Source organism: Amblyomma americanum, chromosome 2, assembly GCF_052857255.1.
Source record: "Amblyomma americanum isolate KBUSLIRL-KWMA chromosome 2, ASM5285725v1, whole genome shotgun sequence".
NCBI classification, from domain to species: domain Eukaryota; kingdom Metazoa; phylum Arthropoda; class Arachnida; order Ixodida; family Ixodidae; genus Amblyomma; species Amblyomma americanum.
In genome coordinates this window covers 38,047,244-38,099,063 of record NC_135498.1, presented here as the reverse complement: position 1 = coordinate 38,099,063, position 51,820 = coordinate 38,047,244, and the positions used below count along the sequence as shown (strand labels likewise).

General features: G+C 45.1%; 2 protein-coding genes across 2 annotated transcripts; both read left to right on the top strand.

The window, feature by feature from the left end:
* Positions 1-2,029: 2,029 nt before the first annotated feature.
* LOC144121023 (cytochrome P450 3A41-like) lies at positions 2,030-26,491 on the top strand. The gene is made up of 14 exons (XM_077653930.1): positions 2,030-2,411; positions 6,387-6,483; positions 8,981-9,033; positions 10,488-10,584; positions 11,283-11,402; positions 14,704-14,792; positions 15,919-16,064; positions 17,331-17,446; positions 19,194-19,284; positions 20,435-20,592; positions 21,757-21,845; positions 22,357-22,494; positions 24,054-24,216; positions 25,954-26,491. Exons 1-14 carry the CDS (start codon positions 2,359-2,361, stop codon positions 26,044-26,046), a joined length of 1,503 nt encoding a protein of 500 aa, XP_077510056.1. The 5' UTR covers positions 2,030-2,358; the 3' UTR covers positions 26,047-26,491.
* A 6,948-nt stretch (positions 26,492-33,439) lies between these two features.
* Positions 33,440-49,978, top strand: LOC144121022 (cytochrome P450 3A41-like). Its single transcript, XM_077653929.1, has 10 exons — positions 33,440-33,559; positions 34,043-34,095; positions 34,716-34,812; positions 35,281-35,400; positions 37,139-37,227; positions 40,723-40,838; positions 45,046-45,136; positions 47,555-47,712; positions 48,707-48,795; positions 49,672-49,978. Exons 6-10 carry the CDS (start codon positions 40,728-40,730, stop codon positions 49,874-49,876), a joined length of 654 nt encoding a protein of 217 aa, XP_077510055.1. The 5' UTR covers positions 33,440-33,559; positions 34,043-34,095; positions 34,716-34,812; positions 35,281-35,400; positions 37,139-37,227; positions 40,723-40,727; the 3' UTR covers positions 49,877-49,978.
* Positions 49,979-51,820: the final 1,842 nt, after the last annotated feature.

Genomic DNA, 51,820 nt, shown 5'->3' with positions numbered 1-51,820 from the left:
CCCTTTTTACTCCCATATAGGCGTATTCGTGTTTAGAGTGTACACTCTAAACGGAACTCTCATATAGGTGTATTCGTGTTTAGAGCGTACACTCTAAACAGAACTCCCTACACTCTAAACAGAACTCCCATATAGGCGTATTCGTGTTTAGAGTGTACACTCTAAACGGAACTTTCATATAGGCGTATTCGTGTTTAGAGTGTAGTATCTGCATCAGGCTGCAGAGAAAAACCCCTCCGAACGCAAGCAGCCAAGTGCGTTTGTTTTTTCCGCTAGCCTGACCATAAAATGTGAAGCAAGGTTTTCAGATGCCCTGAGAGACTCAGCGGACGAGCCTCAATATTAGTGCTACTACTTAAGCAACATGGCTGTTCCCTGGTCGAGATATGTCTCTGCCTAGAAACTCAGCTCGAAACGTCTTCACCGGAAGCAGCCCCGCTGTACATCCTGGCTACAGAGAATTTGGGCTTTTATTGCTCTTGTGCTTGCGAACACACACAAAAAATACTTCTCAGATAATGCAGCACCAAATCGGGCAAATGGTTACTTTATGTTTTCCGATTTCGGTACCATGTACTAGCTTGCCGATTTTCTGAGTTGGATCGCAACTGCCGGAGTGGTCATGTGGTCATTACGGTGCGTTAGGTGGAGCAAGATTACTGGTAGCGTGAGACGAAAGGGCGTCTCTCAATGGTTTACATCGTCTTAAACGGCGGGCCTGGGAAGAAAGCATCCTATAAGATGGATGGATGGATAAGGCTGAACCCTTTAAATCGGGCGGTGGTTCAAGCCACCTAGCCATGACTTGTGAAATTTTACTCTTGTCTTGATTTTAGATACCAATCAGATAATCTTAGCTTGGTTAGTCCTACACGATTAAAATCTACTTTCCCTTCACTGTCCTTAAACCACAGTGGTTTGGATAAATCAGCCCCGCTGCTTTCCGCTGTCAAGTGCTCAGCCGTTTCCTCCTCCTCTCCGCACGTAACGCACAACGTGTCTATACGTCTTAGTCCGCAAAACTCCCGTCCTGGCCTCAAACAACAAAGAACTTCCCCTACAATTATCATAGACATTTTCTTTGGCAATTTCTTGCTTAAAGATCCTGTATGTCCCCAATGGCGATTTCGTCAGCATCCCTGTTTTCCACAGAGTTCTCTCTGGTTTTTAACCTTTTTCTTCACCGATAATTGCTGATTTGACCCCCCCCCCCCCCCCCTTACTGCCGTCCAGCCAGATATTTGCTTGTCAGCTTGCTAGTTCGCTTTCTCCATTTCGTGTCAACATTCCTTATGTGCAAAACTTTCCTAGCCCACTGCGTTTCCCCCATTTTTTCCCAATCGCTCCTCAAATGCTATCTGACTGTTAGCTTCTCTGCTCTCGAACAACGCCCATCCTATATCACTCTGTACCCCCTGATTTGGTGTATTGCCATGTGCTCCCAAATCTAGCCTCCCTACGCCGCATTCTTTGATTTCTAACCATGCTTGAACATCTGGCCCCATGCACAGGATCGCTCTGCCGAAAGTCACGCAGGAACCATCACCCCTTTCCAGATCCCTCTTACCACTTCATACCAATTGCAATTCCACAGCGCCCTATTTTTCATGACAGCTCCATTCCTACCACCTTTATTCATTACATATTTTTCAGGCTCTGTCAGATATTCAGCACCGTGATTTATACACACCCCAAGGTACTTTTACTCATCCACTACTTCTAGCGCGAACTCCTGTATTCTATTCTCGCCGCCCTCATCATTAAATATCACGACTGCAGATTTTTCCTTACTGAACTTGAAACCTAATCTCTCTCCATCTATACCACAACTGTCTATCAACCTCTGCAATTCTTCTTTGTTGTCAGCCATTAGCACTATATCATCCGCGTACAATAGTCCCGGTAATGAGTGTTTAATCAGCTTTCTTTGCTTGAGAAAAGAACGGTTGAAGCCCAGTCCCCTCCTCTGGCGCCGACTGGCGGCGTCGCCGCGAGTGCGTGCCTTCTTTCTTCCCCAAGGACGCATTTCGCCATCACTCGGGCGCCTTCCGCTCGCAGCGGAGTTAGGAGGCGCGCGCGGAGGCTGGCTGCTGCCCCAGACGCCGCAGGACGCGCAGTTTTGATCGAGTGCTCGTTCGCAAACTACCGCGCATTGTGCTGCAGGTTTGACGTCGGACATTTATGTGGTCGGAGGTGAAGTTGCGAACGTAATTTTGTATGAGTGGATCGGTTCGCCGGATAACGACGAGCTGAGCTTGTCCGCCTAGGAACGCTGCCCTTGTGTTGACGTTAAGGGGGGCGGCACTCGGCCGTGGCTTTCTTCAAGCAGGCTCAGCTTGACAAGCAGGCAGTGGAACCATGCTGACCGCATTCATCACGTTGCTTGTATTCCTAGCATCGCTTCTTTTCTGGTACGTAAACCCCCCCCCCCCCCCCCCCTTTATTGTTTCGTCTTTCGCCCTCAGGTGAACGCGCTTTGTTAATGAAGATAGCAGAAAAGAAGTTTTGTGGGTGATTGTTCATTTGGTGTTTAATTTCTCGAGCGATGTTAGATTTCAAGACACTTTTTTTGTGGACCGATCAAATATTGAAATCGCGGGCTTACGCCATCACCGCTGGCTTGGCATTAGCGTTGAAAGCCTCAGTGTATGAAAAGAAATATTTTTTTTTCATGTCGCCTAGAGCACATATAGCAAATACAACTCGATACTGAATGAAGGCCAGTTTGCTTTGAATGCACAGAACGTGGGTTCAGATATTGGCGCCATCTGGGACGGAAATACCAGGAGGCCTCACTACGCTCAGTTATCGAACTTTTCGTGTACCGAAGTGTTCGTAACTCTCGTCGCTAACAATAGCTCATAAAAATAACGGAAAAGAAAGCGCTGTTTTTTATAGCTCATTAGAATATTTAAGAAACCCGGACTTTCCTGATTCAGAGAGAGTGAGGAGTTGAAAGCGATGTCGGCATTGAACATTGGCCGCCCGCACCGTGCATTGCGTCTTGGTATGCCGCACCCTCCTCGATAACACGGCCACAAATAGCGCATTGCCGTGAGCGCCTCTACCGTGGCCCGTCGGAGTAAAATTTTAATTGACAGGTGGCCGAGTCCAGATTTTTCGGTTACGGCATAAAACGATGCCATTAGCTCTCAAAAGCTCCTTCGTTAAGAGGGCGGTGCAAAAAAAAAATGATGGTCGGTTTTCGCAGTTGGGACAAATTCGAATTAGACGCGCTAGCAGTTCGGTTTTTCACTTAGATTCCGGTGTTCAGATCTAATGTTCACGGATGGAAGTTGTACAAACAGCGATAATGGATTAAGGTCAATATATGCGGAATTGGTCAGTCTGTACATTCATAGATCCCTGGGAGTCTTCCTAGCACTTCTGGCGAAGTGGTGAAGTGGCCAAGCTATGCGCACTGCCCTTCTATGGCAGGTGCTGCCTTCGGTGGGACTTGGGTTGCTTAGGTTGGGTTGCGATCCAGGTTGGTCTTCCCGAACAACCTGTCACGATTAATTAAGCTGCCGCCTGACACGGTCTGCAAGCAGCTCGCCTGCCGACAGAAAAACACACAACGGCTAAATGCGAGGAATGGCCACTGTAAGGGCTAGCGCACTAAAAAAAAAAAAAACAGCCCTGAGTAGAAAGACCTCGAAAGAGATAAGTCAAACACGCAAAGAAAATAATAACGAAGCGGATGTAGCGTAACCTGTGCTCCCCCGTAACAAACGCCAGCCTTTTTTTTCTTGCTCTTAAGTTTTCTACGCCCTCATGCGGCGTGCCCGTGGACGGCTCCTCGACGTAGAAGGGCAACGCCCACCTACGTGAACTGGCTCTCGATAAGTACACCACGCTAGTCTTCGGCACCTCCTCCTCCTAGCCGAAGTGAGGGGGCAGCTGCATACTGCCCAGACGGAGCCTCAAGGTCACACACTCTTCGGCTGGTTTCGCAGACGCACCTCGGTGACGCAAGGGCTGTTTCTATGGCTCGGCTCGCAGACGGCCGACTATGTTTGCGGAGGCCTTGGTTAAGCAGTACAGTTTTCCAGGCGTGGAAAAATAATTACGTAGAGCATTCAACTCTATTTACGTGCTACGAATGCGAAGTATGCAAGCGTGGTGTTCGGCTACGGCGTAGGCGTACTAGTTCAATGCAGTGGCCATCGAAGCTGATCTGGTCGCCCCGCAGGAATGAAAGCGGACGACGGCGACGATCCCCAAACCCTGCGCGAGACTCGAGAGTTTGGCAGTTGTAAATAAAAACAAGAATTTTCTAACGAGATTAAAAAAAATGCTTTTCTTATACTTTGCGCATGTGTGTTGGTTGGCGAATTCGCTGCTGCTACTTGATATGGCAGATGCAGCGTGAACGTTTTTTTTTTTACGAATTCCTTTCTCATAATACTCCGAAGAACAATGTTTATACAGATTGCACCGTATGAAACTACAGGGTTAAGGACAACTGGAGGTGAGTTTTATTGGCGTTTTATAGTCAGCTGCTTTAATTGTTCTTCGACAACGTGATAACGTCGGATAACGTCAAATCAAGATTTGTGCTTTAGTAACAGACCCGCCGCGGTGGCTCAGTGGTTAGGGCACTCGACTACTGATCCGGAGTTCCCGGGTCCGAACCCGACCGCGGCGGCTGCGTTTTTATGGAGGAAAAACGCTAAGGCGCCCGTGTGCTGTGCGATGTCAGTGCACGTTAAAGATCCCCAGGTGGTCGAAATTATTCCGGAGCCCTCCACTACGGCACCTCTCTCTTCCTTTCTTCTTTCACTCCCTCCTTTACCCTTCCCTTACGGCGCGGTTCAGGTGTCCAACGATATATGAGACAGATACTGCGCCATTTCCTTTCCCTCCAAAACCAATTATTATTATTATTAGTAGTAACAGCATTTATAATAATTATTCTTCTGATATATTGCGTCCCTGAATGAAAGGACTTCCATAATAAACAACGGCAGAATTGGCACCAGGCTGTCGTGCGTAGTTGTAGCGTACGGAGAACGCAGTTTGACTGCCGATATTCACATCGTATCAAGTTTCGGGTCAAGGCCAGTGTGTCAGTGCAGCGGATGTGCCGGCGACTGATATCGGCCAAGGGATCTGAGCGAGACCGCGCTGATTGACGGATGTCGTCCGATTATTGTGTTTCAAAGGGGTGTGTACGTACAAGGCTAGAAATAGCTGCGCGCAGGGTAACGCCCGGAGTTGCCATGCTGTCTTGCTGAGCCTGCGCACCAAAACAATGCGGCTGCACTGGAACCGTTAGCACGCGAAAAAAACTAAGCCGAACCGATTCGAGGGCAATAATAATAATAATAATAATAATAATAATAATAATAATAATTGGTTTTGGGGGAAAGGAAATGGCGCAGTATCTGTCTCATATATCGTTGGACACCTGAACCGCGCCGTAAGGGAAGGGATAAAGGAGGGAGTGAAAGAAGAAAGGAAGAATAGGTGCCGTAGTGGAGGGCTCCGGAATAATTTCGACCACCTGGGGATCTTTAACGTGCACTGACATCGCACAGCACACGGGCGCCTTATCGTTTTTCCTCCATAAAAACGCAGCCGCCGCGGTCGGGTTCGAACCCGGGAACTCGGGATCAGTAGCCGAGCGCCCTAACCACTGAGCCACCGCGGCGGGGCGAGAGCAAGACAGGAAACAGTGTTCTGCGAGATCTTCGACAAATGTTGTTTGCGATCACTCTGTGAATATAGTACGCTGGGGCGTTTGTGTCTGGCCGTCGAGATCGCACGCACCATAAGCGACAAATGAAACGCGAGCAGGACAACTGAAACGCTGGGACATAAAGACAAAAATATTGACTGCTGGAGAAGAAATAAAGGTCGAGTACATTAACACTAACGCTCAAAACGCTTGGTATAGTTTAACCTCCAGTGCTATACGAGGGACGAGTAGAGGTATATAGGCTAGAAGCAGTCGCTCGGAAACGGCGGTTGCCTACCGCCTCGGCTGTCATCTGTATCACTTCAGGTGGTATGTTTACCATGTTTCTTGCTGCTGTAATCGTCCTCATATCAGCTGAGATGACATCGCTTGGCCACATTCTGTAGTTCCAGGCACTTTACTCACCTTTAGGACCTTGTAAAAAAAAAAAAGAAAAGCTTCTTGGCAGCCTTGTAGAGGAACGCGTGTGCTTGCGTAACCAGAGTACCACCATCTGGCAGAAACTGATCCGCGACTTTAGAATTCTGCTGGAACGTAAGAAATAGCAAATCCGGAATTATGGCAGACTTTTTTTGCACTTTGCACTTCTGTGCTTTTGGAATATTGTTGTCGTCTAATAATCGTCTGGATTTCTGTCCAGCTATTGTTCTTACCAGAACGTGGTGTATTTTTATTTTATTTTCAGGTGGCTTCGGAAAAAGTTCACCTTTTGGAATGACAAGGGTGTGAAGCACCTAACTTTCTGGCAGTACCTCCAGTTTTGCATCGACATCTACACCAAGGTACATAAATAGCTCCATGACCTGAGCGCAATAAAAATTTAAGAGCGCTGTTTAGAGTATAGAGCCCAACAGCTATAACACAGAACACCCAGTGTCTATTTCGTGTGAAGCTGATGGTAGCGAACAAAGCAGAGAAGGCGCGGTGTTGCTAAAAAGCCTACGAGCCCCACGTACACTAAACACCTACGCATATGGTTGCTCATATAATTTGGGTGAAAATAGATACACGTATTTGGCTTTAAAGAAACTTACATACCACGCCCCATACCATCGCATAATCCAAACGGAATATAAACAACTCATCCGCATAGCCGTCAAAATTCCCGCCGGCATACCCACCTACTCCGCAACAAGGTGTTCGATGCAACTATAACTACCCCAATATAATTTAATAGTTTACTGAAGCCTATAAAATCATCCTTAACAAGGTGTGATGGTTCGGGCTAGTGGGTATGCGTTATGATCCATAGCGCCGCAACAAAACAGGGGACAAACACAAGCGCTAAGCTTCCACTAAGGCTTTATTTGGTGCACGCAGAATTTATACATGAAGAAAAGAAGGATACCTGCCAGATTAGACAAGATAATTTGTGAACAAAAGCTTAAAAAGCACATGCAACACATTTCATCGGTTGGCACACTTTGTGTTTGTCCCATTGTGTTTTGTTTGTTCGCTGTTTTGTTGCGGCGCTAGTGATCATAAAATCACCCTTCTGGAAAGAATCAAACATATCCCACGTGCTGGCATGTGCTGAACCTGCTGGGGTACCCAATTTCCAGACATGGATCCTGTTAATGTAAAAGAATAGCCCCGGAACTGAAAGTCAGCATCAGCTTTGCCCCAGTAATGAGAAGCATGCATCTCCGATTCCACGAGGTCAGACTCAAGACAAGGGCAAGCTCTGCACCGTATCTATGTCAGTGCGTGTTAAAGAACTCCAGGCGATCGAAATTTTCTGCAACCCTCCACTACTGCGCCCCTTTTAGCCTGAGTCGCTTTGGGACTTTAAACCCTGTAAACCACACCAAACTAAAACCTAGAAAACCTCTACACGAATGCCGCCATTGCAGTAATGGTTGCGTTGACAACGGTGGCTGAGTGGAATGGTGGCATTCACCAAGATGCAGTATGCACCGTAAATAGCACAGAGACAGAAGAATGTGCGCAAACTTGGTAATACGAAGAAGGCCACCAATTTTCCCATCATTACATCACTGACTCACAAGCGGCCTGCCACGATTTCACACAGGAATGCATTTCCCCTATCGAGCATCGCTTCTTACATTGCATCCATCATCCAGCAGACCCGCCTTGTTTGGACATGGGAACGTGCGTCTCTTCTTGTATGAGCGCGTCTATGTGACAGCCCGAGCAATTATCACCTGGCCGCCAGTGGAAGGCTATCCCAACCCATAGGAGGCGGAAGCGATCCCACTCAGACATTCACACATACTGCGACATTATCGACTGTCCCGCAAAAAATACCCACTACCTCACAAAACTCGGTTCCCTTATTTTCCATACCTTTCTAATGATGCGGGCTTGGCTATCCTCGGACCAGCAGACAGACCAGTTGGCTTTGGTGGTCGTGGCCTAGGACATCCTCAACGGTTAAACTCCGCGTGAGGGTATAGCTGATGGGTTTCTCTAGCTGCCTGGCGTTTTCTTTGCGCATCAACTCGCAGACACGGACACTGTTCTTTATTTTATTATTCATTACGTGTATTACTTTAATTAATTTTTAAAATGTTATTCACCGCAAGACACACAAGGCGGAACCTTAAGCAATTCGAATGAACGTTCCTCGGTTGTCGAGGTTTAGCGCGCTTCCTCACGACCCAAGGGGCAGCAGTTCCAAGTCCCGGCTCGACCATTTTTCTTCCCAGAGTAATAGATTTTTTTCCAGAGGCACTACCTAATGGGGGTGGAATGACGTCAGGTCCTGTAGACCAGTGAAAAATTTTCTAATGAACTGTGTGATCGTTGTAGGGTGTTTGAATTAACGGCATGTGGTCATGTGGTTGTGATGTCATGACCCTCTCAACCAATCCGTATTTTCTCGGCACGCCAACGTCGCCGCCGGCTTCTCCTCTCCTTCTCCTCTCTTTACGCTGTCGCTTTGATACTGGGTTAAAATAATTTTTTTTCTCTCTCTTTATTTTTCTTTCCGCGTATAGAATCGAGCGTTCATGCGATGAATACGACAACGACAAAGCAGGAAAGCTTGATCGCGTGTAAATAAAAAAAAAAACTATTTTGCATTTATGAACTAAATAATGCCTTCACAAGCTTGTTAATATATTGAACCCGTTTAAATATTATGGAACCAATTTTCTTTGATTATCACGCTCTTCTAATCAACGCATGGAGCGCTCACCGTGACACTTCTAGCAGATTTTTATCTTAAGGAATGTACTAGTCAGCGATACGGGATCTAACACATTGATCCAAAAAATAAGTTTGCCTCCCTGTTTCCTTTTTATTAACTCTCCGCAGCCTCTCAGTGGTGTTATAGCTGACAACTACACACGTTACGGACGTCTCTATGGGTAAGTCAGAACCGTGTTTTGCCATTCTCTTGCAGCTCATGCCTCGACAAAGACGCATAATCTCGAAAGGCTTCACCATACTGCACGCATACATAGTGTTCCACGTTACTTTAGCAAAGGCTTTAAAAAAGCTGTACATCGCAGCTGCGTGAAACCAACGACAATTTTACATTGGACAGCGCCCTTCAGAATAATTTTGAGTTCAACTTCATATGTAATTAGTAGAGGCTGGATTGTTAGGCGCTAAAAAGAGGCGATTAAAAGTACATTTTAGGCACCGAACGAGGAAAAATAGGCATTTTAAATCTCACCAGGAGCTCAAATTATTTGAGATCCAAACATCTGCGCAGAATATCTGCAGCCAAAAAAAAGAAGAAAGCAGGGATAATCATCCCTGAGGTCAAGAAAAAGGCGCGAACATAAGGGGCAGCTTTTTTAAGGCTGACCCGCAACGTATATGACGAACGACTCACATATTTCAGCTGATGCACGCAAATGTATTCTTCTCATCATACCATCAGACCGTCGACATCCTCATCGCGTGCATTTATTTAATGCTTAAAAAAAGTGACTTGCTCCTACTTGGGTATGTTCGCTTTGTTCAGTGTTTCCCTGTCTTCCAGGTTGTGTATACAAGCAAACAAATACGATGTAGGCGATGGGAAGAAGAACTGAAAATAAAATGCTTCTGCCCATAGGCTGTGTAGGCGTAGTCTAGGTTCGGCGAAAAAAAATAAATAAAAAAATAGCTCTGGTTCAACCCTGCTGATCCCTGTAAGACGAGCGAAACCTCTGCTCAGCATGGTTATCTAATCGTTATCTAATGGTTATCATATCGTAGAGATCAACAGATTCCGCCTGACGGCGACGACACATCGTCGCAGCACTATTTTCAGCACGTTGCGCATCCATGGCTTCGTGTGAAATTAAGCACACGCCACAGGCTTTCATATGGCGGACGGTGCGTCACGCGATTTCCCGCAGTTTCGAGAGTGCCGTCGGCTCCGCATACGCAGCTGCGACGAGGCGCAGCGAGTCACGTGATTCGATGGTTGCGAGGCGAGCGAGCGCCGTCGGCTCAAAGCGCGAAGCTGCGACGAGTCACGTGGCATGATGTCAGAGCCAAGCCTCCTCTCCTCCTGGATTGAAGGTCAAATTTCATAGCCACATGACCTTCAGCTTTCTACGGGAGGAGTAGAGCTTTCGCTCTAAAACAAAGTCGACCTGCCCGCATCGTCCAGGGCCCAAGGGAAGACTGCATTCAAGCGTAATGAGGCTGTGACAGGAATAGTCATTGCATAGCGCTTCTCCTAATGCCCAGTAAAATCACTCGCATCGTTATTGTCTCCGCCAGGCCCTAGTCAGAATATCTTTTTATATTTATGTAGTTCGCGATCTGATTTAATTTCGGTCCTTCCGACATGTGAAAAGAAACATCACCACTTCTTCCACAGGACTTACCAGGGCACTGTGCCTACGCTTGTTGTCGGGGAGCCGGAGATTCTGCGTGACGTCATGGTGTCGAAGTTCAAGAATTTTTCGGATAGAACGGTAAGCTGCCACAAACATCTCATAAAATGTTTAAATAGGCAGGCATCTTTTTTTCAACACTCGGCTTAACGAAGTAATGCTCAAGAACGAGCCGTCCACACATATCTTCAGTCTACTGCATGCGAACCTGAATGCGTCAACAGCATACGGCATTTTAACGTATGAAGATCGCTTTCTCAGAACCAGGGGATAAATTTTGTTAAACTGCAGTGCTCTGTGACACCCATTTACTCTTCCGGAGTAATTTGGCAGCCGCAGTTGCTCGACGACTGGCTTGGTAAGATTGATTTTGGCCATTACGCGAACGAGATAATTTTATGTTACGACATGCACATAGAATATGCTTCATATAGCTATCGTAAAACATGAGGATAGGTACAGTCTTTGTGAAAAGTATAGAACCCAAGGAGCTTGCTTCTGGTCATTGCTGTGAGGCTCATTACGTATCGCCAGCGTTCCAAATCTCTTGAAGATGAGATGAACTTCCCCCTTATGATGAGATGAACATAGCCCCCCATTGCACGCCTCAAAAAGCGCGCTGAGTTCCTTACTTTTTACGAAGACTGTACATGCGCTGATCAGTGCGCATAACTTTCCCTAAAGCTATGAAGGCAGCGGCATCAGATGGCGAAGAATCAGCACGAGAAGGACAACCGTATTGTTTTTCGCTGCAAACTGACCTGAATTGTTCACTGCAGGAAGCGCAACGCACCAGCAGTGAACTGTGGCGCAAGTCCATCATGAATCTGTCCGGCGACGAGTGGAAGAGAGCGCGCAGCATCTTCACGCCGGCACTCACCGCGGCGCGGCTTAAGACGGTAGGCATCTAGCGCTGTCTTTCCCTCCTTGCGTACTGTAATCAGCAGGGCCTTACTGTTCGCGTATAACTCGTAGTGTCTTAGTAAATTGAGTGTTAGTTGAGTTGAGGTTTTGGATCTAATGGTGGGATCAGCCTTGCTTATTCTGCCGGCAATTTCTCCACCGTAGCGTCAATTCTATGTTGCTAATGTGCCGAAGCCTGTCGGATCTACCTTACTATGCGCACAGTCACTTATAATAACACATACTCCACTCCCGCAGTCACCTTCTATGCACACATTCACTCCACACAGTCCACACCACAGTCCTCTCCAGAAGTCATCATCTATGCACATATTCAGTCACAATAGAACATAGTCCATTGCAGTTCCACAATCTATACGCACATTCACTCACAGTATAACATAGTCCACTCCATAAAACACCATCGACGCACACATTCAATCACAGTAGATCATAGTCCCTTCCTGCTGTCACCATTTAAAAACAAGATCAGTGGCCTGCAGAAATGTTAAAAGAAGCCGTGCAGCCTCCCTTCTGCACGTCTGCTTTTCACTCGGGTAGACAATGTCGTGAACCGTACTGTGAAGGGCTCCTGTCTTCTTGAAGGAAGCGAGCATCACATACCTTTCCGCGTTGTACTCTGGGTAGTACATAATATAATGTTCGATATCCCCACACGCACCACATAAAGAGAAGAGCGGAGACGATGCTATGCCGGTCTTATGCATCCATGCAGGAGTGCGAGCAGCGGCCGTGCGAATTCGATGTAGTAGAGTCGCCTGGCATCTTCTCAGTCCCTTCGTCACACATGGCTCGTGGGGCGCACTCCACAGGGTACTGAAGTGATCTAGCACCGTTTTCCTGTAGAGACTTTTCCCATCTTGAGATACTTTTCTTGATGGAATCCTTGAGAGAGCTTTATGGGCGAGACTGTCTGCCACCTCATTACCGTTGACTCCTATGTGAGAGGGCACCCACTGGAAATGTAGAGTAAAGCCTCTGCTGTGCAGATTCTGCACCAAGCGTAGAGAGCTTATAGTCAAGGCATCAGTAGGGAATCCGCGCGCTAACCTCAGAAGGGCAGATTTTGAATCGGTTAGGATGAAAACAGGTTGAGCCGGACAAGACCCTAACTACCGTAAAGCCGCCTCAGTAGCAACACTTTCGGCCGTTGTGGAAGATACGACAGCAGTAAAGCTCTTGTAAACCAGTGCAACGGCTCGAAGCCAAACAGAAAGGGACAAAACACAGCGCTGAACTAACAACTGAATAGATTTATTCAGGGCACCATGCAGTGGTTAAATACAGGCTGGTATCACAGAATAACGGAAAAAGAGAGAAAAACAAGACAAAATAAGAAAAAATATATCGTTTCACAGCCTATCATTGTGATTGTGCGAAAGCTTTGCCGAAACACGTAATCTATGACAATAGGTATCCGTGTTCTTTTTCCGAGATAGCAACAGAAGGGGTGCTTATGCATTGCGTACCTATCCTCATGATTTCTGATGCCTCAATTATCTCCCTGGTGAGCCGGTCTTCGCTTTTTGCTACAATTTTACTGCTCTTGAACATTGGGCGGCATGAGCAATCACGACAGTGAATCCCGATATGGCGGACGGCATTCTTCACATTATTGTTGTGCTCCTTTAAGCAGCGCCAGTAATCGAACCAATATTGGAAATGCATTGGCAACGACTGGTTCTACAAACGACCAGTGTGGAGCCATTCATGTCCAATATGGGCTGATTTCCGGTGCTGCTTGGGTTAAGAAGCACCTGTAGAGAGAAATAGCACCGACAGCGCCTTGTAGCGTCTAAGAAAATGTGTATCGATCTCCATGAATCTATGACACAACATAGAGCTATGCCCCTCTAAGAATTATCACGTTTCATAACAGGATATCTGTCTCTTCTCACGATGAGACGATGCGCGCGATGAAAGTGCTCCTTGGCGCAGGAGTTCGTGTTTTTTTTATTCTATCCTTTTCGATCAGTTTGCCATACAGCGCCCACGAAGGCATTTATTCAGTGACAAAATACCTTTATATGGCCTTCAAATTTCGGTGCACTTGCATCACCGCCTGGTTTTTTATCTTTGTCGTAGTCATCGTTGTTGATGGGAAGGCAGGGATCATATGCAGATTAATAACTTTCGAGTTCTGCTCTCTATCGGCGCGTTCGTGCGATGTAGACTTCGGCGAATGATATTATATCAGTGTCCAAATCCTGAGCACATGAGGCTAGCTACTGCTGACACCTGTTTGTTTGCTACCTGAAATACGACCGCGGTGCCTATTGTACGATAGGGGCTCCAGCTGCCAGTGATACCATTTATAATTATGGGTATTTTTGGCATCCTCTAAGGGTATGAAATAATTTTCTGGAAAAGCATTTTCTTTAGAGAAGCAGTTATTTCTACGCGACTGGAGAACAATAGAAAGGGGTTTCTGTCCCTTACGCAATGGAAACAAGGCAGTGGCATCCGATAATGGCTGCGGAATAGCGTACAATAGTTTTGTAATCCCGTTTAAGATAATATAATTTGTCTGTTAAGTTAAAAGAAGGGGTGTAGATAATTCGCTAAATGATGGATTTTCTTAAAGAACAATACAACGGTTTCTCCTGTGGTGAAAGGTACTGGCTTTAAAGATAGTGATTACCGCGGCGGCGGCTCAGTGGCTATGGTGCTCGGCTGATGACCCGAAAGACGCGGGTTCGATTCCGTTCGTGTCGGTCGCATTTAGATGGAGTCGAGACGCTGGAGGCTCGTGTACTGTGCAATGTTGGTGCACTATGGTGCCCCTCATAGTCTGAGTCGCTTTGGTATACATTAAAACCCATAAAACCTAAAGCTACGATTAAAGTTGGAATCACTGAGACTGAAAGGGTTTATAGGCACAATTTCTAAAGCTTTGTTGCTTGTTGCGTACTACAATGATACTTGCGTTTTATTCTGTTGCGAGCTCAAACAACAGTTTTCGTCTCGGTTAAGACTTAACGAAAGTTAGACGCCGGCATTTGTGAGACGTACGGACTCAGTGTAGCACAAACTTTTGTGTGATTTTCTCGTCCCTAACATTCGGCGCACTTTGTTTTTCGAGATTTACAACGTCTATTCTTAAACGATAAGCTTTGCGACAAACATAAATTGATGGCTATCTCCAAACGATTTTCCTTAGGTTATATGGAAAGATAGCTGCATTGTAGAAAGAGTGGGAAACATCAAATATAAGTAATCTCTATAATCTCTTCTTACCTAGCACAAAGATTATTCTAAGAAAGTTTTTTCTTCCAGATCGCCCTCAAGGTAAACGCCATCGCTGAACGAATGACATCCAGACTCCTGGAAGCGGCTGCCCAAGACAAGCCTGTGAATTTCACCAAGTAAGCTATTACCATACAGCACTGCTGTCGCTTTCAAGTCTGCACTAACTAGCAGTACCATTCTGTGCTTCAAAATATCAGTCGCCTTCCGTGTAGGCCATGACCATGAAACTAATATCGGCGCTTAGCGGCGAGCATCGCATTAAATATTATTGTATTATTCTGATAATTGAGAGACCGGTGCGCAGGCACAGAACTTACCAGTACTGTTCAACGGAAGACAAGGCAGAGCGGCACAAAAGCTCCGGTGAAATAAAACAGTGATTTTCGGATATAGCAAGAAACTTGTTACAGAGTATCGAGTTGTTGAATAAAAACAGCAGCGATCTCATTCTTCCATAGAGGGTTTCGGTTGTAAACTTGGGTTGTTCTTGCCGTGTATGCATGGTTGGTACCTTATTCTTGATGGCCTCGCACTTTTCATCTGCGTAATTTGCCCACCCCATGATCGACACTTGTGTTAAGCCTCTAAGTGGCTCTGTTTCAGTAAGACCTCACAATTAGAGTGCAGAAAGTTTTTGCGGTCACTGCATGCAAATTTACAGTTCGCTTCTGCTCAGGCACCAAGTTGCAGTACGAACAGTACATTGTGAGCAACATTGACTATATATGTCCGTATTTTCTATCGTTACCAACGCAATTGTTGATCATCTGCGTTGGACTTATCTTAACAGGCTTCGTACAAAAGCATGGCACTTTCTGCCAGGTATCGTAGTGCAGGAAAGCTATGCATATATGATGATGAAAATCACTGATCAAGATTGTGCGAAACACCTATTTAGAAACTTTGTAAAAATTTCCATAACATGCTTGTGTGAAAATCAAGAAACGAGCTTTAGCGAAACCAAGGGCGAGTCGGCAGTTGCTGCTATGCTGACTCTACGTGGTGTAAGTCAATAGGAAATGTCAGAAGAGAGTGTTGTTTTGGATTAGAGACGTCCACTGGGTTGCCACAGCAATGTGCTCTTCTACATGTACACTAGTAACAAGCGCGCCATAAAAATGGCGCACTGACGACCACGCAGATAGCTCGCCATCCTCAGTGCTTACTTTCGAGTCCGCATTGATGTATTGCTGGCACCGTCAGCATTGTAAGGTGGAAAACGGATTGTTTGTATTTCTGCAGGCTCGTTGAACACACTTCGCTCGACACTACGGCTGCCCTGAACTACAGCGTTGACCTGGACAGCGAGCAGGGCACGGACCATCCGCTGATGAACTGTATTGCGTCTCTGTTCAGCACCGTGGCCAGTTGGAAAGGGGTGATGTTGTGTAAGTGATCCGTGTAACTGTGGCACACCAGCTCCGAAATTTATTACCGATACAGTCGCAGCACTTATTACAGCCCTATACGGGACTGCAATTATATATGAGAGCCTGACAGTGGAGTTCTATATATGGGGCTATTACGTGGGCGGCATTATTTTTTTAACCTAACGGTCTCGCATTCGTGCACTGGCCAATAGTTGTGTCATCTGGGCGGACCGGAGTGGACACTCTTGAGGGGGAGGGGGGGGGGGGGGGACAGCTGTGGTTGCCTCTTCACCCCCGGAGAAGGGCGAAGAGTCTATAAGTCCTATTTATATTAACAAAACGACTTTTTTGCTTCGACACAGCATACTATCAAACTCACATTGTTTGTGATTTCGAGAACAATGCAATAAGTTAAGAACAATTACTCCAGCCTGCATTAGGGTTCACAGCGCAATCATAGAGGATATAGCCAAGATCTGTAAAGTGCCTTTAGTCGCTCTGTGTGTAAAGTGTACTGGACAGTGTTCCTTCAAAATAAGAGGAACGCCGTTTTAGGACAACTTTTACTTGCCTGCGCCTAAGGAAACCAGTTACAAACCCAGCCCAAGTGTATTCGCATTGTTGCCTATACTAATGTAGCGCACGTACTTTTCTGCTCGCTTTGTAGAATCGTCGTCCTGATATGAAGAGTATATCGATAACCAAGTGGAATTTCTGGTGATCTTTGAAATCAGCAATTTTTGTTATAACATAAAGAGTTCTATATGTTTACAAAGTAAAAATAATATGAACGGCTGATGCGGCCAATGGAGCTGTTTAGTGCTTTTAGACAGAAAGGTCGTATATAATTGCCTTGAGAAAGCAGTTTGTACGAGAAAGGAATCAAGGTAATAAATAGGAGCAAATCAATGTAGAAAAGTTTTCAGTTCACTTGAGCTTATCCATCCGGATTAAATTAAAAGAAATGAACAAACTCTTGCATCCCGACGTCTTAAAACTCACAGCCTCCCTTAAAGAGGATATGAATAGTGAAAACAAGCACTAGAAAGGCTGTGCGACTCATGTCGTGGTCGACTGAATCTTGTTCTTCGCCTAATTTCAGTTGGCATGCCACAAGCGAGAAGAAATGAGTGTATGCTCGTCGTACAAAAATTTTGCTTGGAAAAAATCTGCAGTAGTGAAAAAAATTCAGTTAAGAACACATGCTCATGTTTGGGTTCCCGATGTTTGCGTGCATCTTCCAGCACTGGCCTTAAAACGTACGTCATGTTGTTGCTCCCGCAGTCATGATGCCCGGTGTCTACAAAGCCCTACAGCCAGAATACCCGCCAAAAGAGAGCACTGATTTGTTCAGGGCCTTCGTTTCGCACTTGATGGAAGAGCGGAAGTCGAAGAACAAGGTAAAGGCCCAGAACTTCACCGCCGAGTGATTGCGAAATCATTAGAATTCATTGGACCTATCACTGGGTCAGCTTTAACGTTGGGAATGTAAAGGTCAGACGGCATCTTTGAGGTTGCTCTTATGTACTGAGGTTCTTTAATATTTCGCAGGCTTCATTCGTGGTGTAAGCTCGAGAAAATCGACCCGACTTTTATCGATTTCGCAACACGAAGCACAACTCTCTTCTTCTTTCCGGATTGTTAGATGTATTACGTGTTTAGAGGGCGTGGCAAAGCCAAGCATCAGAATAACTTCGATCAATCGTCGATGAGGTTTTGCCCTGGCATAGGAAAAATGCATTCACAGAAATAGAAGTGTGTTGTAGAACGTATGCACTTTGCACGGGGTAAAAACAGCAAAAAAAAATGATGGCGTAAAAACAGCAAAAGTAGTTTCTATTATGATTTTTCGCATGTGCCTATAACCTGTCGGAGTAGATCACAAAATAGTAACAAAGTTGACTGAGGATGCTGTAACAAAGGAACCGAGCAGATTGCCTTATTCAAGGCAGGAGGGGACGCGCCCAGTTTGCAAATCAGCGCAGCGTGTGTGTCGAAAGGACTAGCAACCGAAGAAAATTGAATATAGGCCACCAAGCGATTTCAGGTGGCGGAGTAATTTCAGGCTGAAGATATCTCTTTTTAGAATTCATTCAGTTGTTTAGCTTAACCAGGATCACCTGATAACTTCTTTTACTGGCCATGAAACTCACAAGTATTCCAAAGTTTGGTACAGGAGCTGAGTCAGCCGCTGCAAAGGGGCGCCTGGGACGATTAGAGGTCTGCTAGCCTACTTTCGTAATATAATCTTTGCACCCTGAACGAGCTATCCATATTAGGGTTCCCATAAAAAAGGTGTCGGTCTAATAAAGCTAGGCATAAAGTGCCGTGTAATGCAGGTTGACAACAGATAAGTAAGTAGGGAAGAGTAGAGCAAAGAGCGACACAGATTTTCAAAATATTGCCCTATTTTATTTTTCAAAAACTTCAACAAACGGATTTTGCAGAATGATTTGCTACCACCCTGGCATCACGTTCAATAAATATGAAAACGCTAGCTCAAGCGGGGCCCCCAAACCAAAATTTCAAAATGTCGGATGTTGCCCCAACCAGTGGGGCAAAATGAGACAGTGCGCATGACAAAATGATAGGGCCCTCCCAAAGAAGAGAATCCCTCAGCATTTCAGTGAATGCTCACTAAGTTGGCTTCATAGGCACCAACCCGAGCTTCGTGAGTATCTGCACATCACAAGTACTGTAGCCACTTGAAAAAATGACATTGTTTTGTCATACGACCAACTTCAAACATCGTGCTTGTAGAACCAGGTTTTTGTGTGTAGACCGCCCTCGCGTTGCGTTTAAATTTCTTGCATTCTTGGCTAAACTTTTTTAGTATCAAATCTGTTGCTCTCTCGCTTCTACCCTATCGAATGAAGACGTGATACTTTTTTCGCAGTACGTGCCCATGCAATTTTCCACGGGATGGTAGGGTATAGCGTACATACGTTTCTCCATCGTCACTACATATATTACAAAAGCCTTGTTAGATGGAAAGTGTGCAGTGTTTAGATTTTAACGGAAGTTGTTGTTGTTGTTGGCTATAAAACGATCGTGCAATTCCTGCCCCTCGCATTCCTATAATTTCCTACACGCAAGAACATCTATTTATTGTATTTTCGAATGCATTTTCGCTGATTTTTTTTTCAGAAAGAAGACGACTTTCTTCAGGTGTTCATGGACGCTGACTACGACTGGGAATCCGATGTCGACAAGAATGTGGAAGTCAGTGAAGGGAAAAGTGAGATATATATCTAAAAATTGACATGCTTAGCTAGAAACGACAGTACAATAGCAGAAAAAGCACTCTTCTGAGAATGCACGCATTAATACCAGCAATATTCCATACGAGCCATGATAAAGTTAAATTGCTCAGCGCTCCTGCCAATTAAATTCACAGCAAGAGGTGAGAATTTGTACACCTTGCGAGCGTGTACACATCGCTTCCGGTTTTCAAGCACTGGTGCTTTGCATATATGCGTCGATTATGAGTTTGCCTTCGCGTAAAGATAATGTTATTGTTTAAAAAGCCATTCAGAAGCGTGCTCTTAAAATGAGTGTGCAGCCATTACAACTTGCTTGATACGTTTTCTTTTGTCTTGCGCCTTGTGTGCGCTTTCGAAAAGAAAGAAAACTTCACCTCCCGAATAAATATCTCCGTTCTTGTGCGCTCATGTTTCCCCCTCTGTGACAAAAATTATCTGGCTTAATTATGAGGCAGGAACCTCCGCTTGCATAATCCAGTAGATGAAAAAAAGACACTGGAGTTGGAGTCCATGAACTGAATGTGCTAATATAAATGCTTCCGCCTTATTTTATGTCTTTAAAAACTTATCTTTCATATCACACACTGCTAGCCTTTTAAAAAGAGCTTCGAGAAGATAGCTGGAAGCAGCTGGCTCATCACAATCAGTGTAGAATGCAAAAACAGAGATGTGATATTGGAAGGCATGGTGGAGACAATCCCAATTGGAGCAGAAAGCGCGGGGCAGAAAAGCGGCATATTTCTTGTAATACGGCATTCTGGTACCAAATTTTTCAAAAGAATTGCCCAGTTTGATTCCTAAATCATGTAAAATTTACAGGCTCTACAAGGGTATCGCACAACGTGGTTTATAAACGCGTTCGTCTACCTTTACAGAACGGACAAATAGGCATCTTGGAGTTCAAAGGTAGCGGGCTACCGTGTACAGTGATGTTTAAGCATTTACAAAATCGAATTCGTGGGCCAAAAACAGAGTACGAGCTGTGGTGAAATACTTTGTACTTGAAGAGAAAAAGCTGCCATAGCATTTACTGGCAGGGTTCTGTCAGAGCGTGCACCATCGCGTACTAGTCCGAAGTGTAATATTTGCAGAGAGTGCGTTTCATTGAAACAAATGCTCTTTCAGAGATGTCACTGGATGAAATAGTGGCCCAGGGAATCGTGTTCTTTCTCGCCGGCGTGGAAAGCGTCTCTGCGACACTGATCTTCACTGCTTACTGCCTGGCTCTTCACCCGGAATTCCAAGAAAGAGCGATCGCCGAGGTTGACAAGGCGGCCTCGAAGGTACGAAAGGCAGGGAATTTTTTTGTCAACTTTCATCTTTCGCGTAGAAGAATAAGAACGAAGCTTAATCTGAAATTGTTCCGCATGCGCATACGGCTCTGGACTGCCAGGTTCCTGGTTGGTCCTTGATAGTCAGTCGGATACTCGAAATCCTGTTCGAAGAGATTATTTGCGCACATTCCCTAAAGTCACATGATATTTACCGAGTGGCTTGCCTGCTGTCATCGACGCTACGCAGAAAAGGCCGACAGAAATAAATCATTTTTGAGGCATGCCATGCTTTGTTACCCAATTATAAAAAAAATACTTTATTCAGAAACCATAGCCGCAGTTCGCATTGTTTTTTCAGTATCTGAATGAAAAACGCAGAGCGAAGGGGCAGCTATGGCAGAGCGTGTCATAGAACCTTGTTCCTTCCCTTGCGTGGAATATAGTATGCATCATGTTCAGTGCTCATAGTTTTGCACAACCTGCTCAACTTAATAGTTGATAACTTGATCTGTTGTCGAACAAAGCATATGGAGGCAGCACCTGTGAAGGAAAAAGGCAGGCGAAGGAAATTCTGCATCAAAAATCAAATACATGTGTTCAGTGTTTGATATCTGTACGTTTTTTGCCAACGTTGTTTGCGCCAAACAAGTATGCGTGCGTGTGGGACACACAGACAGACAGACAGACAGACAGACAGACAGACAGACAGACAGACAGACAGACAGACGGACGGACGGACGGACGGACGGACGGACGGACGGACGGACGGACGGACGGGCGGGCGGGCGGGCGGCCGGGCGGGCGGGCGGGCGGGCGGGCGGGCGGGCGGGCGAGACAGACAGACGGACGGACGGGACAGAGCGACAGACAGACACAGGTGGACGGAGAGATAGACGTCAATAGGTTATGCAATACAAGTCATATGTGTACTCATGCCAACATTTTCTCCGCTAGTTAAATTCGAAGAGTAGTTTATCGATTAAAGAACTAACATGCACCGTTTTTCTGCATTAATTGGGGAAGATAAAAGAAGTTATTAAAGTGAAAAAGCGCTGAGCTGTCGTTTATCGGCGGGCCGACATTGATCTAATCAGCTTGGTGAGGCGAGCACCCTACTTCACATGGAAACGAAAAATTACCAGGTGTTCCTAATTTGGCCCTCCTTTCCCTCAGGGACCACTGACGTATGACGCTCTACAGGATATGCCCTACGTCGAGGCTTGCATCAAGGAGGCGGTGCGTCTTCGGTCCACTGAAAGCTTGTGAGTATTCTCACATTCCACTATCACAGTTACGATGCTGTAATCCGAAGTGAAAGCGATTCGATCCCGGGAACCGGGCAGACTCAAGGCATCGCTAGGTGCTCGAGAACTTTGTCTTTCAAGGTAATGCACATTACACTGCGATTTAGAATGACTCCTAGGATAGAACTGCATTCTCAGAGCAGTGTTTACCTCTCTGAAGTTTGAATATTAACGTGCCTTAATACGCAGTGCTTCTGCTGGCAGAACGGAGATGTGGGAACGACAAACTCTTTGGGTGAATTTAACTGTGAGAGGGGTAGTCGATGAGTGTGATACTAGGATGTGGTTTTACCCAAGCCTTGAAGGCGTCAGTACTGAGTGCGCACACCTGCTGGCGTAAGAGCCGTGTTTTAAAGGGAGAGGAGTAATTTATTGTTACTTCCTAAACTTTCATTATTTTGGGTTAACGCAAGGATAATCACACAAAAAGAGCCCGTCTTTCTTTAATTTTTCCCGTTATTTCCTTCAGCACCATGCGTCTGTGCACGGAGGAGACCACAGTGGCCGGCATCCAGTTCAAGCCAGGCATGTGCGTCAAGGTCCCTCTGGTGGCCATCCACCGCGACCCAGAGTTTTTTCCCGAGCCGGAGAAGTTCAATCCAGATAGGTACGCCTTAAACAAAGGGCTTTAGAAGAGAACTCACAAAGGCGAAAAATAAAAACGACTGGAAGCTGAAGTAAACAAAATAAGAGCAGAAGCCGGTCGTGCGCAGCACGGGTGCTGCTTTTAGAGAGCATCGTTCGACGGTGCTGTTGCCGCGCTGGCTTGCGTACCCAGTAATTGTGGATAAAATAATTTTTGACCAGGAAACCATTTATGAACGCAGTTTTTTTATATATTGTAAGATTTCACTGTAACAATCAACAAATCTGCAGATCGCCCGACGGCAGTCTTGTATTTTTTTTTCTATACACGTTTGTGCTATCGTCAAAAGCGTTCCGCATTGTTTTTCTATGGGTGTCTTGACTGTTAGATGCGACCGATTGAAACATTTTAAAAGAAATATTTTGCTGCATATCAGAAGAATAGACCATTACCTTGAATATTACCATAAAAGTATCTTACAATTTTCCAAATTTCAAAATTTTTGTCCGAAATTGCTGGACATGGGCTTGATTTTGACGCAGACACCAGGTGGAAAGGTGACCATGCGTGATGTACGTACGACGTTAAGCATACTTAGAGCGAAGTGCCGAAGGGAAAAGTCTTGTTTGCATTTTTAAAAGCAAGCTTTTTTGCAGTACATAAATATCAGGTAATAAATAAATCAGGTCATATGCCAGTGCATGATTATCGCTGTACACTCTCACACATGAAAACTGCGGAGTGCACTGTCTCGTTGAAGGGAATGCCGAGCCAATCGGTTGATTGTTGTATTCACTGTATGACACCACTGGGCGCAATTTCCACGCGTTGTTTTTAATAATGTATTCTTTATTTATGCAATCACGGAGTGCATATATGCCTGTCCAAGCCAACAGAGGGTTTGGGGGGCAGTGTCCGGCAGCATGGGTTATGTGAGATCATACACGTACCCCAGATATAACTTTGCACGGAGAAACAAAACAATAAGCAATTAAATATGGGGAAACAAAAAAAGATGTAGATAAGAAGGAAAGAATCAAGTATGTCAATCTTAGATATCAGGCTTCCATCTTTCCGACTTCCTGACGAGAACACACTATTAGGCAAGCCGCAGAGAACACGTGGCGCATAAAATCACGAGCGCCTCCGCCCTATCTTCTCCACACTCGGGGTAAAATAAACGTCCAAAACGGACGCAATGTTCCAACGGTGGCATATATCAAAGCAAAATACATTAGTCGACAGGTACTTTAGAACAACTTTCCTTAAGTAACAACGCGAATGAAAGCATACGCGAGCGCAAGACAGGCTAAAATTACCGCTTGTTCGCATACCACACATCACAGCACGAATTATCATTTTAATAAGCATTCAACCTTTGTGCGCCTTAACACTGGATAGAAGAGAAAATAAAAAATTCTATAGCGCGAAACACTGTATGGCGATACGTTTGAGTGCACATGTATTAGAGTACGGTGCGTTGCGCTAGGGAAGTTATATGAGTAAAATGACTGCAGTAATTTTTTCTGATATAAATTGGGCATTATGCTTTAACAGAGTACATTCCATTTTGTCAACAGGTTCTTGCCGGAGAACAAGGACAGCCTGCAGCCGTTCACCTACATGCCTTTTGGGGCCGGTCCTCGCAACTGCGTTGGTATGCGGCTCGGAATGCTCCAGGTGAAGACCTCCCTGGCATGCCTGCTCCGACGAGTAAGACTGGAGCGGTGTGCCGATACGATGGTGAGTGTAGAGCATGAGGAAGGCGAACGGCGAAATAGCTGTCACCTTAAGCGCACTTATAGTTTCGATTTTCGTGCTGCACCTTCGTACCAGCTGCTAAGGTTGCCCACTCACTGATCTGCACTGATGCTGTTCTTGGAGCGTCGATGATCAGGACGAAAAAACGTATATAGTCTTTTCGATCTGAAAACTGCTTCGAGTTCGGTTTTAAAATCTGTGTGTGGCACTTTATGGTGTATTATACAGAATTAAACGCAACGTAACTTTGAGGAGCCGCCGCGGTGGCTGAGTGGTTACGGCGATCGGCTGCTGGCCCGAAAGACGTGGGTTCGATCCCGGCCGCGGCGGTCGAATTTCGATGGAGGCTAAATTCTAGAGGCCCGTGTACTGTGCGATGTCAGTGCACGTTAAAGAACACCAGGTGGTCGAAATTACCGGAGCCCTTCACTACGGCGTCCCTCATAGCCTGAGTCGCTTTGGGACGTTAAACCCCTATAAACCAAACCAAACCAAGCAACGTAACTTTGTGCGTTAAGGTGTTACACTGGTTCTGATAACGTAAAAATTATTCCAGTATGGATACAGTTGGGTCAGTGGAATCATAAAGTCTAGAGTCATTGCGGAATACCATGACTTCATTGTGTCTTTGTTGTTGTTTGTCTAAGTGCTTTTCGAACTCGCAATTTTTATTTCGATCCTTGCGAGGCGAATCATTGGCTATGGTTTTTCTCTGCAAATTGATATCGCGAGTTTCGTGTCACTGGTTGAATATCTAGACTAGACGGCTGTGTTACACCGGATTCGAGGTGCAAGAACCTCCCTATTTTAAGAATTCGATGCATGTACGAACCGCAGGTTGTCAAAACTAATGCGGAACTCTTGATTAAAATGTGCGTCTCATAGCCTTTGTCAAGAAACGTGAGTAATCTTTTTATGAGGGCACACGATGTCTTTTTTTTATTGAAACCGGAGTACAACGAAAATAACTTTTGCCTACTCTGGACGGATGACAACGTGTGCTATACTTCTTTCACAACATTTCTTTGGATGCTACTAATTTTCATTAGATAAAACGCGTGCAAGAAGTAGCATAAAAGTGGCTACACAAGAATGAAGACATGGATGAAAGAACAAATGCAGCGCGTTAAAACTAGACAACTTAAAATCCCACGTGGGCTGCTACACTTGATAGCAAGACAGTACATCGGAGGCGGTTTTAAATAACTTGCGCGAAAAATCTGAGTCACTATAGAGATTCTTATCGAAGACAGTGACAGGGCAGCCTACACACGCATGGAAGGCTGTCCTGGTTTTGCATCTCGCATGCTGGTTTCAATCGCCCAGCGGCTAATGAGTGCGAAGTGCTCTGAATACCTTGCGAATATGTTCCTTGCATAGCAAGTGGTCCTCAAGACTGAGAGAAAAATACTCCAGGACTTCACTGCAGCCACCGCAATGGCTTAAAGTGTTTGGTTGAGGGTTGAACTGTACACATGTCTATATATCTTGATTACGGAGTTTCTTCGTGTGTACGTAGGAAATACACGAGAGCTAGGCTCTCCATCAATGGACCCGGTAGGGTTCCATCACGTTGCATGCTTGAACAACACGACACACCTGCAGCACTAATATCTATCGACTGGCCTCAATATCGCTTTGTCAGCATCGTAACTGAAAGGAATGCTCTCACAAATCATTTATTTCGAATTCAAATTTCTATTCGATGCTTTCATGCAGGTACCTCTGAAGTACAAACCACGCCAGCTTCTTCCTGTGACGGACGGCCCAGTGATTCTCAAACCCATTGCTCGCGGCGCTTCAGCCAGCTGAGTTCAAGATCTCCCTCAAAGGCTACGGTGCACATGGAGCGGAAAGATAACACTTCACTCCATGTGGCCGACATCTTCCATCGCTGCAGGCCGGCACTTGGACATTTATGTGCTAATTATGTAGTTCTGATTGAGGTAATAACCAGTGGGATGTGTTTTTATATATATTCGCAAACCTATAAAATATATACATACGGATATGCCTAGCTTCTCACAACGTCTCGCCATTTGGCGTATGTTAGTGCATATCACTGCGTGACTACAAGCAAACCCAACTTTTAGTCAAGCCACATTTACCTGTTTTAACGCGGTTTGTTACTTCGCATTATTATTTGTGGTGCTTTTTAGCATACTGGGTGCGTATGCTGCATGTTTCTCGCGCCAGTAATGTCGGGTAGTGGTTGAAGGCACTCAGAGTTGCAACTTTTCTCCATAAAACGTTTATTGAAAGAATGATTCCTTGGCGTCCTGACAAAGTATAAAGAAAGCGGCTACAACGATACCGTAGGATGCCAATACGCAATGAGAGGTAAGTATGCGTGTGGAGGCATGAATTCATTCCAGGAAATGAGTCTTTGTTGTCTTTGGGCACAAGACGCTGCAAAAAAAAAAAAATTGGCGGTGGTTTAGCTCTGGTTAAACCTGGAGTGACGTGAAAGCTACAGCTGCCCAAGTAGGATTTGGTCACGTGACCAACCAAGTGACGAACCACGTGATCAGCCACGGCGCCGCGCCGCCGGCAGCTGCTCCGCACCACGTGACCAACCACGTGGCGGCGCCGCCACACACGCTGAAGGCTCGAAATGCTACCGTAATGTAGCTATCGCTGCAAACGGCACCCTCCTCAGGACGTGAAATTACAAGATACAACTACTATGGATATCATCATGAAGCGCTGTTGAAAACAAAAATTGTAGGGGACACCTAAGCTCCGCCTTAAGGCTATGACGCGATATGTTATGGCCATGTATGCAGAATTGGTCATTCTCGAGTTTGCACTCATAGATCCCTGGAAATCCTCATACCACTCCTGGCGCAGTAGTGCATGCAGCGGTCAAGCGATGCTCCTCGGCCCTGTTATAGCAGGCGCTGCCACCGGTGGGGCTTCTGCGACCAAAGTCGCTCTTCCAGAGCAGTATCTAGCCACCAAAAATTATTTTAACCAAAATCTGCAGTGGTTGGACAGTTTGCTCACAGTACAGAGGGCACGTTGTGATGACGCCACAAAACCAAATGACCGAGATGGCCCACCTAAGTTGCTTCTGGTATTTTTCGCTCACGACACCGCCGCCGTAGCCGACGACATCGAATTTTCTGCAGTACGGGAACCTTAACGGTGCCGTTTGACCAGCCGCGGTGGCTCAGTGGTTAGCGCGCTCGGCTACTGATCCGGAGTTCCCGGGTTCGAACCCGACCGTGGCGGCTGCGTTTTTATGGAGGCAAAGCGCTGAGGTGCCCGTGTGCTGTGCGATGTCAGTGCACGTTAAAGATCCCCAGGTGGTGGAAATTATTCCGGAGCCCTCCACTACGGCACCTATTTCTTTTTTTCTTCTTTCACTACCTTCTTTATCCCTTCCCTTACGGCACGGTTCAGGTGTCCGACGATATGTGAGACAGATACTGCGCCATTTTCTTTCCTCAGAAACCATTATTATTATAATTATTATTAGCGCTGCCGTTTGGAAACGGTTACGTATACCAGCAATTGTCGGACTGTCTGCCGGTGCATTTCTGCGTTTCTTTCTGGAATGGGTCGATGTGTAGGGGCTCCAAATCGACCCATGAACTTCCCTACAATATACGCGTTTGAGTGAGAGTAAACTACTGCCAGCTCTATTTTCCTTGACTAAAAGTGTTACTAAAAAAGTGACTGAAAGATACGTGAGCTCGAGTGAGTCTAAGTACAACTGTGCATATATCTGAGGCGGCAAAAAGCTCGGGGAAATGCAGGCCGTGCGAGTTACTGAGTAATTTAGCCTTTGGCTGTTGAGAATATAAATGCTATGCATGGACCAACTTTTATCGGCTGACGTACATTCCTAAACATAACGTGGGTACAGAATACTGATATTTCAGGAACGGCACTTCAACATTCAAAGCTTTGACGAGTGGTTTCAGTGCGAAGTAGTTTTGTTGTCAACCTGGAAGACATTACTTTCGAAGAACCTTGCAAGAGCACTCTTGCACGGGCTGAAAACCTTGGAGGCAATGTCAAGGGCTCATGAATGCAAGACAAAGAAAGGTTTTAATCAACCATAAACTGCGCGTCGTTTAAGAATAAAAATGTTACCAAATATTTAACGGATTAATCCGCAGCAGAAAGCATTAAATTGCGTGAACGTGTAATGGCGAATTGTTCCTAATGAAGATCGCTCTGAAAATGGGGAGCAAATCCTTTCTGTTTATTTATTCCTCTGAGAATGCTAGAATGGAACCGCCTGCAGTTTTGTCTGCTGACACTATCATTGATGTTACATTTTTTACAAACAGGTACAAGTACAGTATACGCTACGAAAGAAAAATAGAGATGCACATATAGAAGGGCTGCTAGACGTTTACAGACGCTGAGAAATGCTGGAATCTATCGGAACTAGAGCAGAATACAGTTAATTAATGCGCTAAGAGCAAGCCAAATTATTATTGCCATAAAATCCAGTATTTTCGAACACGTAAGCGCCGTGGGATTGTATTCAAATAGTAGTTTGTGTGGTAAGACGTTTTAATTGTTATGAACAGTAAATACAGTCGTGTCTCATTAATACGAGCACTGATGTTAAAGTCACATACTGTTCGCGAAGCAAGTCGTCCGTAATAACAAATTACAAAGAAAAAGAAAACAAGAGGTATTAAAAAAACTGATTTAAGATTAGGGTCTGCTTTTGTGCATTTAGGCGCACAGCGAAGGTGGAGTTCGACAATCTTGGGAGCTCCAAGCTCAGTACGCTAGCCCTTATTATCGTGAAGAGCCGTGTGGAGAAGTTTGAAGTTCCAAGTGGTTTATTGGAGACGAATGGTGTCTCTTGGAGTGATTACGTATCTCTTGCTATGCACGTTCACAAGACAAAATAAAACAGTCAATGGTTGAGGGGGAACTGGTATTACTATTACTCAGTGTGTTTATACCTTTTGAATGCCTATTGCAATGTCTCAGAGCTTGGCGAGAGGGCTTCTTTCGAAGCCATTCATTAAAACATGCAAACGGAAATGCGCATCGATTGTTCAGCTTTATACTCTAATGTGTGAAACCCCAGAACAAAATAGGGGACTCAGTCATCTACCCTTTGACACTGCTTTCCGCTAATGATCTTTCTGCTCTGCGAACATAGGAAAACAACCATCTGGTTGGGATAGTCGAGCTTTAATTCTGATCGTTGACTATATTAGCGCAGCATGAATGCATGGCCTCCAATGGGTTCTGCGCATTTTCACCCTTACCTTTGTCCGGGCAATGAGATGGCATATTAACGAGGCGCAAATATATTAAAAATGTTTGGTCCCCCGAAAGTTGTCCACAATTCGTGTTGTCCATATTAACGGTGGTCGTACTATCGGGACGCGACTGCATAAGCTTACGCGAATATTTATTAAGCTTTATCTGCTCACTTACGAGCGCTTCGCACTCCTCAGGACGATGTCACTGAAAATATATTTTGGACCTGGCTTTCGTAATCTTTTGCGGTCCACCCATTACGCCACTGCGAGCAGTGGGAAAGGGGAATGTTATCTCTTAACTGTGTTGTGCAGTGGTACCAAGCGCAAACAAATGAAGGATTAACATATCTACTCGAAGTTCTAAATTATTTGCCAAAACAATAACAGAAAAGAATCTGTTCAAACATACCGATCGAGGAAAGCAATATGTCAGTGGCCAGAGTTGCAGGCGGCTAACTGAAAGGTAATTTGATGCAAAACCTGTCTTTAACGCTAAAACAGCGGAAGTCTCACGCCACCGTAATGAAACATTGGAACGCGATGGAGCAGTTTCGAAATATTCTCTTTACTTACTGCGTGATCCTTATTGTTTTTCTCAACAAAAGTTCTCAGATTTTTTATATTTTTGCAACGAAATGACCATTGTGAATGATATCCAAGAAGTTCGTAACCTTGTTTTCTGATATTACGGGACATTACAGGGTGAAAATAATAACTGCAGGAGACACAGCTCGCGAGGTTTGTTGCACTGTTCTTACGCTGTGCCCATGGTTCTCAAAAAAAAAGCAAATTTGTTCAAGGCTTTTGCCATGTATACTCCGTCATTTTACGTCATGGAAATGAGGAGCGCTGTGACGGCTGGCTTGGTTACCATTTCTCTGAGTTTTCTGAGCAAGATATTGAAGCGTCATATTGTCAAGTCAGCTCCCCAACATGACGCATGATAAGGCAAATTAGCTCACGCCATAAGCCGCAGAACCGCAAGCTTTAGCAGAAGACGCGTCACAGAACTGTGTAAGCTCACCTTCCTTTGAGATTAGGCGAACATGACCAACCAACCGTGGGTATTACGGATTTTTGGTACCACCATCTCTGCGGTGGGCAAATAGGCTGGTTACCTTGAATTTCTCTTGCAATAATTCACATTACATGGGGTATGCATGAACTGTAAGGCCTGTACAATACCGAAACGTGTACAGACTTCCACGTCTTCCTACTGCAGTCATGGCAGTGCGAACTCTTACATTTCAGAGGATGGGACTAATGTAGAATATCTCTAAAGTACTTAATTATAGGGTAGCAGTTACCAGAAAAAAAGGCCCTCAACCAGTTCGGGCGCTTAATCTCTGCATGACGATGGCCCGTGCAGGGAACTGCCATATCAAATCCCGGCGGCAAACTAGAACTTCGTCAGATGTGTACAGTGGGGAATTAGGTGCATTGACAAAGATCTAGCCCAACTAGTATGTTGCCAGACTTGTCGGTCTAGTTACCAGATAGTTGTTCTGGCGTTTTATGCTTACAGTCCTACTGGAACTTGAGTACGCACGGCTGACGTGGACGCTGCTGACGCTAATACAGCTTCACTGAACATTTGGCGCTTTACCTAGTTCGACTAAGTGGGGACAGATTAGTATGGCGCCTAACGCTGGCAGCCCACGCAGAAGATCTGAATAGACGGCTGACACGGACAAAACGTCGATGAGTCCCTTCAGTGATTCGTTGCCTCCTCACGTTTACTATATCGGCCAACGGAGCGCTTCTATGTTCGGAGTTCGTAGCGACGTGTTTCCAATGCGGACGAGTGCTACAAGCACAAAATTTGAGCACATGGTGTAAACTGCGCTCAGGGACGAAGTAAGAGGCTCTATCTCGAGTTTTGTGCACCTCAGCGCAGTTTTCACTGCGTTGCAGAAGTCACGCGAATTACTGTGCTCGATTCATCTTCTTTCCTGTTTTTGATTTCGCCTATGTAATAAAGCTCAGCCGAACGTGCGATAAGCGAGCGATCAGACTCTCAAGGGCGCGCACTCCTCCGACACAATGTCGTTTCCTTTTTCCAGAGTCGCTCGTTAGCCTATGCGATATGCGGCGCATTGTACGTTCGACCCACAGTGCTCTCTTAGGTCAACCATAGCGTTACACAAAGCATGTGTTCGCTATCTTCTGCCTGACCTCTGCTTCACGGACTTTGGCGTTCCGGATAAGTTATCAAAGACGCCTAGTGAGCCAGTTCTAGAAACAGTTTGCTCGCGAAAGCGCACCTATCCTAGAAGGGCATATACCATGTTTCTGCTCTTCACACTGCTGGTACTCGTAGCGTCGCTTTTCTTTTGGTATGTATCTGAAATGATTGGCTTGGATTTGCTGTAACTCCACGCCGGGAAGTGGACTTCACCTGTAGCACGAAATATGCGCAGTTTGCAGCTTGTCAGCCTTCGTGCGAACCTCGAGAGCGCTGTTAGATATCCTCGGATGTGTTTGGCTTCAATAAGGCGCGCGGCTGGGAAAGGTGGCTTTTTATGTTTAAAACAACTTAGTTTAATACAAAGACAGGAGTAAGGAAGACAAGCATAGTGCATGTGATTGTTATATTTTTTCATGCCTTCGTCCTGTCTTTTGAGAGCGCTAAGCTCTCAAACTTTTTGCTTCGTTTGTAGCCTGAAAAATGCAGGCTTTAGCATGTCGCCCTAGATGTGTCCGGGTTGAATTGTTTGAGGTGTTCCGCACCGAAATGTTCTATTAGCGGAGTGAGAAGAACGGGTTCCGGATTTTATAAAAATTTTATAAAGTACTCGTGAAAAAGTATATTTTATTGGCAAGAATTATACTTCCATTATCCGCGTGCTTTTTCAGTAGCTATTCACGAAGATAAAGGGAAAGCATTGAAACAGAATGGTGCCACTTATTATTGTTGTTGTTGTTGATAGAAAGAAAGAAAAGGAAAGTGCACGGGCCTGCCTACTGGCTCAAGCCAGTAGGGAGGTCACTTATTCGTGCTTCAAGCCCATTCTTTCGACCAATTCAGCGCGGTCTTCTTGACCGGACACTGATGACATTACCATGGGATATTTGTTCTTATTAGAAATTAATTTTAGAGCTTCTTCAGGCTATGCTCATTTTTGTCTGAGAGAGAAAGACGCATTTATTGCTGACAACTTTAAATTTAAAAATTTCAAGTTTTTTTTTCGCCACTTGTTTCAAACTCTTGACTCCCAAACCGAAAAAAAAAGGCCACTATAGGAGAAATATCTGCAACGTTTAAATTTTTGCTTACAATATTTTGTGGTTAAAATTGTCGCGGCTTCGCCCCTACCTTCGAATTTAGTGTTCGACCTTAAGCAATTGAGCGTGTTACTTCTAAATCTCTCTGGGAATGTAGTACTCTTAATGTGAAGTTATAGCTCTTATTTTGACAGCTATGCGTATATATATATATATATATATATATATATATATATATATATATATATATATATATATATATATATACTTGCACTCAATGCTCTTCTTTTCCACCTTACCGTGCACTATGTAATAACTCGAGAATTTTTGTTTTTAGTTCTTGATTCTCCCTCCTCTGTGCTCCTGTTAGTCCCGAAGAAAAATATTTAACGAAACTTCGCTTTGTCCCGCTGTTTAAATGTGCTGGTTGACAAGCCTTTACGGCGATGACGCCTATGGCTTGGAATTGTGCTTCGGTTAAGCGCCGAGCATTAGGAAACAAACTTCTTTTTCTCGTGGTTTCTAGCATGGTAAACTTGGCGGTTATCCGCCGCCTTTCACAGAAATTACGTTGAGTATGAGTTCTATTGGCACATGACTTTTATGCATGAAAAAGAACCCACATGAATGCATTGCTTGCAGTTTCGCGCAATGTCCAGTGTTTGTTCGTTTTGATTTCTTCAGCGCAACTAATTGCGTTACTATCTGCAATGCTGTCCGTTTACAATTATTGCAGAAAGGCTTCATTCTTGGTGCGCAGGTGGGTGAAAAAGACATTTACATTCTGGAATGACAAGGCTATCGTGTGTTGCACATTCTGGCAATATTTGCGATTTTGCATCGACGACTACACTAAGGTTAGTTCTCAGTTTTATACATTCCTAGTTAGTGTATCAACCAGAAAAAATGAGCAAATTAGGTGGCTCTTCTTGAGTCGCTGTTCAGTGCCATTGGCTTACTAATGACTGCACCTAGCGAAATATTACCGAACAAAAATGTTGAGCGTTTTCTTTTGCCAATCACTTGAAAATTTTAAAAACTTGCTTCCTAATTTTGCTTTCTTGTTGCCTCAAACACTTTTCTTTTTGAAAACCAGATGTCTCTATAATTCAGGCAGTCAAGCAGTTTCACTCATGAGGGTGTGTAATTTTTCTTTTTATGTTGAGTAATGTGCTAGATCAGACATCGTTAATGGCGCTGAAGTGCTTTGCCATATCGATTCTTTGCTGCTCAGTGTGTAAGCCAGTCCCGGAAAAAAATCTTCATAAAAGAATGCAGAGATGGACACAACGGCAGGATCAATATCCGTAAGTCCCTCACATTTCATATTTTTCCTGCAGCCTCTGAACGACCTCGTCATACAGAACTACAGGAGGCACGGCCGCCTTTATGGGTAAGTTAAACAAAGTTGTGCGGGGCAACATAAAATACCACATGACGCATCGCAGTAGCAATCTGTTGTGTTAAATTATAATAGTGGAAAATCTGTCGTGCCATCTAATTTCAAATAATATTTATGCGCCTGTAGTACTTAAGAAAACAAGGGAAAAAACTGCTAGGCTTTTCGCTTTTACCGGGGTTCAGAGGTTACAGCGAAAGATGCTCTGCACACACCGCTACCTCCCTTTTTCAATATTTCGGTACAGAGCGTCTAATTTCGCGCAAGCACGTAGGTCAAGCCCCACACTATCTCTCACAAGCCCAGACTCATACAGATCTTAATTTTATTCATTAGAAGTTAAAGCTATAGTTTCGAATTTTGAAATGTGTCGCTTAAATACATATACGATAAAGCTATGAGCCTCACAAGAAATGTCTCAAACAGGTGTCGCTTTAACGCATTCAGTCAACGCAGAGCACACATATTGTACCACGAGATGTTTACGACCAATCAGGTCTTATTTTCGCCCGCAATACCTCCACTTGAAGTGCTGGCTGTGGAATGTTCTGGGGTTGAAATATACGAAATCGTGCATGTAGCAGGGCGGTGAATTCCACACTCTTTGTTCACAGGACTTACCAGACGACTATACCAACGTTGGTTGCCGGCGACACGGATGTTCTTCGAGATATCTTGGTATCGAAGTTTAAAAGTTTCTCCGACAGAACGGTAAGATGTTCTAAAAGATCAGAATGTAGCCACGCATTGTACCACGTAAAGATTTTTTCTTACATGCTCTTTTCATTTCCTGCTTTTAAGCACTACTGCCTTTGCCACCGCCGCACTCTGCTGACATGTGTGCTGTCAGAATTTACGCCGTGCGTTGAGCCGTCAACCATGGTACGGGGCAGAATAAGTGAGGAAAGAGCCCTAAAGCAAATACAGCCCCAGGTGACTCGAACATATTTCTGCAGCGCAGGCATCAAGAAAGAAAAAAAGTAACAGCCACAGGACGCTTTCTCTAGAGAATTGTTCCCTCTTTTGCTGCTCAGCTGTCTACAAGTTTATGCGTACTATTCTCAATAGTACTACTTGAAGGAGTGAGATTTTGCATAATGTTAGAATACAAGGGTCGCTAGAAGATTAAACCGAGAAGACAATCGTGAGAGTATGCTTGAAACGTCTTGCTCGCTGCAGGAGGCTCAGCGTACAGGAAACACAGTGTGACAGAAAGCGTTGCTAAACTTGTCTGGCGATGAGTGGAAGAAAGCTCGAAGCGTGTACGCAACTGCATTCACCGCCAGCCGGATGAAGACGGTAGGCCTCATTTTCTACAACCAATTGTTCTTCAAAACGTTTCGCCATACCTTAGCATGCATCAGATATTGTCGCTTGTTTTGGGGTAGACGATGTTAATCTCGAGGTCATGTGCATTTACTGCGACTGTGTGTGATTTACATCATTTGTAGGCTGCAAATGGGTTCTTTAGAAGGGCTGATTTGGGCCATGTGGTGAGGATGTTCAGAAGGGTGAAAATCTTAAGAATGAATACCCGCCAGTTGCTGCTTTTCTAAAATGTAGGTTTTTAGGCAAGTTCGTTTTGTCAGTCTTCTCGGCGTCCTAAAATTGCTGAACCTCTTTCAGTTCGTTATAACCGAAAAAATTAGAAAGAATTATGCGCAGAAAATCAGGCGAACGCTTCTACTTTGCGTGGCTGACATCAGGAGCTCCATGGCTGTGAAAATTCAAATATTACGACAGGAATTTCGAGTGCTTCATACACCTTATTGATTTTTAAGAGCGTTAACTCTTACTGATCACGTTTCGATATTTCGTGGGGTCTGCTACCACACTGAGATCATAGCGCCATCTGTGGCAGCAACTAGAAAACAGCGTATCTCGCATGGAGACTTGTAGCGTCATCTACAATAGCATTGTAGAAACAACCACCTGCCGCGTGCCAATGATGACGTCTCGGTGCAATATGGTGGAACTATGTGAGAACGACGTCAAGGGACGAAATGGCGGCATAGTTTCGGCTCCTCGAATCCAAGATGGAGGCCATTAAAATTGGTTGTGCCCTCCCATCCCATTCTCTCCTTACCCTCAAAAAATATCCCGCTACGGGAAGAAAACTGTCCATTTACGGGACCGCCATATGTGTATTCATTCGTTCCGCTATATATACTCCCAGAACAAGAGGCACTTATCCGGGCACAGTTGTGTACCGAATTTGGTAGGCAAATAAAACACTATGGGTAGTGGTATAGAAATAAAAGCACAATTAAATAAAAGGTAAACATTGTGTACATGCAATTACTAACTGAAGCGTTACCATATCGCGCCGCAAGCCGAATTCTAGGCCCACGTTGACCCCCAAATGAAGCAAGTTCCATTTGGGACGTATCTTGAGGCGGCATAACTGGACAACGGGTGCATTCTTCTTTGCTTTCTTCGTGTATTAAACCAAACAGCTAACACTAGTTACCTCAACGTCTTCCAGATGGTGGCGGCCTTCTTTATGGCCGTCAAAGCTAGTCAAATTCTGCAGCACGTGCGAAGTGTAGCCCATGAATGTCAATATATTGTTGCACTCTCTCCATTTGGAAAATCCATCTGCGTTTTACACTTATTACAGCGCTTCATTATCGAAAACTGCGTTGGACCTAAATGTACGCGTAGATTTTAACGTAACTTGGGTATGAAAAGCTGAGGGGGGGGGGGGGGGGATTGTTTGTTTGGGTCCGCTCGTCTGTTTTAAAAGCGCATTTATATCCAACGGTAAGCTCGAATTGCTGTCTTTGGTGCCGACCGTCAATGCTAGTTAATTTGACAGCGATGCTCGACAATTACGTCCAGGCAGCGTAGAAGGTTCTTGCCATAGATTAATGTATAGTGTTTTTCCTGCAAAGGTTTTATGATAACGCTGTAAGGTAGTAGCGTAATGAGATTTTACACATTACAGATTTTAGTTTGTCTTGGTGAGCACCGAACACCTGTGTCTGTCCTTGTGAACGCCGAACAGCGCTATTAATTTGCTTTGCTTAATTTTCAGATTATGATCAAGATAAAAGTTATCGCTGAAAAAAAGGTGTCTCAAATTGAAGAAGCGGCCACGCAGAAGAAATTGTTAAACATAACCGAGTAAGCATATTTGAGTACGTCTCGTTATCTTTACAAAAGCTCAGTTTTGCAATAGAGACAAATCGAGCATTGTTCTCTCAAATAATGCCCGCTAATGTTTTACTCTGCCCTTTTCAAAACTAAAAAAAATGTTACTCATGTGTTATAATGTTTCTTACATTTTAACACTGAAGAACTCAGAATTGAAACTATCGATTTCATTTATTTGGAGCAAATAGAAGCAGAAGCACATTAAAAAAAAAAAGAAAAGTTGAGTAATAGTCGCCGCAAAAATATATTGTCGCGCATATTTTTGTAGACAACGTGCAAGTCCAGCTTTCTCGGGCAAAAAATTTGAAAACTGAAAAATTGTAAGACACTGCTATGGGGATAATGAAGGTAATGGTCTATTATTTTTATATGTAGCATGATCTTTCTGTTATAGTGTTTCCGGCCATCGCATCGAAAAGTTAAGACTGCCATAGAAAACTAAAGTGGAACGCTTTTGACGATAGAAAAAACGTGAACAGAAAAAAAATACAAGACTGCCGTCGGGTGACCTGCGAATATATACATTGTTATAGTGAAATCTTACATTATATGAAAAGTTTGCGTTGATAGACGGTTTCCCGCTCAAAAAAACTTTTGTCCAGAAATGCCGAGTATGGGTTTGCCGCGCAGCACAAATTTGAAGAATATTCGCAGAGAAAGGCCTTTCTTTTTAAAAAATAAACGCTTTCAGGAACCTTTACAAAAGTCACGCTAAATAAAGGTGGTTTCTAATGCAATATTACGAAAAAAAGGACACGCGATTGGCAGAATGAGAGGCACATTGGAGGTGGTTGGAAATCATGATAGTCACATACTACAGCCTCCCTTTAGGCTGTGGCTGGAGGAGACAGGCGCTGAGTCACATTCAGCAGCACATAAAATTACCTTGAAATTACGAAGCAAATGAAAAATGCATGCGCACCAGTTACCATCAGCAGCATCCAAAAATTCTACCCAAGGCAGCGCATCAAAAGCGGGAAGAAGGGAATTTCAAACAATTATCGTACACTAAAAAAGAAAACGGGATTAAAACGTATCAGTGCCAGCATTAAAAGATTAAATATTTAGTAATGATAGCTCCTTGTTGATGCTGACTTAGAAAATTTTAAATCGTTGCTATATGACTCAATCGCGGGGAGGTATTCCACGCGTGAAAAAGTTTTAAAATTTTTGAAAAAAGACCTGAGAAAAGTTGGGTCAGACCAAAGGCGGACAGATTAATTGGGGTTCATTTGGTGGGAAACAAAACGTTCGTAGTTTTTAGCGAAATTCTTCACATTACTTTTTGAAATGTTGCAATAAGGGCGACGGTGACTGTAATTCAGTAAAATGAGTTGGGGAAGCAACGAACGGCATCGTAATGAGATACGGCGGCGGATGAATCCATTGGGGATGAAAGTGCGTTGAATCGAAAAATGCACGCTAGCACACCCATACGTTCACCCTGTGCACAACTCAACCTGTCGTGGAATAACTGTTTTGAAAATATACTCCCCCAAGTTTTAAAATAAAGGAAGCACGAATTGTGCAGGATGGCCAGCCACACGTGTTTGGACACCACGGCTGCTTTGAGCTATAGCATCGATCTGGACAGCAAAAATGACAGGGACCACCCTCTACTCAGAAGTCTTAACGCCATCTTTATGAATATAGCGGGCTGGCCTGCTGTGGCGATGTGTAAGTGTGCTTCTTTGGTACCTCTGTTATCATTGACCAGACAGCTTCCTGCTTTCATTAGGCGCCGAGTTTTCGGTTACCTTCAACCACATTACCTCGTAATCCCTCGTATCTCTTAATTACCTCCAAATGTGCATTTATGAGTTGGCTCACTACCGTGCTGCTTTTAAGTAAACAATGAAAGGCCACAGAGCATGCGTACGAGCTCTCGATATGTTTATGTCAAAGCAGGTTTTGAACACTGGGAGAGGCACAAACCTCCATGAGTTTTGTAGCCGCGCGGGTGTAGCAGCTTGCGGCGCACAGTTTGTCAGGAAATCTCATTACCCCATTGCTAAATCGTTCAAGCTAAGTAGAGAGGGCATAATCGCACGCACCGGAGTGAGTACTCAACACTGGGAAAAACGGCGCCTTTGGATCTTTGGAAACCTGCAAAGGGGGCACACGCTTAACAATACTCTGTAATGAAGTGGAATGCAGACATCTGTTGTGTACGCTAACAGCGCGAGAACAGGGCCTACTTGGTTGTACAGGCTTACTACGGGGTATATGTAAAGTGTATAGCGCGTTATAAGCATGATGTTGTCTAACACGTCTTGTGGTCGTGATTAGACGCCTTCACAGGAAGGCTCCTTTTGCGTCTTGGCGAGAATGATGCGAACGCTGCAATACGCCTTGTAGCTATATCTTTAAAAGTCACTGAAGACATTAAAAATCGGAAAGGTGATGATGATCATGGATTTTTATGGCGGAAGGGCATCTAGGGTGAAGGAGCGCCATAACACAGGGTATTTTCGACTTCTCAAGGTGGGGTAGAACACCCATTTCCCAAGCATTTCACCCTAAATAATCCGAGCACCAGACCAGGGGAAAGCTTGTACCCATTGTATCACCGGTGGGTACCCGGCGGTACTGGGGATCGAACCGCGCACCTCCCGCATGCGAGGCGGATGCTCAAACCACTTGGCCGTGCACCGCTGCGGTAAAAACCAGAAAGGACATCGGTACCTTTGTGTTCGGTTCTGACAAACAAACCTGGAAGGGCGTCTGCCACACGAGTCAGGTCTACGCAAGCGTTGTTTCGTTATATTTGCTATACTTCTGCTGTTCACGCTGTTACTCTCACTATCGAAACAGCAATTACAAGTTAGTGTGTAATAATTAAGCACTGTTCTCGCAATGCTAATACTAGTCTCTACGCGTCGGTGCATATCCAGACGCTCGCAGGGATAACGACCAATAGCAGACAATTGCGAAAGAAGCATGGAACAGAAGAAGCCTGTAAAAAGGCAATGAACTTATGTTGTAGCCGTTAATAAATTATAGTGAGCGCTTTTCTGCTGACTGTTCGTGCGTCACGGAGCTCATCACGAGTCCCTCATTATAGCCTTCTTTTCGCGGACACTTGAAGCTGGCGCCTTTCGTTCTGACGTGTGCGATATTATGCCAGAAGACAGTCCAAATCGCCGATGAAGCTTTATGAACAAGAATAGACCTCATGGCGGCCGCAGTGGTCGAGCGTTGCGTCGCTTTTATCGCTGGCGAGCTTCTGTGCCCCAGCCTGGGGCTTTTTCGCAAAGCATCTGTAAGTAATTGGAACGCTGCATGTAAGGAGCGATATTGGGGAGAAGTAGAATTGGTCCGTAAGAAATTTATGATTTAAGAAAGCAATGCATGTCTAGCTCTGCGACCCCACCCCCTCCCTAAAAAATAAAGAAAATAAAGAGGACGCCAGCGAACGCTGAACATTTAGGTATCATAGAGAGGCTCCTCGGCAGAACTTCGCAGTCCTAATGCCAAAGATCTACAAGTTTCTGCCACCTGATTACCCTCCGGAATCCAGCACCAATATGTTCAAGGCCTTCGTTTCTCACCTTTTCGAAGACCGCAAGGCAAACGGCAAGGTAAGTCCTCACAGTACGCGTATGTGGATGAAGCTTCTCTGAATATTTTAAGAGCGTCTCATCACGTTTCGAGATTTCGTGGGGTCTGCTACTACCCTTCGTGTTCCTATTCGGGAGCATATACAGGAACACTAACTACCCTGAGATCACAGCGCCATCTGTGGCAGCATATAGAAAACAGCGTATCTCGCGTAGAGACTTGTAGCGCCATCTACAATAGCATTGTAGAAACAACCACCTGCCGCGTGCCAATGGTGACGCCTCTGTGCAATATGGTGGAACTATGTGAGAATGACGCCAGGGGACGAAATGGCGGCATAGTTTCGGTTCCTCGAATTCAAGATGGCGCCCATTAAAATTGGTGGCGCCCTCCCATTCCTTTCCCTCCTGACCCCCAAAAATAACCTACAACGGGAGCAAAACTGTCCAGTTACGGGACCGCTATATGTGTATTCATCTGTCCTGCTATATATACTCCCAGAACAACGGGCACCCATCCGGAGACAGTTGTGCACCTAATTTGGTAGGCAAATAAAACCCTATGGGCTGTGGTATAGAAATAAAACCACAATTAAATAATAGGCAAATATTGTATACAAGCAATTACTAATTGAAGCGTTACGATATCGCGCCGCAAGCCGAATTCTAGGCCCACGTTGACCCCCAAACGAAGCAAGTTCCATTTGGGACGTATCTTGAGGCGGCGTAACTGGACAACGGGTGCATTCTTCTTCGCTTTATTCGTCTAGTAAACCAAACAGCTAACGCTCGTTACTTCAACGTCTTCCAGACGGTGGTGGCCTTTTTTAAAGGTAGGCTTTCCCGAGCGACGCGCTCCAAAGCGTTCTTGGAGACCACCAAGAGTATCTAGATGTCCTGATGTCTTTAGTGCATTGTTTATTTGAGAACCGCATATGTGACCCGAGGTAATCGCGTGCGCCATATCGCGCGAACACTACAGAGGCCAGGAGAGAATCATAGCTTACAGACAATGCTGCTTCCATAAAGTATAATAACCACAGTATACCCAATTCGCATAAAGGACTGCTTTCAAGCTTTGTTAAACCATTACCATAACCGTTTGTGAATTTTCATGCAGTAGCATTAGAGCTGTCGTCACAGCAAAACTCCGCCGATGTTCGAGACGAAATCGGGTCAAGAGAGGGAACATGACCTTGTGACGTAATCACGGCCTGCATAACGTGGCAGGTGGCAATTAAATTATTGATTGGTCGAGAGAGGTCACGCGTCCTTGCGACGTCATCACATCCTGCCAGCTGGGTTGCGAATGATCTAGTTTCTAGACAGAAACCTATTTAGAGAATCGAAATACAAAATTTGAGAAATGTGTGATATGCGCAAATGGTTCGCACCATCACAGCATAGCGGAAACCTGCTACTGCAGCTAGCAGCCCGAATATGGCGGTTGATGGAGGGACAATTGCAGAAAATCTGGTGCAAACACACACAGAAGTTGCAACAGAAATTGTGACAAATGTAAACTCTAATTCTATCGCATTATACTCTTTAGGTGATTCGAGCGCACCATTCTAATATATTCAAAATGCTTTCGAATTCATAACCGCGTGATGAAACCGAGAGACGTACACTTGTTCTCTCAATAATCTGGAAATGGTTTTGTCTTTGAAAGCTAACGTAATTATAGCAAAAATAGGCGATCGACAATTTGAACAATATGCACTGAATGACCCCAGATGTCACGGCAGTGGTGCGCACATACGCCGACGCACTTATCCGAAACTTCTCACCCTCCTGAAATTGGGGCGTCGGCACCACACTCTTGTTGTCCTGGTTGACGTTATTCTGGAAGCCGTGCGGCGCAAGTAGAGGCACTGGTGTGTTTTAGCCGAGTATGTGTCCTGATTAAAGCGTGGTCACGAAGTTCAAGCAAAACCTGACGCCATTAAGTACGTTGGAGGCTGAGCACAAAATACTGCCTCGCAGAGTCGTGGACAAAAGTTTGCGGGATACGGATTCACGGAGAAAAGATTATTTGTACGTTTCCACGCTAGGCAGTAAGCTCATACTTTACCAGAGAATGCAACACGCATGTTCCCTTGTGCTTTAATGCTTTCTATTGGCCTGCTTTGCTCGACCGCACAGAAATGTTCTTTTTTTCCTGTCAACTCGAATTCGGCAAACTTTTTTCCATGAGCGTACATACATCGGAGAAACTGGCGCATCGGCGGTCACACGCTCGGCTGTTATTATTGCCGGCGCCAAAGCTGTGCACCAGCTGGGAACTCTTATTAGTGTATGTTTGGAGTATTGGGCTCTTTTTATGCTAACGCCAGCTCATGCTTCGCTATCGAGGCCACATGTGAGCGCGGCTATGTACAGACGTTATGATGTATCACGCAGCACCGCTGCCTCTACTGTTATTGTTGCTGAGGCTCCAGCCAGGGCCTGAACAAAATGAAAAAAAAAATCTCGTGGTCTGAACAGCCTGCGTGTCAAGGGTACATCCGGATGGTATCCCATCCCTGGGTTTCAAATGCGCAGAATATTTATAGAAAGAGAACTAAAATATAACTTGTGTGTCCTGAACTACGCAGCTGCTGCACGTGACCTTAAAGGTGGGGTTTTATTCGCAAATGCGAGATAAGTTTCACATTTCGGTATATACACACGCCACAGAAGTGGAATCACGAGTGGTCTTCTTTGTTAATTTCAAGCTCTTAAGCAGCCAAAGTAAGACCGAACAAAACTTCATTTTAGGCCCGTTGGTATTTACTTGAAACGTAAGACACTAACTTAAGAAAGACGCGGACCAAGGAACACTGAAGACAGGACAGCATCCGTCTTGTGTTTAGTGTTCCTTAGTCTGCGTCTTTTTCGAGCTGGTATCTTATGTTTTAAGTCCGAAAGGAAAGAATCGAGGCATGGAGTGGCAGGCACGCGCCTAATAACTTTGTCGCTAATTATTTAACTTCAAAAATTAATACTCTGACGACGCGTAGAGGCATTGCGCGCGCAATATATATTTGTCTTCTCCATGTAAACCGAACATTGAGGTCAAGGTCTGTGTTTCTTTATTATGATGAGTAACGTGCTATGCATGTATGCGTAGTCCTGGATATGTACTCATTCATGTTCTAGTTTGTGCAGAAGTGTCCCGGCACTAGGGGCATGTTTTTGTTATGCACTAATGGGCACCTTACGCGCACTCATTTCTTGCCGTCCTTCTCTGACCGTTCAGCCTTTTCGTTTTTGCACTATACTTTTAATATGTATGCTCCTTACACGATGTCATATGCTCTTTAGCCATCTCTCCGTAAAATGTATATTCCTTTCCCAACATCGGCCGCTTCCTTTCCTTGTTTCGCAGTTGTCTTTGCACTTTTTTCGTCGTACCCATATTTTTTTTTAAAACTAAATATCTTCCGCGGAATACGGACGCAAGCGAAGATGACGCATGGGCATCAAGGACGCACGAGCAACAACGGAGAGAAGCAGGTCCTTTAAATTACGAACAGGACTACGTTCCATGATACACAGCTGCAATGAAGGCTCCCAGTCCAGCTCTGCAGAATAAATACGAGTTACCAACAACTCAGGCCTGCGTTCATGTAGGCCCACCGTACGAGCGTTCTAAACCCTTTCTTTCCGGCAAACGCGTTGAGACTCAGAGAGCAGAAAAATGTAGCTTTGCTACTGTATCATGTACACATGTCGTCGTAATCTCCAGACATCTATTCTTGCTTTCTCCGGAATGCAAGTTCGTATCCGCTAGCCTGCGTTGAGTTGCGCCTTACTGTTCGAAAGGGCTTCCCTTCCCTGTCCTTTGACAGATTTGCTGAGCATATATGTGCAGTGCACTTCTGATAACGAGGCAACGTACAGAGAACGTTACCCTGAGGAACGTCCTCAAGGCCTACAGCGTCTATAAGATCACAAACTCATTTGGATTAAATACATGTTAACTGATTAATTTTTTACTCATGGTGCAAGATGCAGTCCAGCTGAATTCTCAAAGTGTTTTCTTGAAACAAGAAGTGAAAGATGGAGTAGGACATCGCAGCGTAAGCTGTGATTCAGAAGGCAACCATGTGCATCCGGAAAGATTTATGTTATGAAAACGCTCGCATATAGGCCCTTGGTTTAAGCTCATCCTTTTCCCTTTGAATCATAGCGTTACGCACTCTGACACTTCATCTGATGTTTGTGGCTGCATATCACTTATCAGAAGGAAGAGGACTTCCTTCAGAAATTTATGGATGCCGATTACGACTGGGAGAGCGATGGCCTCGAGAAGGAGAAGAACATCGAAGGAAAGAGTGAGAGAAATGAATTTGTTTCAACATCACCCTTCGAGCAATTAAGGAAAATTTAAGCTGATATTCTTCAGCATGTACGAATGAAGTAGAGATGTTGCATAGGAGTTTTTGTCCAGCGATTTCACCCATTGTTCGCTGAGGATAAATCCATCCCTGAGACGAGCACTCGGCCGTATTGGCACGAAATACTCTTTGCTCCCATATTCTGCGAATGGAGGGGAGGTGAGCTTGAATCCAAACATGATGGCGATCATAAGGACCACATGAAGTCTAACGTGTCCGAAAATTCTCGCCTGAATAGTGTGGAACAGGAAAAAAAAAACTTACGATTATAACGCCCCAAGGGCGATTCTAACCAGCGGCGCCGGTAACGGAGCAGCTTCGCTTTTAGACCATCACCTTGCCTTGCATCATTCGGCCATCGCCGCAGCCTTTTGCGTTGCGTGTTCTGTCAGCCTCTCGGACTGCGTTCTGAGGCTGCTGAAAGGCGGACGAGCGCTATGGCGTGTCAGACATTCAAGACCAACCTCAGGCGTTCAGCACGCCCGGAACTAAAAAAGAAGCGGCTGAACGCCACGTCAAATAAAGCAACAAAAATTGGCAGTGGCTTAACTTGGCTAACCCTGGAATTCAGCGGAAAGCAATGACGCTTGATAAGCGTCTGAGGTTCGTCCATGGCAGATCCGCTGCACGCTCGCGACAGCTGTTCTATACATATTACCCATATCACCACGTGACTATGATGTGGTGTCACATGGTCATACGACATCCCCCATCGGATGTCATCAAGTGGCTTCACATCACCCCATCGGATGTTCGGAAGGTCAGGGGTCAACCCAAAAGTCACCTAATGTCGAAAGTCATAGGCCAGAGGTCAAATGTCAACTAAAGGTGATGGGTCCAGGTCAGGGGTCAAGGGATTGACACCAGAACTGTACTACTGTGGTCACACACTGCTAACGTGGTTGGATTGATGGTCGTTCAGTGTCATTCTCCGGCCCACACGATGACTGCTTTACCTTGGGTAGGAAGCTTTGCGAAGGAGGCCAAGCGTCTGAAAGCGTCTCATGAAAGCGTCTGATGGCGGAGGATCCTCAAGCTTCTAAAGCAGTATGCATGAACGACCATACGCGCTGCCAAGGTCTAATAATGCAAGTATGTAATAGCTGGGGCACGTTCAGCTGCTAAGAAAACATGGCCAATTACCGAGGGCTGCTACTGCCACCAATCAGCCGTCCTAGAACGCTCTAAGTGTTTCCTGCAATACGTGTCATGCTTACATCTATTCTCGGTGATGAGACACCCTATCAATTGTTTTTATTTTGTTGTACGGAATATGCGGTGGCCCCGTTTTAAACGCCGTTCGAGACTACATTTTCATGAATGCACATTAAGAAATAAAGGTATATGAGTTAGTTACATACAATAAGCGTATGTTTGAACTAATTCCTGAAAAACATAGCAGATAATTCCCTGGTTGGTCGCTAGGAAAGTAATGTAACTGAAATTCCGAAGGGGAGAAGGAGTGCAATGTATATTGCACTCCTTCAATAAAATCAATACCGTCTGTATTTTCGCAAAATATCTATTTAAAAGACAATCTACGGCCTACTTTTACATGGCGTATGTGCCCAAGTTTGCATTGCTGTTTCACACTTTTTTTAGTATAAACCTGCAACAAGAATATTACTTGAATTTAGTACGAGATTGTAAACAGTGACTCGCAGTGATATAGACCTGTTAAGTGCTGACGCGTGTATTTAGAAAAAGCGGCATTCTAACTTCTGCGAATACGTTCCGAACACTCGTGCTACCACTTGTTCAGTGCTTGCAGTATGTGCACGGTACTTTCGAGCATCAGTAGTAAAACGCAAGCTGCCACTCTTAAGAGGGCATACATATAGCTCTGTTGGTAAGACATTATAACGACGAAAGCTGCAAAAGACAAAAGACGGAGGTAGGCGACAACACAAGGCGGTAGCACGCTATCGAAGTTAGTAGCGCTGTGCTATAAGAGAAGTAATGCCCGTGGTACGTCGGACGTACCGTGGATAAACCTGGAAACAAGATTTGAACAGAAGAAAGACTTCGTCTGACCAATAGCGTCATGTAACTGAACCGTGGCATTTCGAGATCTAGCAGTTGAACAAAGTGTCGAGTCATGCAATAAAACTATACCGTTGAAGCTCGTGAACGTGCTTCTACTTCACAGTTGCTATGCGCACTGCATAATGAGTTCTACAATTCATGTTTTTATTCACTTAGGAAGGTGGGTGAGGAGTTAAAAAAAAGTGCTCACAGAGCGAAAGAAAGGGCACGCTCTTGTACGTTGGCAGGAGTGCAAAATGTTCTAGGTGCATTTATGAATGAGGCGTATGAAGCGGATTAAAAAATTGCACCTTTTTTAACATTTTCCAGAGATGTCACTGGACCAAATAACAGGCCACGGAATGAGTTTCTTTATCGCTGGAGTGGAAAGCGTTTCGGCTGCTCTTGTCTTCACTGCCTACTGCCTGGTTCTTCACCCCGAAATTCAAAGCAGGGCAATTGCAGAGATAAACAAGGCAACCTCCGAGGTAATTCGGATCCCCCTTTTCCCGTAGTACATCCAGGTTCTTCACTAGTACACAAAAAAGTATCACTCGAGGAAAGGCCTTTTAGGGCTAATATAATAAATAACAGAAACAAACAGGGTATCTATTTTGAAGGCATACTTTTAAAAGCTATCTAAATGGCCTACATTTGTGTGATTTCGCTTTGGGCTCGCCATCTCGCTTGGGTTTGCAAAACTGCGTTGCCTCTAGTGGCCGCTTCATAAAGCACCATGTGAAGGAAAAACTTCACGCGACCCTTACCACGCCTTTCCTTTTGTTCGTAAACTTATCGGAACACCCCTTGAAGCCTATCCTTGCCCAAGCGCAGTTGGCAACTGGAAACCAAAATGGCGTGGCTGGCATAAAAATGTCACTCTTGAAGCATTAAATTGAACAATTGATGGCAAGTTGTACCCGCCGCGGTGGCTCAGTGGTTAGGGCGCTCGACTACTGATCCGGAGTTCCCGGGTTCGATCCCGACCGCGGCGGCTGCGTTTTTATGGAGGCAAAACGCTAAGGCGCCCGTGTGCTGTGCGATGTCAGCGCAGGTTAGAGACCCCCAGGTGGTCGAAATTATTCCGGAGCCCTCCACTACGGCACCTCTCTCTTCCTTTCTTCTTTCACTCCCTCCTTTATTCCTTCCCTTACGGCGCGGCTCAGGTGTCCAACGATATATGAGACAGATACTGCGCCATTTCCTTTCCCCCCAAACCAATTATTGTTATTATTATGGCACCGCGTCAGTTACTAAAGTGGTCTGAAGAGAGCTCCACAGCATATAATGAAGCCGTTCTGACAAGGCGGATGCCACAGCCGGTGCTCAAGAGCCTCTTACCTACAGCGTGACACCCAGAGATTTTTCACATAACTGAGGAATAAAATAAGATTATTACGCATGCTAACTCGTCTAGTAAGAAAATAACTATTTCGAGCTTGATCTACGTGAGTAATTTTACTTTTCAGCTCTTATTTTCAGGGCGAATTGACGTTCGACGCTCTAAATGAGATGCCGTACCTCGAGGCCTGCATAAAGGAGGCGATGCGACTGCGATCAACCACACACTTGTGATTACCAAAACACCGGAAACTCTTACCCGCATCGTAATGACATTTAATCAAAGAGTGAGTGTGTCGTCCGTGAGCATTCAGAATCCTTTCTAAGTTCTTATAGTAAAGCGAAAATGCAGTGCCCATCAGGCCACGAGTGACAGTGCGCACAGCAATATATTTTATATTGCTGCTGTGCAGGGAGAGATGCGAGAATTGGTCATGTTTGTTTTTCAGCAACTACGAGGCCTGAAATATAATTCATTGTTCATAATAATGTCCGCTTGATAATAAAAAAGTACAAGTGAGAACAGAAGCGCACTCTCACTTTCGAATTGTGAGTGCATTTTTGTTTCTATTTTAGTTTTTCCCGTAACACGGTAAACTGAAGACAGCAAGACAAAATATAGTGTTTCACCACGGCTTGGCATTACGGAGCCCCTAAGGAACAAGGAGCACGAAAAATTTTCAGAAATGCAGCAATAACTCATGTGCAAACGATCAGGAGTTAAAATTACAACACACGGTATGAACTCGGTGTAAGAGAAAATGAATATAATGACACATATAATTCTAATGCCCGTTTTTACAACAGAAACTTTACTTACGCGCTTCCCAATAAGATTCTGGAGACGCGGCACGTGCCCTCTGGTAGCGGTCGTTGGTACGCTTTCTTATGGGCACAATACGCTTCTTGACTACTGCTAAGATTGGCGTGATTCAACCTGAAATCTAAACACTGCGCTTTGTTCGCTGCTCTTGCGCCGCCAGAAAACCCGCGCAGCTTTGCAGGACAGACTTTTGCGCTGTGGTTTTGCACACCTAATGGTCCATGGAGGGGCTCGAAACGCCACTGGCGCCTGCTTCCACTTTATGTTCTGATTTTCTCCTTAGCACAACGCGTCTGTGCACGGAGGAGACCACAGTGGGTGACATACACTTCAAGCCAGGCATGTGCGTGTGGGTGCCGTTGGCGGCAATGCACCTGAACCGGGAATATTTTGCTGAGCCTGAGAAATTTAGTCCTGAGAGGTACGCACGAATCCTGAAGGCTGCTCTCACGTTTTGCAGTGAAGCAGGCCCAGATTCTCGTCTGTGACACTTGCGTGTGCTGTGCTGTGCGCGTCTACACAGTGCAGACCACACATGTGCATACGCGTTTGTGCCGGCACATGTGTCTGTATACTTTCAGCTTTTTCAGCAACAGTGCGCGATGTGAGTGCACACCCGTTTGTGCCGGGATGTGTGAGTGTGCAGAGTGCGCGCGCGCGTGCGTGTGTGTGTGTATGTGCGTATGTGTGTGTGTATGTGCGTATCTGCGTGCGTGTGTGCGTATGTGCGTGCGTGCGTGTGTGCGTATGTATGTGTGCGTGGGTGTGTGCGTATGTATGTGTGCGTGCGTGCGTGTGTGTATGTATGTGCGTGCGTGCGTGTGTGTGTGCTTGCATCCGTCTGTGCGCGCGCGCGCCTGTGTGTGTGCGTGTGTGCGTGTGTGTGTGTACGTGCGTATGTGTGTGTATGTGCGTGCGTGTGCGTGTGTGTGTGCTTGCATGCGTCTGTGCGCGTGTGTGTATGTGCGTGCGTGTGTGTGTGCTTGCATGCGTCTGTGCGCGCGCGTGTGTATGTGTGTGTGCGTGTGTGTGTGTACGTGTGTGTGTATGTGCGTGCGTGCGTGCGTGCGTGTGTGTGTGTGTGTGTGTGTGTGTGTGTGTGTGTGTGTGTGTGTGTGTGTGTGTGTGTGTGTGTGTGTGTGTGTGTGTGTGTGTGTGTGTGTGTGTGTGTGTGTGTGTGTGTGTGTGTGTGCAAGACAAAAGCTGCATCAGGAACACATGCGCTCGATGTGCTACTGTCCCCTCTAACCCAGACCACTGCAAGAAGTTCATTGTAATATGACATCACCACCCTCCGTTCGCACCCTCACTCTCCTGCTACTTTCTCTTTCCCCCTTCTCTAGTGTGGAGTAGCAAGCCAGGGTCACCTTACCGCCGGCCGACGTCTTTACCATTCCTTTCATTAATTACTTTCTCTCTATCTCTGTGTTCGAGGAACAAAAATGATAAGTGGAAGATTATGTGACTTTTTATACATAACTCGACTTCGTGCTTGTTTGTAACGTATTATAACGTTCGTTACTGACATCATATTTTATGCCGTGCGGCCCATTTAGGGTCACAAATAAACCAATGTAAATAAATAAATAAATAAATAAATAAATGAATAAATAAATAAATAAATAAATAAATAAATAAGTGGCATTTTAGCGATACCCCGACGTAAACTTGTATAGGTTCCGTATACGGTTAGTTCTTTTTTAATGCCTATGCATGTAACAAGGCTTGCCGAGAAGCGCGACTGCTGAGTTTCGGAGCAAGAAAATGACTCGCGTAGTATCGGATTTCGCGCCGTTTTGTTGCTTCTAATTCGTAGCGTAAGTGCAGTGGCGTTGCAGTGATGTAGCAGGAGTACTGCTGAAGGCTTTAGGGCCTAAATATTTACAACCTCGGAGATGCCTACAGAAAGAACAGCGCACTTATATTGCTTCAACTCACCGACGACTGTCCGGTTTCACTTCATCACCGATAACGCGAACAGGTTTTATTTAAAGCACCAGCTTTGACGTCAAAACGGTCAGAAAGACTCGCATCACGGTTACCTTTCGAGCTCGCCTTATATGATGCGATGCCACTTCTGGACATACTTCTTTCGATGTTCCGCTTGTCTGTTGGCGCCGGATCGATCATATCATCTCTCAGCACTAATGCGCACAGTTTACACGGGGCCAGGACGCTTGTAACAGTCAGTCACATCGCATTTTAACTGACGGGCCTTTCTGTGCGGCGCTCTTTGAGGCACGCGCATTCTTTGCCATTTACTCTTTGAGCACCAAATGATTTATTCGCTTCAATAGAAACTTCTTCACTATCTCCCAATGGTGTTTTTCTTGACATTCTCATTATCACTAAGGCGCATTCATAATTGCACATACAGAACTATGAGTCGTTAAGTTAATCACATGTGTGTCATAAGCGCTTCGATCATCCAC

Excerpts from the sequence above, each read along its gene's own strand:
- LOC144121023 (XM_077653930.1), top strand. The coding sequence starts at position 2,359 with ATGCTGACCGCATTCATCACGTTGCTTGTATTCCTAGCATCGCTTCTT. Across the intron at positions 2,412-6,386 it reads CTAGCATCGCTTCTTTTCTG|GTGGCTTCGGAAAAAGTTCA; the intron begins GTACGTAAACCC and ends TTTTATTTTCAG. Across the intron at positions 21,846-22,356 it reads CTTCGGTCCACTGAAAGCTT|CACCATGCGTCTGTGCACGG; the intron begins GTGAGTATTCTC and ends TATTTCCTTCAG.
- LOC144121022 (XM_077653929.1), top strand. The coding sequence starts at position 40,728 with ATGCCAAAGATCTACAAGTTTCTGCCACCTGATTACCCTCCGGAATCC. Across the intron at positions 45,137-47,554 it reads GAAGAACATCGAAGGAAAGA|AGATGTCACTGGACCAAATA; the intron begins GTGAGAGAAATG and ends AACATTTTCCAG. Across the intron at positions 48,796-49,671 it reads CTGCGATCAACCACACACTT|CACAACGCGTCTGTGCACGG; the intron begins GTGATTACCAAA and ends TTTTCTCCTTAG.